The sequence below is a fragment of the Pongo abelii genome, chromosome 16, assembly GCF_028885655.2.
Source record: "Pongo abelii isolate AG06213 chromosome 16, NHGRI_mPonAbe1-v2.0_pri, whole genome shotgun sequence".
NCBI lineage: Eukaryota > Metazoa > Chordata > Mammalia > Primates > Hominidae > Pongo > Pongo abelii.
Window position 1 is genome coordinate 34,884,503 of NC_072001.2, and position 70,619 is coordinate 34,955,121.

The following is a 70,619-nucleotide window of genomic DNA, read 5'->3' on the forward strand; positions in this document are numbered from 1 at the left end:
TATATTTGCTATTTTTACTTTTCTCCTTTTACTACATCAAAATGAGTCCTTTATAATTTCTGCCCTAGGGAATTCTAAAAATTTATCTTTGTGGTCTAATATAAAATCATTTTTAATGTATGCCATGAATGTAGTCAACTATCTATAATAATGTAGTAATAGTAGCTTGCTCAGTCAGCACCAGTTGTCATGACCCAATGGTAATTTCTGCATGTGGATTATCTCCTGATTCTTAGAACAACATGAGGTACATATTATTATTGGTCCTACTTGTTGTGCCTACCAGGCCCATGAAAGATGAGTAATTATCCCAGGGTACTGTCTCCCTCACCTCCAATGGTGGGCCAGAGCTAGGTCCAAGACTTTGAATTCTAGAGTGTTAGACACCATCCTATGCAGCCTCCCACTGAATAAGGGTGGTCACTGTTTGTAGGGTGTAGAGTTTGATACGTCTGTTACTTTGACTTCATTAGTTTTTATTTAGGATACCTGAATGTGTGAATGTATTGATTAATATATTCATTATTGCCTTCTCTCTGTGCTTGGAGGAGAAGAAAATTGAAGTTTACCACTGCTATGGGTTTACATTGCATGCTTTGTTATTTGGTGTATAAAGATTCGCACCTTAGATCTTTTGTAGGTCATACAGTTTTTAGTTTAAAGGGAATCTTTTTCTGAAGAGTTTAGCCTTGAATTCTACTGAGATTTACATTGGCAATCCTGTTTGCATTTTGTTTGCCTTGTACAGCCATACTTTTATGCACTCCTTTCCTACTAATGTGTTTATTTTGCTTTTGATGTTGATACGTTTGTTCAACATACATTTTCAGATGCCCGAGTGTGCTCCAAGCACTGTCTAGTGTCAGGGATACAGCCCTGCCTTCATGGATCTTCTGGGCTGCTTGGGGAGACAGATAATAAACAAGTCAACGAATGAAAAAGTAACAACAAAATTTTAGTTCTGCTCTAATGTGGTAGCCATTCACTTCATGGGGGCTATGTAAATTAAAAATTAATAGTAGCTTACTCATTCAGCACGTATTGTCAGACACAATGGTACTTTCTGCACATGTATTGTATCCTTTGTTTCTTTTAACGACATGAGGTATGTATTGTTATTGGTCCTACTTGTTGTGCCTACCAGGCCCCAGGGTACTGTCTCCCTCACCCTCAACTGTGGGGGTAATTTTTAAAATAAAAGTTAAGGCCAGATGCAGTGGCTAATGCCTGTAATCCCAGCACTTTGGGAGGCCAAGGTGGGCAGATCAGTTGAGCTCAGGAGCTCAAAACCAGCCTGGACAACATGGCAAAACCCCGTTTTTACTAAAAATACAAAAATTAGCCAGGTGTGTGACACACACCTATAGTCCCGGCTACTTGGGAGGCTGAGTTTGGAGGATTACTTGAGCCCAGGAGGCATTGCAGTTAGTGGAGACTGAGCCACTGCTCTCTAGCTTGGATGATCCTGTCTCCAAAAAAAAAAAAAAAAATTAATTTAAATAAATATTTTGTTCCTCACTTGCATCTGTCATATTTTATGTGCTTGATAGTCATGTGTCTAGTGGATACTGGATTGAACAGTGCAGATGTGGGACATTTGTCAGTGCATGAAGGTTTGGTAAACAGTGGTGCCTTAGACGCTGTCATGGAGATGGGTTGTTTCTGAGGTACAGTGTCAAGTCACTGGGGGCACCTGGAGTGGTGACCTGAGAAAACCTGAATTTTGAGAAGGTATCTGTACTGTGAGGGTGTTGCCTACAGGGCATGTGGTACTTGTATTTAGGATTTTGGTAAAAAGTGACTATTCATAAGCTATTTAAAGTTTCTATTTTAAAAATATAGGATTTTTAGGTAGTGCATTTTCTTTTGTTGTAATAGGAATTTTTTGGTCATATTAGGAAAAATAACTGGCACGTTGATACATTTTTATTTTAGTTGATTAAATCTGGTAGCCGTTTTACTTTCATAGATTAAAAAATGGTTCAGTGTTTCAAAATATTTTGAGCTTGTCTTTGAAAAGAGATAGGCAGGTGCAATGGCTCAGTCCTGTAATCCCAGCAGTTTGGGAGGCTGAGATGGGAGGATTGTTTGTCAGGAGTTCAAGGCCAGCCTGGGCATCATAATAAGACCCCAATCTCTACAAAAGCTGAAAAAATTAGCTGAGCATGGTGGTGCACGCCTGTAGTCCCAGCTACTTGGGAGGTTGAGGTGGGAGGATGGCTTTTCCAATTATCCTACAGATATTTTTCAAAATGATTACTTTTAAACTATAATCTTTTTATTCAGAGGTGGGATGCTAACTCTACAATTGCCTAGAACTTCTTTAATTTGTGTACGTTAAGAAATTTTAATGGGCAATTTAATAAGTGTTGAAATTTCTAAGAATTATCTCTGTATGTTAGAGTTGTGATAACCCAGACCTTTTCCCTGTAGTGCTTCTCTGAGTCTGATTTGTTTTCCTCCATGGGTGCCACATAGGTTTATTTATTTATTTATTTATTTATTTATTTATTTTGAGACAGAATCTCGCTTTGTTGCCCAGGCTGGAGTGCAGTGCCGCGATCTCGGCTCATTGCAAGCTCCGCCTCCCAGGTTCATGCCATTCTTCTGCCTCAGCCTCCCAAGTAGCTGGGACTACAGGTGCTTGCCACCACACCCAGCTAAGTTTTTTGTATTTTTAGTAGAGACGGGATTTCACTGTGTTAGCCAGGATGGTCTCGATCTCCTGACATTGTGATCGCCCACCTCGGCTTCCCAAAGTGCTGGGATTACAGGTGTGAGCCGCCATGCCTGGCCACACATAGGTTTACTTTAAGAAGGTAAAAAATAAAAGCTGACTAAAGTACATACTGATTATCCCAGACAACATGCAGACATCACTAAATGAGTGCAGTTCTCATCAACTCACCATTCATTTCAATTAGAAAAAAAGTCATCAAAACTAATTTTTCTGTATGAAATACCTTTTCAAATCATACTGAATGTGATTTATTAATAGTGATTTATCAAATTCAGTTTTCTGCTGGATACTAAAGGAACACCTCATTAAGACTAGTGTTTATGCAAATAGTACAATACTGTAAAAAGTTTGGATTGTAAAAATTTCTTTTAAACTTAATGCATACAGATATGTTATTGTTCAGATATTTAGCACTTACATAGAAACTCACTGATCTACTAACAATTAGAAAAGAGACCTTTAGCCAAATGTCTCTGTATTCAGCAATAAAATGATTAATTACTGTTTTGCTCTTTTCTCTTGTTAAGGCTTTTAAAAAATTTTATTTTTCCTTTTACTATTACACCACAACTTGTTTAAATTTTGTTGCTATTGCAGAATTGCAGCAGACATTACAGTTCATGTCTCCCTGTGTATACGAGGGAGAGATTCTCTGGGCTGTGTAGATGCCCAGTGAATGGGGAATGTGGGCCTGACCTGTCACATTCAACTTTTGTTTCACCGTCTTATATCTAATGCTCATCGTTGCATAATGTAACTAGCTGGGGTTAGTTTCCTCAGTACCTACTCTTCAGAGCCTGTTTTCTCTCCATTTACAGACGGGCCAACGTTGCTTGGGTGATTGGTTTACTGGCTTCTCACACAACTGAGCTCCAGGAAAATACACCTGTTGTTGAGGTAATGTCTTTTATGACTGAAATGTGATGAATGACAAGAAATATTGTTGTTGATTCTGTAATTTAGAACATGCAGCTTTCCTTGACCTTCACTTGATTTTTCTTTGTGGGATTGTGGAAATTGTTCTAGAACTATCACCTCAACGGACCTTTAGGCTTAAACACAGCAGCTCATTTACAATGTAGTCCATCATTAAAATGGCACAGCAGAGTTAACAACGCTTGTGAACTCTACTCATCATTATTTCATTTGTTTTTCAATAAGACTTTTCATTTCCAGTTTTCTTATAGTCTGTCCAACATTTTGTTACAGCTAATGTATTTGCTAGTTAAATCATAGCTTATAATTCAAAATTCAAATTCTTCTGGCTTTTCACCTTGAATTTAGTGTTTTAGTATAAAAGATTACTTTCTACCTATTCTGTTAATGTATATTACACTTAATTGGTAATAGAGTTTTATCCCTTGAACTGGGAGAGGCTCAAGAGTCAGTGTAGGTGAAAAGAACCAAGACTTTTTATGGGACATAGCAAGAGGTCCTGAAGGAGGTTAAAAAGGGGTAAGGAGAGGGTATTTTGTAGAGCTGAAGCTGGTTGTGTGGTATTTGGGGCTTTAAGAGGAATTGGAAAACTTTCTGTGTCTGTGTTGTTATTGGGGGACCTGCCCCGATAATCACGTAGGTTCTTTTCTATTTTCCTAAGCGTCAGCTGGCTTGAGAAATAAAAGGACAGAGTACAAAAGAGAGAAATTTTAAAGATGGGTGTCTGGGGGAGACATCACACATTGGTGGGATCCGTGATGCCCCACAAGCCACAAAAACCAGCAATTTTTATTAGGGAGTTTCAAAAGGGGAGGGAGTAACGAATAGGTGTGGGTCACAGACATCAAGTACTTAACAGGGAAATAGAATATCACAAGGCAAGTGGAGGCAGGGTGAGATCACAGGACCACAGGACCGAGGCGAAATTAAAATTGCTAATGAAGTTTTGGGCACCATTGTCATTGATAACATCTTATCGGGAGACAGCGTTTTGAGATCAACCAGTCTGACCAAAATTTATTAGGTGGGAATTTCCTCTTCCTAATAAGCCTGGGAGCACTATGGGAGACTGGAGTTTATTTCACCCCTGCAGTCTCAACCGTAAGATACAGGTGTGCCCCAGGGGAGCCCATTCAGAGACCTCCCCTAGTTGCGCATTCTCTTTCTCAGGGATATCCCATGCTGAGAAAAAGAATTCAGCGATATTTCTCCCATTTGCTTTTGAAAGAAGAGAAATTGGCTCTGTTCTGCCGGGCTCACTGGCGGTCAGAGTTTAAGGTTATCTCTCTTATTCCCTGAACAATTGCTGTTATCCTGTTCTTTTTTCAGGGTGCCCACATATCGTATTGCTCAAACACACATGCTGTACAATTTTTGTAGTTAACGCAATTATTACAGGGTCCTGGAACAATATACATCCTCCTCAACTGACAGGATTAAGAGATTAAAGTAAAGACAGGCATAGGAAATCACAAGGGTATTGATTGGGGAAGTGGTAAGTGTCCATGAAATCTTTACAGTTTATGTTGAGAGATTGCAGTAAAAACAGGCATAAGAAATTACAAAAGTATTAATTTGGGGAACTAATAAATGTCCATAAAATCTTCATAATCCATGTTCTGTCATGGCTTCAGCCGGTTCCTCTGTTTGGGGTCCCTGACTTCCCGCAACATGTTGTCCACTATAGTAGCCAACTGGTATTTGCAGCCTTAAGAGAAATTGGAAACTTTTCTCTCTGTGCCGTTCACTGCAGTAGCCAATTGCTGGGATAGTATCCCAGCTGTCCTTACAGTGTCTGGGTGGAGATTAATTTAATTTCATTGTATTTCCCTTGCTTACAATTCTATCTCTATTTCCTGCAAATTGTTGGATATCTGAGCTACTAGTAAAATGCCACTAAGTCTAATTTTTTCCTTTTTGGTGGGGGCTTAAAATAAATGAATTGTGACCTATATGATTACCGATGGTACCCAACTTTGTTCTCAGAGATGTGTCGAGTAGATTTTTATCTAAAAGATAAGAGCATGTAGGGCAGTATTACCAGGAAGGTAAGAAGGCTTAGCATCTCAAAAATGGTTCCTTCTGATGGCTCAGAGCAAAAGGTCTCCAGTGAGATGGAGTAGCTGTAGGAGATGGGAGAGAACATAAAGTCCAAGAGGAAGTCCCAAGATTTTAGAGGATATTCCTGCATTGTCAGAGCAGGCATGTGTTGCTCAGGAGCTGTGAAGAAAGAGCCTCCGAATGTGTAAAATACGACTGTTGAATTAAATGATTCAGTAGTTGCAGTAGAGTATGGATACTTTAGGGAGCTGAGTTAGTGAATTTGAAGATCAGTTGGATGAATTCTCTTAGCATTCAGAAAGAAAGAGGATAAAGATTATGAACTAAAAAGGCATGAATGGTAGTTTCAGATTTGTTGCGCTATCCAGTATAGTAGCCACCAGCCACTGTAGCTATTGAGCACTTCAAGAACAGCTAGTTTGAATTGAGATGACCAACTTATAGAAAAGAATACTATGGGCACCCTGTAATTTCCAAACCCCATTGTTCTACTTGATCTTTTTCACAGCATATATCACCACCTGGCATTTTATGTATTTATTTCTCTTTCCACACTAGACTACAAGCTCCATTGGAACAGGGATTGTGAACTGTCTCATTCAACACTCCACCCCAGTGCCTAGACAGTGTCTTGTGTATATCTAGATACTGACAAATATTTCAAAATAAGTGAATGAAAGTGTATCAGTATTGTTGGGACTCCCTGTAGCAGGGCCTGGAAGATGGTATGTTTTGCTGCTGCATGATTTCTCAAGGGACTGGGCAGAGGGCATGTGAAGTAACCTGGGACCTGCTGGTCACCCTGGGTGATGTGCTGCCCTCATTCTACTGGTACTTGCTGTTGCAGCTGCTGCACTCCCACTTGGAGAGTTTGGTCCAGCAGTTCCCGAACCATATTTGTTACCTGTGCTCACTCAGGTTGAGTTCTGTGGCCAGTGTGTATTCTCAAAGTGTTTCTCCTACTCCAGTTGTACTTTGTCGACGTTGTATTATTCCTGGTCCTGCCTCAACTGAAAGGAAAGTGTGGGTGTTAATTCCCGAGGTTCTTGTTATATCTTTTATTCCAGTACTGTTCTCTTCATGGGTGTTTGCTGATGCTTTATTAATTTGAAATGCAAGAACTTAGGGAAAATCATACTTATTTCATTTAAAAAAATGGTGTGTACTGAACTATCTGGTGGACTGTTTTGTATCACACACATTGTATTGTGAACTACATTTGGTTGGATAGTAGGGAGCTTATATAATAACTTGAAATTGAGCCAGGTGCTCCTTTGTGATGCCATCTTAATTTTGTTATTTCTCAACACCTTTTAGTTCTTTAGTTCACTACTTTTAATGGCAAAAACTGTAATAACTTTTGCACCAACCTAATTCCTGCTGTGAGCAATTGGCTGTGATAATTTAAATAGCCACTAGAGGTCATTCAAGCACTAGAAAAAAGGTTGTGCAAGTTTTAAGAATTTATGTTTCAACTTCCAGAAGCAGGATCTGTGGAGGCTGAGCAGTTACATGGTACCATGTTTCATCTTTTTCCTGTTTTTTTAGAAGTTTCTGCTACAGGATGTGTGGCTCCATTCCATTGGTGATTTTTACTATTTGAGAGGAATCAGATGAATGAAAACCATTATAGCCTCTCCAGAAAAATTCAGTCAGCACCTAGCACATGATTTCAGGGGATCTGAAAACCCTCTGGAGTCCACTGGTGAATCTTTGGTTCAGAACTCCTGAGGCCAGGTTTCTGTAAAACTCAGTGTTGGGTGCTTGTAGATAATTTTTCAGTAATCAGTAACAAAATTTCAAGTGTAAGATAAATCCTGAATTCTCTATTAGGTTTACTATCAGTGAACAAGAAAAACTGTGGGTGAAGATCTTATAAGCACTTTATTTTAGTTTTTATTTTACTTATTTATTCATTTATTTTTTGAGACAGAGTCTCTCTGTGTTGCCCAGGCTGTAGTGTAGTGATGTGATCTCAGCTCGCTGCAACCTCTGCTTCCCGGGTTCAAGAGATTCTCAGCCTCAGCCTCATGAGTAGCTGGGACTGCAGCCTCATGCCACCATGTCCCACTAATTTTTGTATTTTTACTAGAGATAGGTTTTCACCATGTTGGCCAGGCTGGTCTTGAACCCCTGGCCTCAAGTGATCCACTTGCCTCGGCCTCTCAAAGTGCTGGGATTACAGGTGTGAGCCACTGCACCTGGCCCCTATAAGCATTTTAAAGGCATAGAACCTCATTTTGTTACTCACCTTTGTACCCCACAGTGCCGAGCCAGGAAAGTAATGTGTATTTCAGGCACTCAGTCAAAGCTGAAGGGTTTAATGAATGATTAAAAGAATGTTAGAAGAGTATGATGGTGTAATTTGTTACAAAGAGAAAGAAAAAATGAAGCAAAAATCTGTTTTACTGTCGTTGTAATATAATTTAAGTCTCTTTCATCTTATTCTCTCATCAGCAGCTACAGAAAATAACTGGTCATGATCTCCTTTATGCATTTAGAAGCCTTTATTGGCATCTGTATCTTTTTCACAGGAAAATATAACTATCTGAAGCTTATTTTCCTAGATAACACATTTACCAGTGTGTAATCATTGTGGTTTCTATATGTAATAATTTAAATAAATATTTCTCTTATTAAGCCAATATATTTAGTGTGAAGCATGCAGTGGATATATTATAGGAAATTTAATACAGACTCATCAAATGCAATAACTGAAAGGAATTTTTTTTTTTTCTTTTTTTGGTGACCAAGTCTCATTCTGTCAGCCAGGCTGGAATGCAGTGGCGTGATCTTGGCTCACTGCAATCTTCGTCACCCTGGTTCATGAAATTCTCCTGCCTCAGCCTCCCGAGTAGCCGGGATTACAGGCATGCACTGCCATACCCAGCTAATTTTTTTTTGTATTTTTAGTAGAGACAGGGTTTCACCATGTTGGTCAGGCTGGTCTGGAACTCTTGACCTCAAATAATCCACCCATCTCAGCCTCCCAAAGTGCTGGGATTACAGGCGTGAGCCACCATGCCCGGCCAGAAGGAATATTAACAGACATTTTAGGTTAACCCATTCACTAAATTTCTTTATTATTGGTTGGGCATGGTGACTCATGGGTGTAATCCCAGTACTTTGGGAGGCTGAGGTGGGAGGATAACTTGAACCTAGGAGTTTGAGACCAGCCTGGGCAACATGGTAGAGACTGGGTCTAGAGACCCTGTCTCTAGAAAAAATAGAAACAGTCTAGCGTGGTGGTGCGGATCTGTATTCCCAGCTACTCAGGAGGCTGAGACATGACCCTGGGAGGTTGAGGCTGCAGTGGGCTATTATCATGCTACTGCACTCCAGCTGGGCAACAGAGCAAGAGCCTGTCTCAAAATCTTTTTTTATTATTATGGAAAATTTCAACATATATAGAAGTAGAGAGACTAGAATAATGAGGTAGCATCATTCACTTCCAGCAATCATCAATACTGGCTAATCTTGTTTCATCTATGTCTCCTGCTTTCATTCTCCCTCTCCCTTTTTCTCCCCCTCTCTCTCTGACTGGAGTATTTTAAATAAAATGATATCATTTTATTAGCAAATATATTTTTCTGACAGAAAAAGATTAGAAAAATATATAACCACAATTTCATTATCACTCCCAATACGTTCAACGGTAGTCCCTGAATATCATGTAATACCCAGTTAGTGTTCAGATTTTCCTGATGGTTTCATACATGTCATTTTGTAATTTTTCTTTGAGCCAGGATTGTGTTTAGGTAATGGGATCCCTAAGTCTCTTAATTCCTGGTCTCTTTTTTTAGTGTCATTTATTTGTTACAAATTGTCCCTTGTGTTGGCCCAAATGGGAACATCAGAAGCTTTATTGCACCCTTTTGGTGTTATTTAACAGAGTCCTTTATCACCTGCCTCTCCTTTCTTGCACGTGGCTACTTATATGTGGACCCTTGTTGGTTCAGTGCTCTTTTGCGGGGATGGCTTAGGGAAATAGGAATTTTTCATAGTTGGTGCTGTATTTTTCCTATTACTTCATAGAAAGTGAGACAACTAAACATTATATGCCCCTATTAGAGGGGTTAAAGTTGATCACTGGAGTCAGATGTTGTCGGCCTTATTATAAATATTCCCATCACTCTTTTTTTTCTTCATATCCTCATCTGTGAGCCAGGAACTCATCACTCTTTTATAGTTTTAACATCAATCGATTATTGTCTACATGTAATAATCCTTTAGAGATGCAAAATGATAATTTTCTTATTCTGTAATTTCCTTTCTATTTGTAGTTGGAAGTTTTCTTACAGAAGAGCTTTCCCTGATCAACTATTTGGTTATCCTAAAATAGAATTTGTTTCTCAAGGCAGGGTAAATGCTTGATTGTTTCTCTTCATAGGTCAGTTTTCAGAATAAAGAGTTGGTACCATAGAAATCTCCGTAAATGTCCAGTGAGTTGGTACCTTAGAAATCTCCATAAATGTCCAGTGAAATTGATTTTATATTCTTAAGAACTTATAGATGTATATATGTATATGTATGTCATCTAGTCCTTTGCAGTCGTTAGTCTTTTTGATGCTTAAATTGTTTCCTCTCCATCCAGTGGGAGCCATTCAAGTTTGCTCCTTTTTCCCTTTGACATGAGCCTACTCCTGTCTCTGATAGCTTGTGGGCTTCTTGGCAGTGAGCTTTCACAGGCTTGTTTTGGGAATAGTCAGCCCCTAGTTTTGAAACCATTTCCATAAGTATTCTCATTTACTTTTTGTTAGAAGATGTAGTTAGAGAACGCAGTCTGCGTTCTCTAGGATTTTTTTTTTCTTGTAGAGCTTTTCAGAGGTCAGATCTGGGTACTATTGTTTCTTAAAAAGAGAAAAATTCTGAGTTTATTGATACCTTTCCAATTCAGATTTTTTTATTGAGATGGAGTTTCGCTCTTGTTGCCCAGGATGGAGTGCAATGGCATGATCTCGGGTCACCGCAACCTCTGCTTCCCTGTTTCAAGTGATTCTCCTGCCTCAGCCTCCCGAGTGGCTGGGATTACAGGCATGCACCATCATGCCTGACTAATTTTGTATTTTTAGTAGAGACGGGTTTCACCATGTTGGCCAGGCTGGTCTCAAACTCCTGAGCTCAGGTGATTTGCCCGCCTTGGCCTCCCAAGGTGCTAGGATTACAGATGTAAGCCACTGCACCTGGCTCCAATTCAGATTTAAAATTTGTTTTTACCTATTGATTTACAATTTTTATTTTTCTTCTCATAAGCTAAAAATCCTGGCTGGGTGCAGAGGCTCATACCTGTAATTCCAGCACTTTGGGAGCCGAGGCAGGTGGATCACTTGAGTTCAGAAGTTCAAGACCAGCTGGTCAACATGGCAAAATACCATCTTTACTAAAAACATAAAAATTAGCTGAGCATGGTGTTGCACACCTGTAATCCTGGCTTCTCGGGAGGCTGGGGCATGGGAATTGCTTGAACCCAGGAAGCAGTGGCTACTGGGATCACACCACTGTATTCGAGCCTTGGTAACAGAGTGAGACTCTGTCTCAAAAAAAAAAAAAAGAAAAATCTTGACCATTAATAACATTAACATAATGATCTTTTTTTTAACTTAAAGTTTAGAATAGTTTAAAAATAGTAGTACATGTATTGTTACTAACAACAAAACTACAAAGTACATTGTAAGTACTTTTTTTGCCTGGTGATATATCCCACTGGATGATACATACAGTCAAAACACTGAGTTTTAAAATCAATTTAAATAATTCTTCACTTCCTACTTCTGTCACCAATATGATATATAGTTATATATGTTTCCATTTTTTTTTTTAGATGTTTAGAGATGACTTTGTACTTTCTTTCTGGTATAAAAATTATAATTCTTTTTTATTGAAGTGTTAGAAATATACAGAAATATGTACAAGAGGTAAATGTACTGCTTAATGAATTATTGCCAAGTGTGAAAACCCAAGAAACTGCCACTGGGTCGAGAAACAGAACATTGAGTACGACGTTGCCAGCATACCCGGGGACCCTCTTGTGCCCTCTCCCAATCACTGTTCTCTCCGTTTGCACCAAAGGAAGTTACCATAACTTCCAACTCTATGATGATTTTGCCTGCTTTTGAATTTTATTTAAATTGAGTCATATGATATGTATACTTTGGTATCTGGCTTCTCTTATTTCATATTATGTTTATGGAATCATCCTTGTTGCAGGTATCTGTAGTTCATTTTTAGTGCATGAGTATACTACATCACTGGCAATGGGCATTTGGATTGTTTTCTGTATTTGGCTATTATAAACCTTGCATACACAATTTGATGCACTCGTGCAAGCTCTCTGTTGGGTATGTGTAGGAATAAAATTGGTAGATTATAGGACATGTGTGTGTTCAACTTTAGGGGGTAATCTAAACTGTTCTCCAAAAAGGTTGTAGAAGTTAAAATGCTTTGACTAATGAAAGAATGCTCAGTGCTCTATATTCTCTTTAATGTTTGGTGTTGGCATAAAATCATGTTAAATAAGTATTTACCAGTTTCCTCTTTGTTTTCAACATTAATGGTTATTGAGTTTGATATGACATCTGAAGATATGAGTATAGAATTTTTCTTCCTATCTCTATTAATTGGTGGATTATATTAATGGAATTCTTAAAAATAAATCACCCTTGCATCTTCAGAAGAAACAACTTGGTGCTCTCTATAATTCACTTTTGGAGTCTCTTTCCTAATTTTTTTTCTAGAATGATTCCTCTATTTTTTCTTGCCACATTACATTGACTCTTGGAGAGTCCAGGCTGTTTGTCCTGTAGAATGTTCTACATTCCAGATTTGTCTGCTTGCTTTTTCTTGGTATTGCTAACTTATTCCTCTAGTCCACACATTCCGTATAAAGTGTAAGTTAGGTCTGGAAGCTTCGTTAGATTCATGTTAAACCTTTTTTTTTTTTTGATAAGAACATACCATAGGTAATATTGGGTATTTAATATTTCAACTCATCAGGAAGCATGCAGTGTCAGGTTTTATTAGTTGCGCCTACTTTGACCACTTGATTAAAGTGGTGCTGCCAGAGAGCTCCATTGTAAAGGTACATCTTTTCCTTTGCAATGCCACTTTACCTTTCATGTGATGTATGCAATAAGAACATAATATTAAAAATCATGTAGATTATAACTGCTGTTTTAACATTTTTCTAGTATAAAACATACAATTTTAGTTCAGGAAATGTTAATCATTATATTGTCATTAATCGCCATTGCATTTTCTCTTTATTTTCAACAGATTATTACTATTTTTATTTTTGAGCTGGAGTTTCATTGCGTTGTTCAGGCTGGACTACAATGGCACAATCACAGCTCACTACTTGGGCTTAAGCCATCTTCCCACCTCAGCCTCCTAAGTAGCTAGTACTACAGGTGTTTGCCGCCATGCCCAGCTGTTTTTGTTTGTTCTTTTTTTTTGTAGAGATGTAGTCTTCCTATGTTGCCCAGGCTGGTCTTCTTAGTTTTAAAAATATCATTTTAGCCAAGCTTTATTGAATGCTTACTGTGTACCAGGTGCCAGGCTGGTCTTAAACTCCCGGGTTCAAGTGGTCCATCCATCTGAGCCTCCCAAATTATTGGGATTACAGGCATGAGCCATCACACCTGGCCTCAACAGATTATTAATTCACTATCACTATGATTGTTTTTGAAATTAATCTAACTTAATTTTTGTTTTTTGATGCAGAGTGTTGCTCTGTTGCCCAGAGTGCAGTAGCATGATCATGGCTCTGGCTCACTGCAACTTCACACTCCTGGGCTCAACTGACCCTCCCGCCTCAGCCTCCCTAGTAGCTGGGACTACAGGTCCCTGCCACCATGCGTGGCTAATGTTTTAATTTTTACTTTTAGTAGAGATGGTGTCTTGTATTATTTCCCAGGCTGGTCTCTAACTTCTGGTGACAAGCAATCCACCTGCCTCAGCCTTCCAAAGTGCTGGGATTACAGGCATGATCCACTGCACCTGACCTCTAATTAATTAATTAATTAATATATTTTAATGTATATTTTTTATTTCATTTTCTTTTGGAGTACAAGTGGTTTCTGATTACATGGATAAGCTGTATAACAGTGAAGTCTGAGTTTTTAGTGCACTGGTCACCCGAGTAGTGTAGATTGTGCTCAATATGTAATTTTTTAATTCTCTCTCCCCTCCCTCACTTGTGAGTCTCCAGTGTCCATTATAACACTCCGTATGCCTTTGCATACCCATAGCTTAGCTCCCACTTATAATTGGGAACATAAGATATTTGGATTTCTATTCCTGAGTTACTTCCTTAGAATAATGCTGGCCTCTAATTTAACTTCAAAAATTTATTTTACATTCTATGTCGTCATTTTTTTTTGTGGGATGATCACATTTTATGATTCAGTTCTTTAAAAGAGTAAAATATCATAAGAATTATTGACTTAAGTATATTGGTACTGTGTTCTTTAGCTTTCTACTGAGTTGGTTATAGAATTGAATTTTATGTTAAAAGTGGATATATGGTGATTGGAAGCATTATTTAACTTAGTTCTTTCTGAAAAGTGTGTGCTTTTGGAAACTCTAAAATAGCGTATGACGAATCCGTTTCAAAGGCTGTGAGACTGTGGGCTCCACTTTGGGCTCTTGCTCCATGTTAAGATGCACAATGGCACTACTTCCTGTTCTCTGTCTCCTAGCTTGACTAGTGTTGCTTTTCATTTCTAGAACAACTACACAGTGTCAGTTCTGTCATTCTCCTTATTTTCTGTAGTCCTCATTTTCAATTTATAATCTTTTTTAAGAACAAACAGCACTTGTTGCACTTTCTGAGATGTACGAATTATATATACATATACACGGACTTATTTTTCCCTATAGTTTTTCCATGTAGCATTTATTATGATTTTGTAAATATTCTAATTATAAAAATAACATGTGGTCTTCTAATTATGGCAATTTAGCTATTGAAATAATCTTCCAAATTATGTGTGATCCTCCCACATCAAAAGAAAAAAAAACACAAAAACAAACATAGAGGGTGGGCTCAGTGGCTCACACCTGTAATCCCAGCACTTTGGGAGGCCGAGGTGAGTAGATCAACTGAGGTCAGGAGTTTGAGACCAGCCTGACCAATATGGTGAAACCCTGTCTCTACTGAAAATACAAAAATTAGCTGGGCCTGGTGGCATGTGCCTGTAGTCCCAGCTACTCAGGAGGCTGAGACAGGAGAATTGCTTGAACCTGGGAGGCAGAGGTTGCAGTGAGCCGAGATCACAACACTTCACTCCAGCCTGGGTGACAGAGTGAAACTGCATCTTAAAAACAAAAAAACACAAATCAAACAAACCTAAAAATGCAAGGTAAAATGTAACAAAAAGACTTTGGAATACACATGGGAATGAACAAGAAAGTGAGGGAAATTTTCAAAAGTCAGAAATGGGGGCAACTAAAATCCTGAAATGGTAACACTTTAAGGCTGCCTGGGACAAGATGAGATGGTAGTTATTGCTGTTGTATAATAGTTTTGAGGTTTGATGCAATTTAAGAATAGAAGATGAGGTCTGAGGTTTGCCTGAAACAGTTAGGTGGAGCTGAGAACCTTGAAGAGCTATTCTTTTAATAAAATGGGGAATTTGAAAAAAAAAAAAGGCAACTCACTTATTACCTACACAGAGAGATAATAAAGAAGTTTGTTTGTTTATTTATTTATTTAAGACTGAGTCTCACCCTGTCACCCAGGCTGGAGTGCAGTGGTGCCGTCTTGGCTCACTGCAACCTCTGCCTCCTGGATTCAAGCAATTCTCTGCTTCAGCCTCCAGAGTAGCTGAGATTACAGGCACCTACCACCACACCCGTCTAATTTTTGTATTTTTAGTAGATACTGGGTTTCACCATCTTGGCCAGGCTGGTCTTAAACTCCTGACCTTGTGATCCACTCGCCTTGGCCTCCCAAAGTGCTGGGATTACAGACATGAGCCACGGCGCCCAGCCAGTTTGTTGATTTTTATCTTCAACTCTAGAAAGAGGGAAAAAAAGTCTTCCATATAAATTTTCAACTGCAGTTTTTTGTTTTCAATTTTCGTCATGTTTTGGGGTATGAATTTATACTTCTCCCAAACTGGGAAATTAACATAACAACCACACCTGGGCTTCTGGTTCTGGTAATGGTCGAGGAGCTGTATTGGGCTTACCCTCTTGCCAATAATAATAATAATAATAATAATAATAATAATAAACGATCTGTATGGAATATAAAAACAAAACTAGGTGGAAACAGGAGGCAACACACTACTTGAAGGAAGGGAAGTGACCTGGCTGAGCTGTACATTTAACTGGTTTATCCTGCAGATGCGCTAAGTTCACACCAAGGGAATAGAGTTTAGGCAGGAAGTGACTTCTTCCTGGGGCAAGGAGCTGAGGTTGGAATTTGTCCCTGCTGGGAAAGAGTGGTGGAGAATGAGTAGGGAAAAATCATAGTGAGAGCAGGGTCACAAAATATGTGTACAAGTTCCTCTACAGTCATTGGCTAACTTTGACGTTGTGCGTGTGCTGAACAACACCTTGTGGAAGCCAGCAGAAAGCAGCAGCTGGGAGGTTAAAGAGTTGAGCAGAAATTCCAACAGTTGCTCGAGCTAGGGAGATAGAGTTTGGAGGTGATGTCTCACCAAGTTAAGAGGGGCTTGGTCAACACCTTGAACTTTCCATTGAAATGTGAGAAGGGCCATGCCACACCTTAGGACTAAGAATCATGTAACGGGACTAAGGGCTACATCCTAGGGCTAAAGGAAAAACAAGAAAAGACTGGTACTAACAAAAGCGAAAAGAAGCCTTCACAGGATTAAGGTGACTGGCCAGACGCCACTTGCCAGAACACAACTCAGTGCTCTGTGGAGGAAAATAAGGTTATCGAGAGTCTTTAGTATATATTATCCTGAAGGTTCAGAGGAGAAACTCTTGGTGACCGTGACTTAGATAAAGAGATTTTAGACTTAACACCAAGAGCATCATCTATAAAAGAAAAAAGTTAATAAAAGTTAATAAATTGGATTTCATCAAAATTAAAAACATTTGCTCCACCATAGACCCTGTTAAAATGATGAAAAGATAAGCTAGACACATGGATAAAATCTTTAAAAGCTACATATCTGACAAAGGACTCATATCTGGAGTATGTCTCAAACCTCAATGCAAAAAACAGTCAATTAGAAAATGGGCAGAAGACATGAGAAACATTTTACCAAAGAGGCTATATGAATAGCAGATGAGTACATGAGAATATATTTGTCATTGTTATCTGTTAAAGAAAAGCAAACTAATTCTGCAACTATACGCCTATTAAAACAGTATAATAGTGGCAGTACCAAGAGCTGTCAAGGATGCTGAAAAACTAGCTCTGTACATTGCTGATGGGAGTGTAAAATCGTACAACTACTCTGGAAACATTTTGGCCATTTGGTAAACTAAACATTTACTTACCATATTTTAACTCCATATTACATATCCATATGAATATACATATTACATATTCACTTTGAGCTTTTTTTCAGAGGTATGAAATCTTATGTTCATGCAAATATCTATATATGACTATTCATCCTAGCTTTTTTTGTAATAAACTGAAACTGGAAACACTAGAATGTCACTCAGTTTGTGAATGATTAAACAAACTGTGTTACATCCTTGGAATGGAATACTGCTTAGTAAAGTGAAATGAACTATTGATACCCAACAATTTGGATGGCTTTCAAGGGCATTAGATGAGTGAAATGTCATATTAATATACCATTCTTGAAATGACAGTGTGAGAAAACAGATCAGTGTGTATTAGTCCATTCTTATACTGCTATGAAGAAATACCCAAGACTGGGTAATTTATAGGGAAAAGAGATTTAATTGACTCACAGTTCCACGTGGCTGGGGAGGCCTCAGGAAACTTACAATCATGGCAGATGGCACTTCTTCACATGGCGGAAGGAGAGAATGAGTGCCGAGTGGAGGGGGAAGCCCCTTATAAAACCATCAGCTCTTGTAAGAACTTACTATTGTGAAAACAGCATGAGGTAAACCACCCCCATGATTCAGTTATCTCCACCTGATCCCACCCTTGACATGTGGGGATTATTACAATTCAGGGTGAGCTTTGGGTGGGGACACAGAGCCAAACTATATCACAGTTGTTGCCAGGGGTTAGGGATATTGGGGGAAGAGGGAGAGTTTGAGTGCATAAGGATTACATGAGGGAGATCTTCATCATGATTGATTGGTTCTGTACTTTGATTGCAGAGGTGGTTGTGTGAATCTACACATGTGGTAAAGTGATGTAGAATTATATATGCACATTGTACCAATGGCAGACTTTTGGCTTTGATATTGTTTTATAATTATGTAAGATGTTACCATTATGGGAAACTGGAGGAAGGGCATATGGGACTTCTTTGTACTGCTTTTTCTATTCCCTGTGAGTTTATAATTATTTCACAATAAAAGTTCAAAAACACTTATTGGATGGACATCACAGAACATAATAAAAGAAAGAATCAGTGAATTATAGGTCTGTTTAATAGAAATGACTCAAACTGACACACAAAGCAAAAAGAATGAAGAAAACAGAACAGTGTCTGAGACTTTGTGGAATAATATGATATAAAATTATCTAACAGTCACATGATTTGATTCTCAGAAGGAGATGAAAGAATGAGATAGAAGGAAGATTTGAAGGAATAATTGTTGAAAATGTTTCCAAATTGATGATAATGTCAGCTCACATTCCCAAGAATCACATTGAACCCTGACCAAGATAAACCAAAGAGGACTACATCTAGGCTTATTATAGTCAAACTGCTTAAAATCAAAACTAAAGAGAAAAATCCTAAAAGCAATTAGAGAAATCCTATATAGTCCATGTTGGGAAACAGTTGTATGAATGTGTGCTGACTTCTCATTTGAAACCATAGATGCCATTAGACAGTGGAACAATATTTTTAAAGTATTCAAAGAAAAAAATTGCTATCCCAGAATTCTATATTTTGCCAAAATATTCTCAAAAATAAAAAGGAAATAAAGAAAAAAATGGGTAAATTAGTCTCCAAACTGAGAGAATTTGACTGGAAATGTTAAAATGAAATTTTCATGTTAAAGTTAAGTGAGCAAATATAAACCTGGGTTTACAAGAATAATTGAAGAGTGCTATAGTGATAAATATGTTGGACAATAAACAATTTTTCATAACTTGTTAAATCTATTGTTTAAGGCCAGAAAAATGGATTGTGTGTTTATAACATAAGTAGAAGTAAAATATATGACAGCAATTGTATAAAGGGTTGGAGGAACATATGCGGAAGTGTTTAATGTGAATTTTATTGTATCTCTATATTTTATGTGTATGTTGTTTTATCTATATATTGTATGTGTGAGTTTTTTTTTCTTTTATTTTTTGAGAGAGTCTCACTCAGTTACCCAGGCTGGAGTGCAGTGGCATGATCTTGGCTCACTGCACCTCTGTCTCCTGGATTCCAGTGATTCTTGTGCCTCAACTTCCTGAATAACTGGGATTACAGGTGTGTGCTACCATGCCTGGCTAATTTTTAATTTTATTTTTTAGTAGAGTTGGGGTTTCATCATGTTGGCCAGGCTGGTCCTGAACTCCTGGTCTCAGGTGATTCATCTGCCTTAGCCTCCCAAAGTGCTGGGATTATAGGCACCAGCCACCATGCCCTGTATAGCCCATAATACAGCTAATATTGTATATGTACTTACACGTATGTGAAATAGTATAATGTTGATTAAAGGTTACTTCTGATAATTTATGCATACTATTATAATTGGAAGACTATCCAGAAAAAAAAAACAAACTGAAAAACGAGAGTAATTACTGAATAGTGAGTAGAAGAGATGAAAAGGAATACTTGGCTGATCATAGTGTGGTGGTGTTTACAACTGATTGTAACTAGTTACAGATTTGTTTCTTCTCCACTCCCACTGCTTCACTTGACTAGCCTTAAAAAAAAAAAAAAAAAAAAAAAAAACTGATCTGTGGTCTGTATCCCTGGCTTTGTGGGATGTATACCTCCCCAGTATCCCCAGGACAGGAGCTTGCAAATGCCATAAAACCTGGAGGACACTACAAAACTGTCAACGTCAGGATAGCAAAGGTGATAGGATTAAATAGGTTTTTATAAAAGTTTGATACGTTTTTTTAATAAAAGAAAAAGAAGAGCTATCTAATTATCTATTGAGAATAATATAATCTTGGTACAAAACTGGAACAAGGATGTCCAAGGAAAGTTCACAATGGAACAGTCTGAATGGCGAGTCTTTGTCACAGGAGAGGGCACAGGGCAGTGCTTAGTGCTCGGCCTCTGGAGCCAGGCAATCCGGATTTGTATTCCTGCTGCCACTACTTATCTTCCCTGTGACCTTCGGGAAAAGGACTCGCCTTCACTGGGCCTTCACTTCCTCATCGATAAAGGGGGAAATAACCTTTACAATAAGCCTTCTAGGATGAAATGAAATAATGCAAGGAAAGTCACTTAACAATACCCAGAACATAGAAAACCAAATAGATATTAGCTATTATTAAGTTTTAGGAACATGAATTCCAAAATTTTAAGTAAAATAATACCAAGTTGAATACAACAATGTACACACACAAATAATGCATCATGGTGAATTAGGTTTTATTACAATAATGCAAGGGCAGAGTCAACATCAGATACTGCACTATTAGCAAGCTAGCTTCCTTTTGTTTTAAGACAAGTTCTGACTGCCACTCAGGCTGGGGTGCAGTGTCAACATCTTGGCTCACTGCAACCTCCATCTCCCCAGCTCAAGCAATCCTCCCCACAGCCTTCCAAAGTGCTGAGGTTACAGGTGCGTGCCACCACACCCAGCCCTATCTTCCTTAGTGTAAAGCAATTATCATACTTAATAGTAAAATTTTAGAAGTGCTTTTCATCAAAGTTAGGACATAGACAAGGGTACCTTCTATCGATGTCTCTACTGAACATGGCACTGGAGACCCTAGATAATGTGTTAGGCTAATACATATGAAATTGCCATTTTTTTTAGGTTATGGAGTGCAATGGAGTGCAGTGGCATAGCATCAGAAATGTATGTAATTCAACCTATAATAGAAATAAATCAGCTGGGCGAGATGGCTTATGCCTATAATCCGAGCACTTTGGGAGGCTGAGGCAGGCAGATCACCTGAGGTTAGGAGTTGGAGACCAGCCTGGCCAAAATAATGAATCCCCGTGTGTACTAAAAAAAAATACAAAATTACCCAGGTGTGGTGGCAGGTGCCTGTAATCCCAGTTACTTAGGAGGCTGAGGCAGGAGAATCTCTAGAACTCAGGAGGTGGAGGTTGCAGTGAGCCAAAATCGTTCCACTGCACTCCAGCATGGGCAACAGAGCGAGGCTCTTCTCAGAAACAAACAAACAAACAAAAATAAAGAAAATTTCAAGTTTTCTCTTTACACAATATGGATGTACTTCATAATGGACTTCCTCAACATGATTCATGAGTGAAGTGACATTCAAACTTGGTAGCTTTTCAGTAGAACTTCCTTTCCCAACAGTTTTTTCTGTTCCTTTAATTATGGCAATATCTCAGAGCTCTGAACATATGTCAAGGGTTTGAATATTTTTCATGTGGCTGGAGATTTTTGCCCTCTGCCAAACTTGGAACTTTTTTCCTCTGCCTGGAACTTTTTGCCCCGCATCTTCCAATCACCCCCTGTGTCCTCTTGCCATGCCACTACCCTTTTTTGAGTGGTCTATTTTCTGGCATACAAGACATTACAGGCTCATCTTGTGTTTTCCCTACCCTGACCCACAATCAGCCATTACTTCAAGGAGCCCTGCTTCCGTTACTGGAGAATGCTGTTAGAAACCAGGATCTGGTGCTAGGCATGCTCATTTCTATTGGAGTGTCATATAAACAATTAGTCAATTTTTTGTAGGTCCTCCCAGTGGATAGGATTAGGAAATAAAACATGCATACTAACCACACATACACACACATCTACATCTGTTTCTGTATCTGTCTGTATACATATTAAAATAAACATGAGTTGATAATGAATGTTTCTGCTTTAATCCAAGCACAGATTTCATCCTAGCCTCCCCCTCTTCCTTCTTTTTAGCCTTTTCAACAGTGGGAAGTGTGGCTCTTGTTATGTACACTTTATTCACTTATTTGTTTGACCCTAGTATCATAAAGTAGTTCCGTATGCCTGTGACAGATTGACTAACTGGAGTCCATTGTTTCTGGACAGATATTTTCACCCTAAGCCTCACAGCAGGGGTGGCCAAACTTTTGGCTTCCCTGGGTCACACTGGAAAAAGAAGAATTGTCTTGGGCCACACATAAAATACACTAACACTAACAATATCTGATGAGCTAAAAAAAAATCACAAAAAAGTTTCATAATGTTGTAAGAAAGTTTACTAATTTGTTTTGGGCCACATTCAAAGCCATCCTGGGCCGCAGGTTGGACCAGCTTGCCTTATAGTATCCAGTCAAAATACTGTTTTCCAAAATTACTTATTTTCTTCTTCATCCCTTTCAGTGTGGCCATTATTTATAATGCAGTTTGGTTCATTAGTGTTTCTATTCCAAAAACACCCTCAGCCTTCCTATCCTAGTTTTAATGAATTATTAGGGTGAAACATAATAAGAGTTGGAGCTATACAGAAATGTCTACTCAGAGGTGCTTTGTTCCCTCCTATTCTGTTCCCACCACTCCTACTTTCCACTCCTTTTTCCACTGACCCTGTGAGCATCATATTTATTGTTAATGGCAGTTACATTTTTACCAAGTGCTTACTATCTGTAGGCACTTGGTGTGTATTGCTTCTTCTGGTGTTCACAGCAACCTCTTGAGGTAGGCACTATTATTATCCACTCCTCCCCCCCTTTTTTTTTTTTTTTTTTGAGACAGTCTCACTCTGTTGCCCAGGCTGGAGTGCAGTGGTGCGATCTCAGCTCACTGCAACCTCTGCTTCCCAGGTTCAAGCAATTCTCCTGCCTCTGCTTCCTAAGTAGCTGCAAGTACAGGTGCGAGCCACCACATCCATCTAATTTTTGTATTTTTAGCAGGGATGGGTTTTGCCATGTTGGCCAGGCTGGTCTCAAACTCCTGACCTCAGGTGATCAACCCCTCTCAACCTCCCAAAGTGCTGGGATTAGAGGCATGAGCCACCGTGCCCGACTATTATCCCCATTTTTTAGATGAGAAAGCTGAGTCCCAGAGAGCATAAGGATCTTGTCCAGAGTGACATCTCTGATGCATAACCAGTACTCAAACCAGTATTTTTCTGACACCAAGGCCTGTGTGTAAACTGTAAAAGGGCTGTTTGGCACCTACTTTCCTAAAGTTGTCTGATCCCTTCTCAGTCCAGGTCTTCCTGAAGTGTGGCACTTCTGAAGTCACCTTTCTGAAAATATTCTGGTAACTGTTAGATCCCTTGTTCTAGCTATTTGTGTGTTCTGTGTGGTTAAACAAGGTTCACAGTGGGCCACCTGGCCTTTGGAACTTGGATGAAGAGGCTGCCTTCAGTTCATCCTCCCCACCTCCATTTTCAAAACATGGGTTTCCACGTGTTAGTTGTAAATTAGGAAACATAACCATGTTTTGAGGCTTCATAGAAAACAAACGTCTGGGGTCACACAGGTTAAAGGAGGAACCAAATTCAGCACTATCACTGTTCTATTCAGTAGGCAATTCTGGGGCTTTCCTGTGTCTCAGGTTCTGTACTAGTTGTTTCAGGTCTTTGGGATAAACACAAACTATCCCTGCCCTCGGGGGATTAAGGTCAGGTGTTCAAGTGACTCTAATTTGAGGCAAGGCTGGATTCAGTGCTGGAAGAGGAGGGCACACCTAACGCTATGGGAATTCAAAGAGGAAATGATCAGAATGAGGAGGGAGAGATGGGTCATTCCGGGAGAAGCTTCAGGGAAAAGCAACAGTTGAAATGAGACTTTGGAGAGTGAGGGAAGTTTGGACAGATGGATATAGAGGATGCAAGGCCAGGGGAAAGGTTTTAGCTGGAAAGTCTGCTTTGGCAAATGTATGGGTAAAAAAAGAAAATCCACTTTGGGAGACCGAGGCAGGTGGATCGCCTGAGGTCAGGAGTTTGAGACTACCCTAGCCAACATGGTGAAATGCTGTCTCTCCTAAAAATACAAAAATTAGCTGGGCGTGGTGGTAGGCACCTGTAATTCCAGCTACTGGGGAGGCTGAGGCAAGAGAATCACTTGAACCCAGGAGGCAGAGATTGCAGTGAGCCGAGATCACACCACTGCACTCCAGCCTGGGCAACAAGAGTAAAACTCCATCTCAAAAACAAAAAGAAAGAAAATCACAAGGCAGTGTGGGGAATGGTGAGTAATCTAATTTGGTTGTTGAAGAGAGGATGTAGAAGGAAGTGACAATAGAGAAAGCCAGACAGGTGGATTGGGGTCACCTTAAGGGCCTTTGTGCGAGTTAGGATGTTCTAGACTTCCAGTCAGGCTGCCCAGCTCAGACTGGCTTCAACAATGAGGGGGTTTATTGGCTGTGTAATTGGGAAGTCCAGAGGTTCTAGGACTACAGAAAATTATTATTTAGTATTAGTTTGACAACAACACCTTCTGTTTTCTGGGAGCAGGAGATGCTTGTCAAGCTGTAGGTCACTGAGTTGAATATTATCATGCTTTATTAAATTGCCAAGGGCACAGTAATTGTTGAAGGGAGAAGTACACATGAAATAAAACATGAACAGCTCAGAAATGTCAAATGTCAAATGATTATGACGTTGTTGTAAATTATTATAATTCTTTGAGCATCTACTAAAAGCAGAGAAACTTGAGTTCCAGGTTGTGGGCTCAGTTCCACCAACAATCAGGAATGCGGTTTTGCACGAAGCCCGTCTTTCTTCTATACTCTTCAGTGTCCTCACCTGCAAAATGAGGCCTTTATATATATATATATATATATTTTTTTTTTTTTTTTTTTGAGACGGAGTCTCGCTCTGTCACCCAGGCTGGAGTGCAGTGGCACGATCTCTGCTCATTGCAAACCCTGCCTCCTGGGTTGGCACCATTCTTCTGCCTCAGCCTCCCAAGTAGCTGGGACCACAGGCACCCACCACCATGCCCAGCTAACTTTTTGTGTTTTTAGTAGAGACGGGGTTTCACCGTGTTAGCCAGGTTGGTCTCGATCTCCTGACCTCGTGATCCACCCGCCTCCACCTCCCAAAGTGCTAGGATTACAGGTGTGAGCCACCACGCCTGGCCAAGGCCTTTATTATATTAGGGTTCCCACTGTTTTTTAAAATACTTTTATTAAGTCCAACATTTTTATTAGGGTCATTGCTTTTATACATGCCTATTTATGAAAAGGGTTTTCGAGTATTTACCACTTTTTATTAGAAATAGAGACAGTAAGAATGTTTGATTTAATTGACACAGGCGTAATTGAATGGGTATAAATGGCCATAGGAAGAGAAAATTAAGTTGATTTACTCTGTTGGTTTCACTGATGAGGGAATATATCATTCAAACACCCAGGAATTAAATCTGTCCAACTCACAAATGGGGAAACCAGCTGTGTCTGTACCCATGGCCAGCCAGATTGAACACAAATCAGGAAAGTCAGTAACTTTTCCTCAGTTCTGAGGGACTTCAATGGCTGTGGTTCATTTTCCTTTTGCTTCTGAAACAGTGCAAGTTGATGCTCGCCTGGACAGAGCAGCAGTGAGTGGTGGAGTCTGAAGGCCAGGTCTGTGTTGAGATGACTACACATCATCTCCCAGTGCCCAATGCATAGAAAAGACACACTGCTAAGTGTGAGATGCTCAGTGAAAAATAAAATCTGGGGTTGAATCATGATGGCGGATACTGCATACTCTGTTTCCCCCCTGCAGATTTCCAATGCTTATTAGTTTATAGAGACTCTGAGAATTCTGGCAGCAAAGGCACCTGCTGAGGTATTTATGGAATAGTTTAGCTAAACCAGACTTTCAACAATTCATTACTAAAGACCACTCAAAATCTGTCAACACTCTGTCATCTCTATGTAATGATAGAAACATAGAAATTCAGGGTAAAAGTTTAGAAATTTCTATAGAAACTTGTCATTCTCCCAGCATCTGTATGTGACATCAGGGGACTTGTCTCAATGAGCAGTTACAGACCAACTCAGGTTTTGTCAGACTCGATTGAAACATGCAGAGTCTGTGAGCTGCAAACGAGTCACATGCACAGGGACCACATTGCAAGCTGCGTTCTTTAAGGATAGTTTGTCAACTATAGTATAATCTCACACATCTGAAAAATGGGAACATCTACTCTATAAAGTCTTATTTTTGCAATAATTTTAATTTTAAATCAAGCCAGTGTTAGCATTATTAGTGAAAACAAAAGAAAGTTGTATTATTTATTATTAAACCTAATTTGAGAGTGAAACAAATTGTATTATTTTTTTAACCAATAAAAGATGCACCTTGTAAACCAAGAGATGATTATGAAAGTGATTCTGAGGAAATGAAGACCAAAGGAGTTTGTCCTGGTTTTACTCAGAAGTACTATTTCTAATGAACAGATGATCCCTGACATACAATGGTTTGACTTACAATTTTTTGAATTTATGATGGTGTGAAAGTGATATGCATTCAGCAGAAACCATACTTCTGTATTCAATAAACTACACGAGATATTCAGCACTTTAAAATGGGTTTGTGGGAGATAATTTTTGCCCAACGGAAGGTGAATGTAAATTTTCTGAGAACGTTTAAGGTAAGCTAGGCTAAGCTATGATGTTAGCTTAGGTGTATTAAATGCATTTTAATTTAATTTAATTTAATTTAATTTTTTGAGACAGTGTTTTGCTCTTGTCACCCAGGCTGGAGTGCAATGGTGTGATCTTAGCTCACTGCAACCTCTGCCTCTTGGGTTCAAGCGATTTTCTTGCCTCAGCCTCCCCAGTAGCTGGGATTACAGGTGCGTACCAACATGCCTGGCTAATTTTTGTGTTTTTAGTAGAGACAGGATTTCACCATGTTGGCCAGGCTGGTCTCAAACTCCCGACCTGAGGTGATCCACCTGCCTCAGCCTCCCAAAGAGTTGGGATTACAGGCTGAGCTACTGCACCCGGCCTTAAGTGCATTTTTGGCTTAGATTTTCAACTGATGATGAGCTATAACTCCTTTGTGAGTTGGGGATCATCTGTCTTGAATTTGGTTTTACAGGCATAACTAAAGGTGAAAGGATAGAATCACAGTGTGTTACTGGCACAGGTGCATCGGCTAGTGAAGAAAGAAGACATTCAAAATGTAAGTTGCATTCATGTGGGAAGCACAAAGAATTAAATTCAAAACAATGAAACATTAGAGAAAAGCGTGGAGTTAAAAGACAACAGAATCAGATGTTTACTATTTCTCATTTTAACACTAGTGCTTTACTGGCTTCTAATAAAGTTGTACTCCAGGAGGCTAAGACTGAAAAGTGACACTAGTGAAAAATAGCGTTGAAATACTTCCTTAGAAAAGTTGGGTGAATGTGGGGCAAAGATGCCACTAAACTTTAATTTTCCATCGACACACAAATTCAAAGTTTTCCAGAGCTGGTAAGTGAAATGGAAGATCCACTCACAGGACACATGCAGCATGCGAGGGGAATGCTTTTCAGCACTTGTTGATGGATGCACAAATAAAGCCAATGTGGTAAATGTCTTTGGTAAATGTGCAATGGAATGTAGTGGTTGTGTGAAGGAAGAATTTTGTTTTCAGCTTCATTTTTGATAAACACAAGCAGCTCTGGACTGTGTGAAACCATGGAGCATTGCATAGTTAACAGAGGTGGTTTGGAGTCTTTTAGCTATGCATAAGAGGATGTTCTGATGCAGAATCTACAGTGACAGGGAACCATTCTGGACAAGTTACAGAATTAAGGAGCTTGTGCCATGATGGAAATAAATCAATGACTTCTTTCCTTCAGAAGGTTTTTCTCTGCCCCTCTGTGATGGTTAATTTTTTTTTTTTTTTTTTTTTTTTTTTTTTTTTTTGAGATGGAGTCTTGCTCTGTGGCCCAGGCTGGAGTGCAGTGGTGCCATCTCAGCTCACTGCAAGCTCTGCCTCCCGGGTTCATGCCATTCTCCTGCCTCAGCCTCCCAAGTAGCTGGGACTACAGGCACCTGCGGCTAATTTTTTGTATTTTTAGTAGAGCTGGGGTTTCACCATGTTAGCCAGGATGGTCTTGATCTCCTGACCTCGTGATCCATCTGCCTCGGCCTCCCAAAGTGCTGGGATTACAGGCATGAGCCACCGTGCCCCACCTTTTTTTCTTTTCTTTTCTTTTTCTTTTTCTTTTTTTTTGTTAGTCCTTCCCTCCAGTGTCATGGAGATAATCAGAAAATGTTTTAGAGCAAAAAAATTTATTTCTCCTTCTTGTTGTTAGCAAAGAAATTTATTTTTCCTTCTTGTTATTGTTTATTGGCCTTGGAGACATACACCAAATAGCTCATTCTACTTCTGAAATTTTGTTTTGATTTCCCTGGCCCCTCCCCACAAAGTATTTCAGATTAGCAGGGAGTCAAGCATCGACTATCTGTGAATAAAATATTTCAGGCTGCTTTTGCATAATATACATGCTCTTGCCTTTACGAGTCACACCTACATCTTCTGGTGTTGTAAAACACCAGGTAAAGAAGAAAACAATGTTTCTGAGTTCTGCTTTATCAGCCCAGTAGAGAACTCCTTCCTTCCCTGAACTGAAGGCCACGTCTAAGGGGTTGAAACAGGGCCAGTTACATTCTATGTTCCCAACATAATTGTCCATGCACAGATCCAATCAAGTTAAATGAGAAATAGGATATTTATTCTAAAAACAAGTTATTGCTACAATAAAAACAATACTATAGTAATATTATTCTAATAATAAGATATTAGAATAAAAACTGTTTATTAAAGTACTAAACAGTTGAAAATCTAAATGTCTCACAAGGTCAACCATATAGCAAGTATATAAGATTTAGTATTAGTCACACGTTAAAAATTATATCCATAAAAGTAATGACATAGGAAAACAGTTTATTAACACAGATATAACAAATATAACTAAACTATGCTAAAATGCATTTTATAATAAAATATGCCAAAATATTATTGATGACTTTGGATGATGGTATTAATACTAAGGTTTCAAATTTAATTTGCTTCTTACATTTTAGTACTTTTATAAATTTTTAAATAATAAAATTAGTGTCTTACAAATATCAAGTAATATCTAGAAATCAGAAAAAGGCATATTGCCAAAGGAGGACCGAGTTAGGAGATTTGGGGCTCCATTAAGTTTTGTTTATCATCAAAAAACAAACAAAAACCAGGCAAAAGTGGCAAAAAATATCTCACTCCCTTCCTGGAAAAGTAAATGAAACTATAAAGAATTTCCAAACTTAAAAACTATATGTCTCAAGTCTGTTCATAACTAGTGAAGTCACAGTTTCTAAAAACAATGATAAAGTTTTAATCGATATTTAATTCATATTTTTTGTTTAAAAAACTATCAGTATTGAAAGATAAATTTCATGGGAAAAGCATTGAATCGTTAAGTTTTGCAGTCACAAAGGTAAATATAATTTGCTTAATGCTGTCCTCAGTTTACAATGAGTCTTTAGTATTTTCTAAGCTATGAGTTCACCAAAATATAGGATTGTTTTGCTACATATAATTTGCTCAGTGATAAAACACAAAGGAGTTACCTATATTAAGATGTGAATAATAAATTTATGCAAAATTTATGAAAGTGTACATTGTAAAGACAATAAAACTTTCCCTTAAATTGGTGGGAAAGGAGCTCAAAAGCTAGCCGGGTAATTCATTATTTTAATGACTTCCTGCTTTACTGCAAAACCTCTCTGTTCATTCGGTGTTGGCAGTTTGAGCCCATGTTAAGGATTTAGGCTCACACTGAAGCTTCTATAAATTTCTGGATATCTGTCATGCTGGCATGTAGGTCATTCTCCTTTAGGAATGATGAGGAGGCTGGCAAGCGGTTGCTCCAAGGGAAGGGGTAATTTTTCAAACCTGAGCTGTCCAAGCTCAGCATGAATTGGAGTGGGCTGCTGACTCAGGCTAGCAGAGGCAGCCAGGAAACATACAAATCTGCAATTCATTCTACCAGGTCTGTCCCAGCAGGTGTCACTAAAAGGCAGCCCTGTGTGCTTCTGTTACTGTGGGGCAGCCTTGACAAGGAAGGTGGAAAGGAAAAAGAGAACCAGTGCTGAACTCCAAGCAGAGATGGGGATTTTCTCTCTGCATATTTTCCCTCCCCTCCCAGCCTGCATTTCCAATAACATATTGATTTATATTTGTATTATGAAACAAAAATGGTTGTAAGCAGATGTTCTTTCCTTTTACACACGTTAGCTCCTATTTACATTCCTAACTGAACAATGTCTAAAGAGGTACTTAAACTGATATAAAACGCAGATAATCTTATGACCAAATGCTTAGCACAAGAAAAAACTTCAATTTGCAAGAGAAGTCTCTCCAAATACAGAAAGGGCCAGTATTGTACGAGGTACCTTAACTAAAATGTGGCAATGTAAGGAGCAGAGCAGGAAGAACCTTTAAGTCCAAAACTTACAACAAGTCAATTTCATAGTCAGTTTCCCTGGCCCTTCCACAGCAACCTGGGCATCTGTTTTCTCAACAATGGAGGTAACAATAGTAGCTATTTCAGAGGAGGAAATGGCTTAGAGCAGTGCTAGAATATGGTCGTGGCTATATAAAGTTTAGCTATTTGTATATTGTAAGAAACCTACAATGTATTCTTTTATCGGTAATCAGTAATGGATTTCTTGTGGGAAAGTAGCAGCCTCCTATGGGGGGAACACCTGCAGTTCCCACTAAGTGAACACTGGTGTCTGCTAACCTTTGCCTCTATTTATCTCAATAATACACTGTCAAGCTGTCCCTTGAGTTAGCAATTTTATTTACATTCTTTTTCTTTTTTTTTTCCTTTCCCTTTTCCTTCCACAGAGTCCCTCTCTGTCACCCAGTCTGGAGGGGAGCAGCGCCATCATAGCTCACTGCCACCTAGATGCCTGAGTTGAAGCAATCCTCCCATATCAGCCTTCAGAGTAGCTGGGACTACCTGCACGGCCCACCACCCCCGGCTAATCTTTGTGGGCTTTGTTTGTTTTTCCATTCTGGGTTTCCACCGGGCGCAGTGGCTCACCCCTGCAATCCCAGCACTTTGGAAGGCAGAGGCGGGCGGATCACCCGAGGTGGGAGACCAGCCTGACCAACCTGAAGAAACACTATCTCTACTGAAAAAAAAAAAAAAAAATTAGCTGGACTTGGTGGCTCATGCCTGTAATCCCAGCTACTAGGGAGGCCTAGGCAGGAGAATCACCTAAACCCAGGAGGCGGAGGTTGCGGTGAGCAAGATCACACCATTGCACTCCAGCCTGGACAACAAGAGTGAAACTCCATCTCAAAACACAGACCAGTTTCACCATGTTGCCCAGGCGATCTGGAACTCCTAGGCTGGAGCGATCTGCCACTCTCAGCCATCCAAAGTCCTGGGATCACAAGGGGCAGGCACTACACCAGGCCAATCTATTCCTTTGTGATTAATAAATTGGACCGGGTGTGGTGGCTCACGCCTGCAATCCCAGCACCCTGGGAGGTGAGGCGGGCGGATCACCTGAGGTCCGGAGTTTGAGACCAGCCTGACTAACAGAGAGAAACTCAGTCTCTACCAAAGAAAAAAAAAAAAAAAGCCGGGCATGGTGGCTCACGCCTGCAATCCCAGCACCCAGGGAGGTGGAGGCAGGTGGATCACCCGAGATCAGGAGCTCGAGATCAGCCCGACCAACACGGAGAAACTCCGTCTGTATCAAAAAAAATAAAACCAAAATTAGCTGGCATGGTGGCTCATGCCTGCAATCCCAGCCACTCAGGAGGCTGAGGCAGGAGAACCACCTAAACCTGGGAGGCGGAGGCCACGGTGAGCTGAGACCGAGCCACTGCCCTCCAGCCTGGAAAACAAGAGCGAAACTCCACTCAAAAAAAAAAAAAAAAAAAAAAGACCATGTTTCACCACGTTGCCCAGGCCGGTCTGGAAGTCCTAGGCTCAATCGATCTGCCGCGCTCGGCCGTCCAAAGTACTGGGATCACAAGCGTGAGCTACCACGCCAGGTTGATCTATTCCTTTCTGATTAATAAATTGAACCGGGCGTGGTGGCTCATGCCTGCAATCCCAGCACCCTGGCAGGCGAGGCGGGTGGATCACCTGAGGTCCGGAGTTTGAGACCAGCCTGACAAACAGTGAGAAACCCTGTCTCTACCAAAAAAAAAAAGCCGGGCATGGTGGCTGACGCATGCAATCCCAGCACCCAGGGAGGTGGAGGCAGGTGGATCACCCCAGGTCAGGAGCTCGAGATCAGCCCGACCAACATGGAGAAACCCCATCTGTACCAAAAAAAAAAAAACCAAAATTAGCTGGCGTGGTGGCTCATGCCTGCAATCCCAGCCACTCAGGAGGCTGAGGCAGGAGAACCACCTAAACCCGGGAGGTGGAGGCTGCAGTGAGTCGAGACCGCGCCACTGCACTCCAGCCTGGAAAACAAGAGTGAAACTCCACTCAAAAAAAAAAAAAAGACCGTGTTTCACCATGTTGCCCAGGCCGGTCTGGAACTCCTAGGTTCAAGTGATCTGCTGCGCTCGGCCGTCCAAAGTCCTAGGATCACAAGGGTGAGCCACCATGCCAGGCCGATCTATTCCTTTCTGATTAATAAATTGGGCCAGGCATGGTGGCTCATGCCTGCAATCCCAGCACCCCCGGGAGGCTGAGGTGGGTGGATAACCTGAGGTTGGGAGTTTGAGACCAGCCTGACCAATATGGAGAAACCTGTCTCCACCAAAAAAAAAAAAAAAAATCAGCCAGGCATGGTGGCTCACTCCTGCAATCCCAGCCACTTGGGAGGCTGAGGTGGGAAGATCACTTAAAACTGGGAGGTGGAGGTTGTGGTGAGCCGTCATTTACTCCAGCCTGGGCAACAAGAGCGAAACTCCATCTGAAAAACAAACAACAACAAAAAAACAGGTTTCACCATGTTGCCCAGGTGGGTCCTGAACTCCCAGGCTCAAGCGATCTGCCTCGCTCCTGGGATTACACTGTGAGGGTTAATTTTATGTGCCAACTTGACTGGGCCACAGGGTGCTCAGATTAAACATTGTTTCTGGGTGTGTTTGTGAGTGTTTCCAGATGACATTAGCTTTTGAGTCAGTGAATTCAGTAACATAGATGGCCCCATGGAGATGGACATCGTCCAACCTGGTGAGGGCTTGAGTAGAACAAAGGGAGGAAGGGGAAATTTGCCCCCTTTCTTTCTGCCTCTTTGCTTGTGCTGGGACATCTCATCTTCTGCCCTGGGACTGGGATGTACACCATCAGCTCTCCTGGTTCTCAGGCCTTCTGACTTGGACAGAATTAAATCACCAATTTTCCTGAGTGTTTCAGCTTCCATAATAAATCTCTTTTTAAGAAAATGTGGGACATATACAACATGGAATACTATGAAGCTATAAAAAGGAACAAAATCATGTCCTTTTCAGCAACATGGATGCAGTTGGAGGCCATAATCCTCAGGAAACTAACACAGAGACAGAAAACCAAATACTGCATGTTCTCACTTATAAGTGGGAGCTAATAATTAAGTCCTAATTCCTAGAACCTGTAAATGTTACCTCATTTGGAAAAAGCATATTTTCAGGTATGATTAAGTTAAGGATCTTGAGGAGAGATTATCCTGGATTGTCTCTGTGGGCATTAAATCCTGGCACATATATCCTTATAAGAGGGAGATAAAGGAGATTTAACTTCAGACAGAAGAGAAGGAGGCCCTGTGACCAAGGAAGCAGAGCCAGGAGTGGTGCAGCTGCAAGCCAATGAATGCCAGCAGCCACCAGAAGCTGGGAAAGTCAGAGAATGGATTTTCCCCTCAGCCTCTGAGAGGCTCTGCTGATACCTAGACTTCAGCCCAGTGATACTGACTTTGGACTTCTGATATCCAAAACTGTGAGAAGATAAATTTCTGTTGTTTTGATTCACCAACTTTTTGGTAATTTGCTCTAATAGCCACAGGAAACTAATGTACATGCCTACTGGGGTCCAGTTGTGTCCTGTGACTCCTGCTTTCCTGGGACAGGCAGGCTGCTCCATGCCTCCTGGCCATCCTACAGGGTGCTGGACACTGCAGGCTGCTCCATGTGTGCTGGCCATCCTCCTGGGTGCTGGATGCTGCAGGCTGCTCCTCCATGCCTGTTGGCCATTCCCTTTGGTGCTGGACAGCACTCACATTGTGAAATCCACTGGCCCTGTGAAAAACACCTGCAAATGTTACCAGGAGAGTGGTTAGTTCTCTTTTTGGCAACTCTTGTTATTGCTTATGGCTTAACATCTGTGCCTCCAAGATCCCTTCTCTCTGCCTTCATCGATGCCAGGAAAGCAATCACGTTTTGCCTTTCTTTGCCTCTCAGCAAGTGGCATGTCCCCATGTAACTTTAAGCGTCAAGCACACGGAGCCCAATAAGATGCTGAAAAGTGTCTGCCTACAAGGTTACAAGGTGGTGGAGACATTCTGAGCTGGTAATTCCAGGGCTCAGTAAAACAGCTACAGGAAATCTGAAGTTCAAAATGCTGAAGTGAAAAATGAGTGATCACAACGAAGGGAAACACAAGCCCCTTCTTTTAAAAACATTATGATAATAACACACAACATAAAATTTACCATATTAACCATTTGTATGTATACGGTGGAGTAGTGTTAAGTATATACATGTTGTTGAGTAACAAGTTTCTAGAACTTGCTTCTCTTGGAGAACTGAAACTATAGCCACTATACAACAACTCCCCATTTCTCTATCCCCTGGCTTCTGGAAACAACCGTTCTATTTTCTGTTTCTATGAGTTTGAGTAATATCGAACCTAAGGTAAGAGAAATCATACACTATTTGTCTTTGTGTGACTGGCTGATTTCTATTGGTATAATGTTTTCAATGTTCATCTATATTGTAGCATGTGACAGGGCTTCTTTCTTTTTTAAGGCTGATAATTTTATAATATTCTGTTGCATGGATAGACCACATTTATTTATTTATTTATTTATTTATTTATTTATTTATTATTTATTGAGACAATCTCACTGTGTTGCTCAGGCTGGAGTGCGGTGGCATGATCATGGCTCACTGCAGTCTGAATCTCACATTCTCAAGTGCTCCTGCCACCTCAGCCTCCTGAGTAGCTGGGACCACAGGCACATGACACCATGTCTGGATAGTCATCTTTCTGTGTAACTGGTGGAGAAATGGGAGTAACAGTAAAGAAAGTGTCTTAGAATAAATCTGGTGACAGCAGAAGAGAATATGAGTCACACTGTCCTCACAGAGCCTTGAAGAGTGTGACAGTGTTTGAGGGCCACACTGTTGTCTTAGAGTGAAGTGAGGAGAACCTACATTGGTTTGGTAGTCATGGGGATGGAAGGAGGAAAGAAATGTGAAAGCTCATTGGCGGCAGAATCAAAATGGCTTGGTCTTTGTAGTCAACTATTAAGTGAGAAGGAGGAATTACTGGCTGACTTAGAAGAAGTAAAAAATGTGAAATATCGATAAAACACAAAGCTCGTGATTTTATTCAGGGTAAAGACTAAGCATTGTGTAATTCTAGATAGATTATTAAGCAGTTTTGTTCCCATATTTTATATCCCATATGTTCTAGCTATGACCCTATTTCTTTGTTTCTTGACATAGACAAACATTTTTTAAACTAAGAGCTTTATTGTGATACAGTTTTTATATAATAAGCCTCACCCTTCAAGTGTACAGTTCAGTGGTTTTTAGTATATTCAGAGTTCTGCAGACATTACCACTCCCTAATTTCAGAACATTTTCATCTCCCCAAAAAGAAACCCTGTACCCACTAGCAGTCACTCCCTGTACCCGTCTTCCCCACTGTTGATCCTGGCAACCTCTGATCTAATTTCTATCTCTGTAGGTTTGCCTATCCTGGGCATTTCATATAAATAGAATCATACCAAATGTGGCATTCTGTGACTGGTTTTTCTTTACAGAGATTATAAATCAAATGCCTGAAGATGCTAAGCTTAGGAGAGTGTTTGATGTACAACTTTGACAACTGAACTTTTTTAAAGTTGAAAATATGGCTGTGTCTGTATATGTGGCATATTATCCTTAGATGACCCTAACTTCAATTATTAAGAATTTTTTCCCCTAGTAATCTTCAACTGTCTCAATATTCAGCAGGAACCCCTTGGAGACAAAGATCAGTACGAATTTGGAACACATGTTGACAAAATGAATGTAATTTAATTTAGTACAGTAGTAAAGTCAACCACTTTTAGGTGTTGATGCTGCTGAAAGTGTATATTAAGGAAAAGTTTACCTACCTTACTTTTTGTGGAGGTGCTAGAACTACTTCTGTCTTGTGTTTAGATTTCAACAAACCTTTGCATGGGCATTATGTGGTTGCACAAATGTACTTTGTTTTGACCCGAAAATGCAAAAACTTCCTTTCTTCCCACTTTCTGAGACTCTGCAACCTTAAAGGAAGAGTGGGGTACTTTAAAGGAAAGGTGGTGGTGGTTGGGTCATGGGTAACAATGTCTACTGTGTACTTCCTTTCCCAAAACAAGTCCCTGTCTACCGTCAGCATTTCCAAAATTTGAAGATCAGGTGTGGTGTTAACTCATTAACTAATGACTAGATTTTGAGCGGTTGTGGAAGCAAAATCTCACCGAGTGCCTGGATGTTCTAATTCTGTTAAGTCAGTGAGTGCATATTCCATACAACACTCTCTTAGCCCGGTGGCAGATTTAAGGAGTGGGAGATAGATTTCTATGTTTCAGAAATCAAATACACAAAGAATAAAAATTTTTAATCCCATGATTCTTTGCCCAAGTTTAATTTTTTGGAGAGTTTTTCTTTTAGATTTTCTTTCCCTTCCATTAAACTTCTACTTTGAAAGGTCCCAGGGTTTGGGCAAAGCAAGTGGGAAAGACACTTGCTTAGATTCTCCAGGATAAGGGATTGAAGAGGACTTCTTTCCCTCATTTTATTATTGAATAATGTCACAATAACAGTTATTAAGGTGAGTAGTCTACAGTAGAAGTTTTTAGATGCCTTCTCTGCAAAATAATTTGGTTTAGTCAACCCGAGGATGCCTTTGGTTAGCTGGAATGGAAGATGTGCAGGCTAGAGTGGTCTTGGTAAGTCTTCCAGGGGGAAATACAGCATTTGGAAGGGTAGGAAGCAGAAGGAATCTCAGGCAAGGGAAAGGTGTGGGCAGAGCCCCGGAGGACAGAACAGGTTGTGGTGGACTTGGTGTCCACATAGACCTAATTAGTGGTCTTAGCTTTTGTGTTTTCAAAATTACCACAGTTTGTGTTCTACAACTGTCATTCCCTTGATTTTATTTTAGACATACTATCTGTGTATTTTGAAATTTAAAATAACAGTAAAGGAGAAATGAAATTATTTTGTTTGAGAAAGAGTTAAAACGTTAAAACGTATGGATCTAAATAATTTTCTAATGGGAGATTTGGTACACCCCCAGAAGTTGTTTTTGGTTCAGAGAATAGTCTTTCAGATCTAGAAAGGACTTGAGGAGTCCCAGAGAGGTGCTGCCTGGTCTGAACCATTTGATGCTCATGACAGAATGGATAAAAACAATTTGAACCATGCAGATGTTCATATTTTGGATAGGGTAAGGTCAATGCCATTGTCAGAGGAAAAACTCTTGGCCATCACAGGATGGGAGAGAAAGTTTGAGTTGTAAAGAATACTCAAATGCCATTTAAGGAAAGGGGTTCTTCTGCCCCTATTCTTTGGAATATTTAGAGCTAAGTTCTTAGTTTTTGACATCATAAAAATGTCAAAGTATTCTGTTCTAAGAGCCATTTCAAACAACTGACTAGAATTTCAGAGCAATTACATGAGAGTAATACCATTAAAATTTTTAAATTACCCATAGTCCTATATCCCTAACAAGTATGTTCATGTTTGCATGTTCTCTTCTCATCTTTACTGTGTGTCTACTTTCTCAGTAATGGCACATAGAAATTGTTTAAGCAGGAATAATTCTCGAGATAATTTTGTATGTTTCCTTTTTTCTTTTTAAGGTATGTATTGGGTGGAGGAACATTATGTATTGAACTTCTCACAGAACAGGTGATTATTTTCTTATAATACTCAATTTTCAACCTCCATAGAGTGTTTTGATTATGTAAGTTAGATAGAAAGTAGAAGGTTCTCTTAGAGAAATTTTAGTGTTTTTTTTTTCATAGCTCCTACTTTCAAGAATGAAAAAGGTAAACCAGTAAAATGACACTGTTCTTGGTACTGAATCTATGCTGGGATAGGCATTAAGGGTGACCTTTATTTAAGGTTCTAATTTGCTCATGTTGAGCACTTAGAACGTCAGTTTGTTGCTTTTTGTGCGATTCTGGAAATGGTCCAATTTTACTTTTTCCCCTTGACTCCAGACTTTTTAACACTGATGTGCTGCTGTTGAGGCATATGCCATTTTGTTAGGCCTTCTCAAGTGGGAATCAGGAATGCTGCTGTGTTCCAGAGATGTTTTGTTCTTCCTGTAGGGCTGAAGCAGTGCCTACTCGACAGAACCAGTCATCATGCAAAGAAACGCCACCTGACTCAAAGGCAAAGCCAGAGTGCAGCTTGGAGGAAAGAATGTATTTTATTAAGAATTTTACATAAACCATAAGATATATTTTATATTACTTTGTCAGCCTTCTTCCTGTCTTGACTTAATTCTTTTTGAGAGAATTCATTTCATTTTCATTTGGTTTGTTTTCTTCTTGTTACAAAGATGATCTATAGAAAATATAGAAGTATAAGAAAATTAAAGATACTAACTCATAACTGCTTAATGATTTAGTATCTGCTTGTTTAGTCTTTGTTGTATTTCCAGTAGGCAAACATGTCTACCGTTGTAAATTTATTATTGGTATGTATACCCTAGTAAGTTAAAAGTTATATGTACTTTGAAGTTTTGCAAAATTGAGTTCATATTATAGAATTAATTCCTGATGAACTTTTATGTGCTAGGCACTGGTCTTTTTATTTAATTATTTATTTTTACTTTTTTTTTCCTCTGTGCCTATGCTTACCAAGTCTTTTTATTTTTTACTTTTTATTAACTCTTTTAATCCTCTGAATAAATTAAAAAGAGGGTATTATTAATATCTGCATCTTGTGGATGAGGTAACTGAAGGTAGGTAACTTGTCCAAGGTCACAGGTGGCAGAGCAAGGATTAAAACCAGACGGTCTGGCTGCCCAAGGCCCAACCAAGAAGAGCTGAGAGCAAGCCACTGGGCAGAAGGATGTTGGTCAGGCTGGTTTCCTGTTCAGTTACCATGAAACGTAGGCTTAACCTTAATTCTAGGACATTACTGAGAAAGCCTTCCAAAGCTGTAGGTTTTTTACCATGACCATGACTTTTTTTTTTTTTTGAGACAGAGTCTCACTGTGTAGCCCAGGCTGGAGTGCAGTGGTGCGATCTCAGTTCACTGCAGCCTACCTCTCTTGACAGTCCACTGGTTAAAGCGATTCTCCTGCCTCAGCCTCCCAAGTAGCTGAAATTACAGGCGCCCACCACCACACCTGGCTAACTTTTGTGTTTTTAGTAGAGACGGGGTTTCACCGTGTTGGCCAGGCTGGTCTTGAACTCCTGACCTCAAATGACCCACCTCTGCCTCCCAAAGTGCTGGGATTCCAGGCATGAGCCACCGCACCAGGACCCAAGGCCCTTAAGTTTTAATGTCTCATTCTTCAGTCAGATTTTCCTTGTTCCCATGTGTTCAGCCAATTGTTTTTAAGTTTGTGTTGAAGGAGAAACTAACAATGAAAGTGGACTTGTTGACAGAAGAAAAGTAGGAATGCAGCCTCTGGTGCTGTTTGAGTGATCCCTCTGCCCCAGGCCTGGCTGCGTGCTGCTGTGTTCTGGAAAGGTGCATTGTATCCTTTCTGCGGCAGGTAAGAGTCCTGTACAGGTGCTCTGCCCACTTTACCTTTCAGGCTTCTGTATCAGCTGTTTTTCCCTTGTAGAATGTGCCTCTGACCTGTGCCCCTGACTTCCACCCCTTAACCCTACCCAAAACATCTTTACATGTCTGACCATCAAGCCTCTTCTGGGTCATATTCAGTTCATGCTGATATTTTCCCTTCCTCCCTTCTTTAGTCCTTACTGTTTTTGCTTTGGTCATGTTATGCTATATTCTGTAAGCCTTTACAAATGTTGTTGTATCGTGGCAGGGGAGAATATTTTATAATTATGCTTTGTGCATTTTATCTTCCACTCAATGAATGCCTGGTAAATATTTGTTTTATTGAGTATATGACCCTGTTCTAGCTATACTGTGTTTGAACAAAAATGTTAACTGCCTTGTAAGTTAACTGCTAAGAATTTGTCAAAAGTGCAGAGATAACATCCAGAACTTGTCATGAATATTACAAAAAGCTATCTAAGCGCTTGATGGAAGTCTGCAAATTGACTTCATGTGAAAGAGTGTAAGAAGTGAAAATATGAAGCATGACTGGAGCGCCGGAGTGACAAAGCAAGGGTCCCTTTCTCCAGATCCTTTGTAACCATGTCATGTGACCTCTTCTAGATCATTCTGAAAGACAATGCCAGCTCGGAACCTAGGAAAGCATCCAGTTGGTTTCTGCAGGTTAGGTGGTTCAAACCCTCATTAGCACCTTTGTTTTCTCTGCCTCAGTTTGCTTACAATGATGTTCTCAGTAGCTGTAATTGCTGTCTGTCTTTGAATACTTAAGCATTTTTTTTTTAGGTCACAGGGTATATGTGCATTTTTATTTTACCAAGTGTTAGAATTTTTACTCTGCCTTTGTGGGCTCTGGGTTAGCTACTTGGTTGTTTCATTGTAAAGTGATTAGCAGGAAAAACACTGTGTCTGTGTGTGTGTGTGTGTGTGTGGTGTGTGTATTTTGAGTTTCTTAATTGGGTTGGTACATGTAAACCATTTGGAACAGTGCCTGCTGCATACCACATCCCCATCAGTATTCACGTCTCTCATATTCTATCCTCACACTTGATTGATAGTTTGCTTGATTATGTATTTCTAGGTTGAGGATAATTTTACCTTAGAATTTCAAAGTCTGTGCTTTTGTCTTCTAACCAGTCGTGGTGGTGAAACCTCATGCCATCCTGAGTTTCACTTGTTTATGCATGACTTTCTCCCTGGAAGCTTTTAGGAATTTGTCTTTTCCTTGGTGAGCTGAAATAGCACAACAATGTACTTAGTGTGGGTCTTTTTTCATTCATTGTGCTGGGTACACCAAATGAACAGGCCTATGGATAGGCTCTTTCAAAGTTGGAGTCTTGAATCTTGTCATATTTTTGGTGTTAACTTTCTCTTTTCCATTTTATTTGTTCATTTTGAAGTGTCTATTAATTGGATTTTGGACCTCATGTCTTGAGTCTTGTATTTCAAGTTATTTCTAATTTTTTTTTAAATTTAAAGTTCTGGAATATTTTCTTATCTTTTGACTTTCAGGAAATTTTATTTGGACTGTCATAACTTTAAGTTTTGTTTTGGTTATTTATTGTTGCTTAACCAATTTTCTCAAAACTTAATGGTATAAAACTACAAATCTGTCTATCTGTCACTACTGTATGGATTAACTGGGGCTAGCTGGACAGTTTTTCTTCTGGTCTCATTTGGCAGCTCTCACTGTGCAGTTAGACAGTGTCAGGGACTGGTCATCTGGATGCTCAGCTGTAGTCAAATGTCTGAGACGGCTTCTTCACCCACAGGTCTGCTGCCTTGGTGTTTCTTGATGTGGCCTTTCTCTCTGCATAGCATCTCATCATCTTGGGTCTCTTCATGTGGCTTTTCTTTCTCCAAGAGGGTAGTCAATTCTTATGTCTGGCTTCCAGAAGCACAGAAATGAAGCTGCCAGAGGTTCTTAAGGCTTAGACCTGGAACAGCTCCAATGTCATTTCTACCACATGCTATAGGTTAAAGTGAGTGTTGGGGCCAACCCAGATTGACTGTGGATGGGCCTGTCTAAGGACATGATGACAGGAGGTATGGCTTATTGGAGACCAACTCCCAAGATGAAGCATGAGTTCTAAGAACTTTTTCTTCTCTGATTATTTCTTATTCATATTCTGTTTTGTTTTATACATGTAATATATTCACAAGTGTCCTTATGAAGTGATTTTTATACTCTTTGTCTTCTCCCTGGCATCTCTTTGTTCTTTAATAATTTTTTTCTTAGTTTATTCTGGTCTTATTTTTCTTTTTAAAGCCTTTCCTTAAATATCTATTCTATGTTGCTTATCATTTGTAGTCTTTTTTTTTTTTTTTTTTTTTTGTTTTTGAGACCCAGTTTTGTTCTTGTTGCCTAGGCTGGAGTACAGTGATGTGATCTCGGCTCACCACAACCTCTGCCTCCCAGGTTCAAGCAGTTCTCCTGCCTCAGCATCCCAAGTAGCTGAGATTACAGGCATGTGCTACCATGCCCAGCTAATTTGTGTATTTTTAGTAGAGATGGGATTTCTCCATGTTGGTCAGTCTGGTCTGGAACTCCCAACCTCAGGTGATCCACCCACCTCAGCCTCCCAAAGTGCTGGGATTACAGACCTGATCCACCGTGCCTGACCTGTAGTCTTTTTTTCATTCTTTATTTGTTCATTCATATTTGAGAGAGGTACTAAAAGACTGGGAGGTGGGGTGTGGTGACTCACACCTATAATCTCAGTGCTTTGGGAGACCGAAGTGGGAGGATCTCTTGAGCCCTGGAGCTCAATACTAGTTTGGGCAACATAGTGAGACCCCATCTTTACCAAAAAAAAAAAAATAGCTAAGTGTGGTGACACCCATCTGCAGTCTCAGCTACTTGGGAGGCTGAGGCAGGAGGATTGCTTGAGCCCAGGAGATTGAGGCTGCAGTGAGCTGTGATCATGCCACTGCATTCCTGCATTCCAGCCTGGGTGAAAGAGCAAGACCCTGTCTCAAAAAAATAAATAAATAAAAATAAAAGTAAAAATAAATAAAAATTGATTGGGAGTTCTTTGTGGCAAAGACTTGTCAACGGATAGCTTTTAGGAGGAATGTATGCTGATTCCTAATTGTTATCCTCCATCCCTCTATCTTATCTCCTGGTGCAATCATAAATGATGGCTGGAACTACTCCATTCCTCTGGATGTAAAATCTACATTCTCTTGCCTGAGGTAGATATGTTTGCTTGGGTTCTGTTTAAGGAGATGGGGCCAGCAGTGTGTTTCAGGGCCTGGAAAACGTGTTCTCTGTCTGGGCTTTTGGTTAATCTCTGTTTTCAGTCTTGCCTATCAGTCCCACTCTCGGGGGTACCTCGTGTCTGAGTCTAGAACGTTTCCAGGTTGCTGTGGGACAAATTAGCCTCCTTGTTCTCAGTATCCTCCTGACCTCCACCTTTGTTTGCTTTGCTCCATGAATTAACCATTTTCCATTTACTGTCATTGTCTAATGAAGATGAATTCTCTTCTGTTGGTAACCCCATTCCTTTTTTGTAATTGTGTGCTCATACAATGTTTATTCTTCACTGTATTTCTATTGGAGCCTCAGGACAAAGAGTAAATGGTGAAAATATGTGTTCAGTGTTAAGTTTTCCTTCTGTAAGACATCTGCAACTTGTGTTTTTCACTGAATAGATCATGGACCTAATGCATATAGAGCTACTTTGTTTGTCATGATTGTGCCTTCAATTATATGTAGAAATATAATTTGTGAATTGCCTGATGAAGTTTTCCTAATTTTGAATTATCTTTGCATTCCTATAGTAAACACTGTTAGAATGGCTATGGTAATATTTTATTTTTGCATTTTTACTTCTGTATTAAATAAGATTATATTTTTGTTTGCTTCCTTTAAGGCTGTTATTTCATTTCAGTATCAAGGGTATGCAGGGCTGAGTTGGGAAGCTTTACATCTTTTTTCTAAGATCTAGGATGTAGATCTGGTTTACACAGTAATTTTCAATGGCAGGAGTATTTTGCCTCCTATGGGACGTTTGGAAATATCTGGAGACATTTTTGTGGTCACAACTGGTCATGGTCGGGAGGTCTTATTGGCATTCTGTGGGTAGAGGGAATGTTACTAAATGTCCGACAACACACCAGGAGAACCCTCCACAAAGAATTATCTGGCCCAATATATCAATATTGCTGAGGCTGACAAATTCTGGTTTAAATAAATATCCAATATGGAGGATGAGTCTTTGTCTTTTTCCTTCTTCTGCGTATTGGTCTCCAGATTTTCCACTTCTTCAGTTAGTTTTCATAACTATAGATTCTTAAAAAAAAAAAAAAATGAACACTTTGGCCAGGTGCGATGGCTCATGCCTGTAATCCCAGCACTTTGGGAGGCTGAGGCTGGTGGATCACGAGGGCAGGAGATCGAGACCATCCTGGCTAACACGGTGATGCCCCATCTCTACTAAGCCAAAATACAAAAAATTAGCCAGGCGTGGTGGCGGGCGCCTGTAGCCCCAGCTACTGGGGAGGTTGAGGCAGGAGAATGGCGTGAACCCGGGAGGTGGAGCTTGTCGCGCCACTGCACTCCAGCGTGGGTGACAGAGCGAGACTCCGTCTGAGGAAAAAAAAAAATGAACATGTCATCCATACTTCTAAGGTGTTGTAAAGATGTGCAAAGTTTTCACTTTTTGCATCATATTCACATGTGGCTATATGCCTTTTTCTCTTCAAAGTTTTCTTTATCTTGATTACTTATCAGAGGCTTGACTGTTTTAATCTCAGTCTTTTGAAAGAATCCTCCTTTAGTTTTATTTTTTAAATCTAGTGGTTTTTCTTTTTACTTTTTCCTTATGTCTTAATTATTTCCCCCTTTTGTTTGTTTTGCTTTTCCTAGTTTAGTGGATCAATGTAATTTAAATTGCTTTTTAAACAAACATGTAAGGGTATACGTTTTCGTTGGGTGCTGTTTGACTTCGTTGCACAAATTTTAAAATCTACTTTTTAATAGTTTGTACTTTCTAAATTATTTCATTGCATCTTTTGTTCACATTGCTCTTACTATTAATTTTTTATTTTAATTAATTAATGAATTTATTTATTTATTTATTGAGATGGAGTCTTGCTCTGTAGCCCAGGCTGGAGTGCAGTGGCATGATCTTGGCTCACTGCAAGCTCCACCTCGGGGGTTCATGTCATTCTCCTGCCTTAGCCTCCCAAGTAGCTGAGACTACAGGTGTCTGCCACCATGTCTGGACATTTTTGTATTTTTAGTACAGATGGGGTTTCACTGCGTTAGCCAGGATGGTCTCAATCTCCTGACCTCATGATCCACCCACCTTGGGCTCTCAAAGTCCCAGAATTACAGGCATGAGCCACTGCGCCCAGCCCAAAAGCTTTGTGTTTTTACAGATATTAGACATGTTTCTTGTTTAAGAAAAAAAATCTTAACAAAAATGTAGGAGAATAAGAGAAACATTTTTCCAAAAAAGAGAAATCATTCTGATTATTTTATCTTATTAGAATTTTGGATAATATAGTCTGCCTCATTAATCATCAAGCATGCTATGGGTTTTCCATTTTTATAGGATCTGTATCTCAGTTAAGGTAATACTGGTAATTTTTGTACTGTAATCAAAGATGAAAACTGTAGGCCAAAATCATAGACCTTGCATAGAAGCTGGATAATGAAGACAGCTATGGAGAAAAACATAGATACACACACATGGACACACATATATACAAAGTATACACACATATATTTTTTAAAGTTTGAAAGCTTTTAAAGCAAAAGCCGGCCCCTCTTCTCTTCCAGAGTGGGAGGCCTCTCCCCTCTCTTAGAGTGGGTGGGGACAGCGGTTGCATGGGCAGCTTTCCTTGTGAGCCACAGGTCCCTCTGGACACACTGTTGTCTGGCCACACCCCCTTTCCCTTTCATCTTTCTCATTGACCAATGGGCTTGGAGCATTAAGGCCACACCCCTATTCCACATTCTACTGGGGCCCTGGTTACGCCTCCTCTGGCTCAGTCACACAGCTGCCTGGTAGGTGACTGGAGGCGTTGATTAGTACTCACTGGGATTTCGCTGACGTGGCCCCAACCCTGCCTCCCTACCCACCCTTCGATGGCAGAAGAAACTCAACAGAACAAATTGGCGGCAGCCAAGAAAAAGGTAAAAACGCACTAGGTCATAGCCCCTCAACCCAGCCACAGATCCCCTCTGATGACAAGACCCCTGCCAGATTTCATACGACTGCTGAAGCACACTGGACTGGGCCCCCCAACCCCGGTGCCTCTGGGCTACCCCCACCAAAGTTTTGTCAGTCAGCCCCACCCCTTCAGCAAACAGCCCAGTCCTTGCCCTCACCAATCACACCAGGGTGACTTTGGGTGGGTGACTCTTGGGGCTTCCCACTCCATTACTGGGCCTTCATCTCCTGCTGCCCCAAGCTTGATCTCCCTGGGCTCTTTGGACTCTCATCTCCAAGGATCCAGGCCCCACCCCCTTTGGTCTGGTGACTGCTGGGACTCCCTGCTGCAGACTCTGCCCTCCCCTCCTGTTGCCTCAAGGTCGACCTCCCTGGGTTCTTTGTGCTGGCATCTCCAAGGAGCTGGGTCCCAACCCTGTACTTCCCTCCCCCATCATGGAGCGGCGACTTGGACATGGTGCTGACATGGTCCCTCCCCCCACCAGGAGGAGTGGAATGTAGTGATGTCACAGTCCACCTGTAACTGTCATTACTGCAAGACTGGCCTTTGATATTATGACCCAGTCCCCTAAGCATTCTCACCCCATTTCTGGTTCCTCTGGTAACAGCACAAATTTCCAGCTGGAAGGGGAATGGAGACTGGGACCTAGGAGCAAGAGGTTTCAGGCTGCCTCACTCCCTTACAGATGTTGATGGTGGGAAAATCCTACACTTCCCCCGTGAACTCAAAACGTTGACAGTATCTCTGGGTGGCAATGAGAGAATGGGTTTGGTTTGGTTTTCTCCCAGGCTTCTACTTTCCAGAGAGATTTTAACATTTTTTTCTGAGTTGTCCACCTCATATTCTCATTCTCCATGGTTCTGGGACCAGACTGCCCTTCAGTCAGTGGTCTCTGAAGTGAGATTTCCTCATCTTCTGTGGAATAGATCTTGGAAAACTGAACTTGACACCTTGAATCTTCCTCATATTATCTCAACCTTGGGTACTTTGAGTGCCACAGGATAAATGTGGGACATCTTTCTGAAGCATCAGTTTCCCTTGATTCTCTTGAGATCAAGAGAAAAAACATGAATGTACTTAGGGATGACAGTCACATAGGTTTCTAAGAGTATACCAGACTTCTCTCTGAAATGAGGCTTGGGTTGTCCTCTTTCTGATAAATTCTGATTTAAGAGAAAGGCTGCCTTCTGCCATGAGGACACATTGATATAAAAGTTTGAGGGGTACTGGTGCACTTCTTCACAGTAACAGATGTGTGAGGATGTATGACTCTAAACAACATGGCATACAGTTCCTGCCTACTTAATGTTTCCTTTTCTACCTCTGCCTCTGGGTTTGGTCCCTGGCAGCTGCTGATTCATGGGAAAACCTCAGAGCTTGGAGTCAGAAGACTGAGTTTCAAAGTTCCAGTATTGCGTTTTTCTTTTTTTTTTCTAGCCATGATATCAATCCTTCTCAGTCACTAAGTGAGTGTGACAACACCTTGTACTGTTGTTGGCATCATTAAATCAGATGGTGTGTAAGTGTATTTTGTAAAAACTGTAAAGGAGGATGTGGCTGTAGGGGCTGATGGTTCTCATGAGTATTACTGCTCTTCTTTCCAACAGTTAAAAGAATATTGGCAGAAAAACAGCCCTAGAGTTCCAGCAGGAGTGAACAGGAACAGGAAAACAGATGGCAGTATCCCTGAGACAGCCACTTCTGGTGGTTGCCAGTCACCTGGGGATGTGAGTCTTGGCTGGCCAGGCTTCTGGGGACAGGGGGGCCAAGGGGCAATAGAGGGTAATTGTTAAGATTGTAGATGGACTGCTGGGTACTGGTTAAGAATTCTGGCTTTAGCTGGGTGTGGTGGCCCATGCCTGTAATCCTAGAAATTTGGGAGGCCAAGGCAGGCAGATCATGAGGTCAGGAGATCCAGACCATCCTGGTTAACACGGTGAAACCCTGTCTCTACTAAAAATACAAAAAAATTAGCCAAGCATGGTGGCATGTGCCTGTAGTCCCAGCTACTCAGAAGGCTGAGGCAAGAGAATGGTGTGAACCTGGGAGGTGGAGCTTTCAGTAGCCAAGATTGTGCCACTGCACTCCAGCCTGGTGACAGAGCAAGACTCTGTCTCAAAAAAAAAGAAAAAAAGGAATTCTGGGTTTGAATCCTGCCTCTCCATCTGCTCTGCTAGGGCTATGATTTAGGGCAAGATGCTTGACCTAATTGGGCCTCTCTTTTCACATCTGTATAGCAGAGGTGATACTGTTTGACTTCCACTTGTGAAGTTTAAATGAGATTTGTTATTGTTGTTTTTATGTTAATCCCTAGTACATGGCCTGCTGTAAACACTCAGGACACCCAGGATATGGTCATTGCTGTTTGAGTTTCCTCATCCCCAGTCTCAAGGGGAAGCCAGGACAATGAGAACAGTCACTTGCCATCAGGAATCACTGAAAGGGCCCCAGGATGGGATGGTGGGGAGATAAGAACCATGAGAGAAGTTAGCATAAAGGAGTTATGGGACAAAGGATCCAAGACAGGCAGAAAAGAAAATGTTGCCAGTTGATGGGGAAGAAAGGAAGTCAGAGGACTCAGACACTGTGGGGGACAGAACATCTCCATATGCGCTCTCATCTCTTGTAGTCAGCAAGAGATTTCCACAGGGAAGGCCCTACATCATCTGCTACCCTGAAGGATCTGGAGGTAAGAGGCTCTGGGCACAGGTGCTGTGACCCTTCAGGTCAACCCTCCAACCTCCTCCTCCAGGTGGGACTGGGTGCCCCTCTGCCAGCAGAGACAGCCCACACACACGCCAGCCCTAATGATTATTCTCTCTACCTCTCCCCCAACTCCTCCTCCACCTCCTCCTCTCTGCATGTGCCTCAGAGCCCATGCCAAGAACTAGCAGTAGTCCTGGATTCAAGGTCCGTAAAAATCAGTGAACTGAAGAACACCATCAAATCTTTGGTATGAGTCCAGTGGGGTCCCCTGATTCCACACTGCCAATCCTGGGCTCCAGTTTCCCCTTGGGGCCCTGAAGAAAGGGGCTGGGGGCCCCTGGTGCCCAGGACAAATAGGGAGCTGGGGCACCCAGGCCTCACCTGGAGGGACCCCAGAGCATGCAGCATGGCTCTTCTTTTGCTGCCCTCTTTGCCAACTCTCTCCTCTCCAGACACCCGTGCTCGAGTCCTTGCTACACAAGCCCTGGGGTTGTTGCCTCTCGGGGAATTGCTAGCCTGACTGGTTATCAGGGGCCCTGTATTTCTGCCATGACTCAGTCCCTAATTTGCTCTTTGATTCTCAACAAGCCACCTCTCCTTTTTAGGCTCGTGTTTCCAGAGGAGGTAGTGAGTATCAAAGGTCTCTGTTAGCTCTTGAGTCTGAGATTTAAAGGCCCCCTAGAAAGGAAACCTCAGGGCCAAGGGCTCCTGTCTGTCCTTTTCCATCCTATATCTGCTGTGAAGTACCATACCTGGCCTGTACGTGCTCAGTACATGTTTATTGAATGAACCCACTTTTCTAAATCACAAGCTGCCAGAAGGAGGGGCCTTTCTGAAACTCCATCTCTAGAGGTTTATGTTGCTGTCCTCTCAAGAGATTCCAGATTCAGACTTTGAGTTCTGTGGCTGTGGGCAAAAGCCAACAAAGACCCAAATCCTCTGTCCTTGGGAGCTTGAGGAGAGTTTACCAGTTCGTGTTCCCATTATGTCTGAGAACTTTGCCTTGAAAATCCATTCCTGGCCCCTGCCTACCGCTTCCTGGTATGGGGAATAGAGTTGAGGGGGCCACCCTCCATCACCTTAATTTGACTTTCCCCACAGAAACAACAGAAGAAACAAGTGGAACATCAGCTGGAAGAAGTAACGTGATTTCTTTGTTTGCTCACGAGATGACTGCAGGGTTTGGGGGGCACTCAGACATACAGGCCCCAGTCTCATCTCACCTACTCCCAGCCTGGGGAAGAAGGCTCACTCCTCAGATTCCACCCCATCCCCACAGGGCCCCTGATAACCTGGTCCCATGGGTGGGCCTGTCCTGGGGCATTGGTGGCATTCTGGGTGCATGTCTCTTGCTGTGCCATCTCTGCCTCTCCCTGGTGAGAGCTCTGTCTTCCTCTTCCTACAGGAAAAGAAAGCAAACAACAAGAAACAGAAAGCTGAAAGGGAGCTAGAGGTGAGTGGGGGGTGTGAAGTTTCCTCCTGTCCTCCGGAGAATGTTTCTTTCCTTCTCTTTCAGCACTTGCTTGGCTTTTCTCCCAAAGGTTCAAATCCAGACATTGAACATACAGAAAGGGAAGCTAAATACAGACCTGTACCACATGAAACGTTCTCTCAGATACTTTGAAGGTGAGAATCTGGGCACCCTGTCATCCTTCAACCTGGCACTTTGACAGGTCTTCAGGGGGAGTCCTTTGGGACCCATCTCAACTCTCTCATTACAGAAGAGTCAAAGGATCTGGCTATCCACCTGCAATATTCATTGCAGCGTAAAAGAGAGTTAGAGCGGGCTCTCTCTGCTGTCACCACCACACAGGAGAAGGAGATCAGTGTGAGTTCAACCATTTGCCCTGTCCCCTGGGTGCCCGGCTTCACAGATGGAGGAGTGAGCCTAAAGGTCCCTTCTGCAGGATGGAGTGTCCTGCCCAGAAAGCAGCATGGCCATTTCTTGCTGCTTTTTTGAAAGGTTTTTAGTGGCAGCTTGGGGCTGAGTCAGCTGCTGTGGGTGAGTTGGGGGGCACTGTGTGGAGTGAGCACTGGACGCAGAGCTTGGAGGCCAAGTGCCTGCCCCGCCCTTACCTGGCTGTGGTCTTGGGCAAGTCCTAGGTGGGGTATTGGGTACTTGTACTGTGAAGGTACAGAAAAGTACTTCTAGTATGTTACCATTTCTGTAGAAAGAGGAAATGTGTGCATGTGTGTGTGTGTGTGTGTACATACTATGATAATATACATAAAACATGTCTGCAAGCATTCATAAAAAATTCAGGAGAGAGCAACAAGATGGCTGGGAGATACTTCCCTTCTGTACCTTCTGAGTTTTGGACTATGCGAATGTATCATCCTTTCAAAAAGTGAACAAAAGATTAATTTTCCCCTTCCTATCTGTGCCCCCATCCCCAGCAAGAAAAATGGGCTTAGAGAATTGGATAGACCTGGGTGTTTATATCCCAGCTCTGCCTAAGTGAACTCAGGCAAGCACTTAACCTCAAATACTCCATGTTTTTTCATCTATACAATAGAGGTAATCATAGTAACTGTCTCCTATGGTGGTTGTGAGGATTAAATGGGATTGTTAGCATGGTACCTGGTGAAGCATTCCACAAAGGTTCAAACAGTGGTAATAATAACAGTAATAACAATAGCAATATTATCTGATCTCTCTGGGCCTCTGTTAGCCAGCTATAAATTCCATCTCATTCCCTGTCCCTTCCAACCTTACTGAGTTCTTTTAAAAACCAGACCACGGGCTTGGAAATGCCTTGATCTTTACTGAGCAAGTTGTATATTGGGCCTAGCCCTAGCCCTTTTAAGGGGCACTGTGTGGAATGGCCTGGGCTCACCAGATTGAAACTGGTCACTCTTCACCATCCAGTTCTCCAGCCACAGTAAAGCATGTTTGGAGTGGAAGTTAGAGCACTCCATCCAGGAGCAGGCACTGCTGAAAGCGCAGGTGACACAGGTGAGGTTTTCCGAGGGATGGATGTGGAAGGAAGATGACCCCAGGTGGCCAGGAGCAGGAGAGGACCAGTGACAGCCCTTCCTAACTTCTGTGCCCATTCTTGCAGTTGAAGGAGTCATTTAAACAAGCCCAATTAGAAAGAGACGAGTGTGTGCAACATCTAAAAGGAGAGAGGGCCCGGTGGCAGCAGAGGATGAGAAAAATGTCGCAGGAGGTGAGATCTGACCCTTCAGCACCCCCACCTTAGATAGGTCACTGGATCTTTCTGGGCATCTGTAAAATGGCAATAGTACAGCCAGAGGTGTTCATGGGTCTGGGCTTTGTGGAGGTGGGGTCAGAGAAGGAGATAGCAGCCTGTCCAGCCACCAGCCCCTCTCTCCAGGGCCCTTTCCCCTTGTGCTTTTGGCAGGTTTGCACATTAAAGAATGAAAAGAAGGATGATATGCGTCGGGTAGAGAAGCTGGAGAGGAGCTTGTCCAAACTGAAAAACCAGATGGGTAAGATGGGGCTGGCGTGACCTGGGAGCAGGACTGGTATCAGAGGGCTGTGAGGGTGGCTTAGAATGCCCCAGGGAGGTGGGTGGATGCAAGGGCTTTGAGGAAGAGGGAAAGAGGTCTGTGCCAGGAGATGGCAAGTCTTGTCATCTCAATAAGTCTCATTGTCTCAGTGTCCCTATCAGCAAGGAGGGCCCACTGTCAGCCACCCACAGTGCTCTTTTTTTGAAACTGGTTTGGAAGACTGGGTACCATCCCGGTGCGTGGAATCATAAGCAGTGAGGCCAACTTTGAGGAGTCTGAGAGGAGCTGTGCACCAAGAGGAGGGTTTTTGTTTTGTTTTGTTTTTTTGAGAATCCAGAGGCCCTTATTATCTGCTTCCTTTCTCAGCTGAATCCCTGCCCCCAGAGCCCCCAGAGCCCCCAGCAATGTCCTCCGAGGTGGAGCTGCAGCACCTGAGGAAGGAACTAGAGAGAGTGGCAGGAGAGCTCCAGGCCCAAGTCAAAAACAATCAGTGCATAAGCCTCCTGAACCGGGGACAAGAAGAGAGGATTCGGGTGCAGGAAGAGAGGCTTCGGAAGCAGGAGGAGAGGCTTGAGGAGCAGCAGGAGAGGCTTCAGCAGCTGGCCAAGCCACAGAGCATCTTTGAGGAGCTGGTGCGTTGCCCCACCGGGGGAGCCTGCCCTCCTCCCTAGCCCTCCGGGCCTTTGTTTCCCCACCTCTAAAATGGGGCAGTGTAGACCTCACGTGAAATGTTACTTCTAAGGGCACCTGTGTGCCAGGTGGCTGTGGGAGAGAAGGGATGATTTTTCTAACCTGCCTCCACCCTTCCTGGTGCCATGGGAGGCAGACACCAAGTTCTGGGGTCTCCAGCTGCAGTGGGTGGCTGCTGATTGCTTCTCTATGTCCAGAACAACAAGCACAACAGCACACTGCAGTTGAAGCAGCAAGTAAAGGAGCTACAGGAGAAGCTTGGTGAGGTGAAGGAGACAGAAACGTCCACCCCATCCAAGAAGGGCTGGGAGGCGGGCAGCAGCCTCTGGGGAGGGGAGGTGCCAGGCCAGAGGCAGCTCCAGCCTGGGGGCAGGTGACCCCAGCACCCTCCAGGGCAGTACTGTGACTGTTTCTTGCTTCCTGCCCTCTGACTTTTAGAGGTGGGTAGCCCTGGGCTCCTCTCAGGTCTGGACATCATCATCCCAGCTAGAGGCATGGAGCCCCCAATCACAGGGGAAGAGACGGTGGTATAACAGGCTCCTTATGCCAGGTGCAGTGGCTCATGCCTATAATCCCAGCACTTTGGGAGACTGAGGCAGGAGAATCACTTGAGGTCGGGAGTTTGAGATCAGCCTGGCCAACATGGTAAAACCTCATGTCTACTAAAATTACAAAAAAGTAAAATAAATATTAGCAGGGCATTGTGGCACATGCCTGTAATTCCACCTACTCAGGAGGCTGAGGCATGAGAATCGCTTGAGCTCAGGGGGTGGAGGTTGCAGTGAGCTGAGATTGCACCACTGCACTCCAGCCTGGGCCACAGAGTGACACTCTTGTCTCAAAACAAAACAAAAAGACTCCTTAGATTAAAACTGGATTCCAGCCTCAGTTCCACTGGTCACCATTCAAGTACTTTTCATCTCAAAGTCTGTTTCTTTAACTTCAAAGGGAAGTTAGCATTTTCCTTACAGAGGTGCTGAGGATTAAATGAGAAGAGGGTATGAGATTTGAGGCTGGGGAAGGAGGCATGGGGTTCTAGGAAAGGGAGGCAGTCACTTAGGCCTGGAGCAAGGGGCCAGGGGCCTGGGCAGGTGACAGAGCCCCACAGTGCCCTCGCTACTCCACTAATGGGCCCAGAATCTGGAAACCAGCCACCATGTGCTCTCACGCCCAGGATCTTCCTGCAGGTGGAGCTGAAGAGCCAAGAGGCTCAGAGTCTGCATCAGCAGCCAGACCATTACCTGGGTCATGTGCAGCAGTACATGGCCACCTATCAGCAGCGGGTGGCTGCCTATCAGCAGCTGACCTCTGAGAAGGAGGTGCTGCACAGGCAGTGACTGCAGCAGACCCAGCTCATGAACCAGCTGCAGCAGCAGGAAGCTTGGGGCAAAGCAGTGGCCGAGATGGCCTGCCAAAAGTTGCAGGAGACCCAGGGGAGGGAGCTGTGGAGGACGGGGCCATGAGGGGGATGACCTGGCAAACTCCGTACCTTCTCACTCTTTCCTGTCCCCTTAGGAGCACCTGGAAGCTACCAGCCAGCAGAACCAGCAGCTAACAACCCAGCTGAGCCTCATGGCTCTCCCAGGGGAAGGTACGGGAGACCACTCAGAGGAAGAGGAGAGAGCCCCAGGAGGAAGGGGGGACTGTTAGCAGCATAGGATTGAGGAGTTGGAAGAGACCTTTAGAACAGCTGGTCATTATGCCGACCGGGTGCCTGCACTAAGTTCGGCATCAGTGTGTTGACCTCCTGTGAGCAGGGGGCCACCAAGTTGCCTAAGGATGGCTGAACTGGCCCAGGTCAGAAAGAGAGCAGGTCAGAACTCCCACATCGACCAGTAGTGGGAGTGTGCCTGGGTGGAATAGCAAGATTTTGATTCTTAAAAGTACAAATAAAGAAGAGCAGCTCATTCCTCTCTGGGGAGGGGCTGGCTCAGGGTTACACAGTGAGGGTGGAGGCAGAGGTGGGCCCACAGTACCTCCCTTGTTGGGTTGTCTGAAGACCCCTCTGGCCACCCCCCACAGGAGATGGAGGAGGACATCTGGACAGTGAGGAGGAGGAGGCACCTCGGCCCATGCCGAGCATCTCACAGGACCTGGAGGGCAGGGAGGCCATGGTGAGCCTGACTCCCCCTGCACCCATTTTGCCACCTTCCTCTCTGGTCCCTCCAAGACCCCTTTATGCTCTTAGTTTCCCTGCATTCTGGTTTCTCTGGACCCTCACCCCTTCTGGGAGCCAGTGGTCAGACACCATTTCACCCGTAACAAATGTGTACTCTCTGAGGCCCCAAGGGAAGGGGCTGCACTCCACCTCTCTGCCCCATTTGCTGTGTGTATGCCCCTACAAGAATGCTCATGTCTTGCCCTCAGGTGGCGATTTTCAAGTCCGCTGGAGCCAGTGTCCAGGAGGAGCAAGCACGGTTACAAGAGCAGGTGAAAAAGCAGAGGGTGTGCTGCCAGTGCCTGGCTCACCCGGTGGCCCCGGCCCTGAAGGAGCCAGAGGCAGTGGTCCCAGCCCCAGGGACTGGGGGCGAGTCTGTGAGTGGGGAGACCCACTGGGCCCTGCAGGAAGTCATGGAGAAGCTGGCCCATGCCAGGACTCACCTCCACCTTCTCCATGACTTGAAAATGCCACCTGAGGGCAGGTCGCTGCCGAGATGTGACCGCAATATTTTGGCTCCAGAGCGGCTTTATGGACCACCTGGAGGAGAAGGCAGACCTGAGTGAGCTGGTGAACAAACAAGAACTTCGCTTCATCCACTACTGGCGAGAGAGATGCCATCAGTGAGTGGGAGGCCAGGGCACCACAGGGGGAGCTGCAGGGCCGTCAGAGGGACCCCAGCATCTGAGCCCTGTCTTCTTGCAGGAAAATCCATCACGTTTTAACAGAGCCAGGGGGCAGTGCCAAAGATGCGGCACTGGGAGGAGGACATCATCAGGCTGGCCCAGGACAGGGAGGAGATGAAGGTAGGGTGTGCAACATCTCTGTGGGGGTGGGGGTGAGTGTGAGGGTGGGTGCAGGCAGCGGCATGACAGCTGAGCACCCCTCCCTCCAGGTGAAGCTGCTGGAGCTGCAGCAGATGGTATTGCGGCTTATAGCAACTACAACAATGGTCACAGAAAATTCCTGGCTGCTGCCCAGAACCCTGCTGATGAGCCTGGTCCAGGAGCCCCAGCCCCCCAGGAACTTGGGGCTGCAGACAAGCATGGTGGTGAGTAGAGCCCTCAGGTGGGGTGGGCAGGCAGGAAGAGGGGTTCTCCCACTGTGCTCAGATCCCCGCCTCCCTCTCTCCAAAGATCTTTGTGAAGTGAGCCTCACCTCCTCTGCTCAAGGAGAGGCCAGGGAGGGTCCTCCCTATGACAACCCTACCACACAGCCAATCGTGCAGGACCACCAGGAGCACCCAGGCTTGGGCAGCAACTGCTGTGTGCCATTCTTTTGCTGGGCTTGGCTGCTGAGAAGAAGGAGATAAACATCACTGTCATCAAAGAGCTGCTCAAGAAATTTTTAAATAAGAAACCAAGTTATGGGGTTAATCTCCTACACAATTCATTTACTTCATTTGAATGTTAGAGTCACTCATGATTATTTGTGTTTCTAATTTATAGTTTATTTGTAAAATGTTAAAAGAGAGTGGGTCTCTGTGGCTCTCACTGATGTTCCCTCTGGCATCCTTTAGCATTTTTCTTTTTTAATTTCATAATTGTAGGTCATTAGCATGCATATCGAGTTTGCCCTTATGTGGTGGGAGTTCAAACACACAAAGACCCACTCTTTGCAGAAAATTGTTCTCGTTGGTTTGGAATAGGCTGCCATGCTTCTTTAATGTTATTGCAGCATGTATATTCACTACAGAATTGAGACAAAATTTGCCTATGTTCTACTGTTGTTTGATCTAATCTTAATCACAGTGAGCTCTTCATTAGCTCAATATGTGGTTTGCCCCCAAGTGTGCACTGTTTATTACTTTGTAATATGTCACTATGAGTACTGACATTTAGAGTTGTTTAAAGGCCGAGAACTGGAAACAGCCTTTCCTCCATTTTCTGTGTTGGTGATGGGAATAATAACCTTTTGGGGGAGCTTTTTAAATCTCACAGAAGAGGAAAGTGGCCTCCTCTGGCAGGTATGTGCAGGACAGAGTGTGTTTCATCTGTTCCAGTGCCAAGAATTAGCGCTGTATTATGGTGGTTCCCTTAGGATTTGTATGTGCTCTGGGCTCATGAAGATATTGCATCAGGAGCTGCAGCAGTTGTACTCTTTTTCGATGACCTAAAAAGGGATTATTTGTGAGGAATGAAAGGTTCCCATCGTTGACTGTGGATGTGGAAAACCTTTCCTAGCTAAAGTCAGAGTTCATGTTACCTGTTTTAATCACATGACTTCCTGTCCCAGTTCACAAAAGGGCGCTGGTTGGCATTCTTCTTAATGTATTTAGTGAAGATCATAAGAAATCCTTTACGAGTTCAAATGTCCCTGGAACAGGCATACAGGCTCTGGTCAAGAATGAATTAGAGTGAAGGAAAGCTGTGTGACACCTGGCGTTCCTCTCTGTTCATGGAGCTTCTTTGAGGCTTGAAGATTGATGTCACCATCTAGACGTCTCTGGCTAATACCTATTCTTCAACCACCTTGGTTACTCTGACATAGGAATTTCCTTCTTTTCCTTGAGTGGAAAACACTTTAAAAAATAATAGAAACATTATTATAAACTAATATATGTGAGAGTACTTAGTTGAAACAAAAAGGAATTTTAGTACACAGTATTATACTATGTTTGAAAATCAAGGAGAAGTTTATGAAACTTAAAATGTTTCCAAACTGCAGTGCAATCTACTGTTTGTGAATGTCAATGTATTATCAGGAAACGTGTCTATACAGTCACACAGTTATATTTTCTCACAGACTTCTTTACAAAGAGTGAAATATGTTCTTGTACCTCTCTGTTTCAGTCAGGGACATATTTAGTGCAATATTTACGTGATTGTGCCTATGCGTGATGAGTGAATGCATTTCAGTCATATATTGCCTAAATCATAACTTGATGCTTGGGAAAACTTCATGAAGTTTTAATGTCTGTATTCCAGAACACATCACATTATTAGGATGTAGGGAGATATGTATGAGTGCTCCCTGGTGTGGGGATTTCTAGTTACTAGACCATCTCCATATTTAGCATTTGGCATCCTCATGATACTTCTATGACATTAACAGGAGAGCAGCAATACGATTTTACCGATGGAATAACAGATTTGCCGGCATTCACTGAAAGAGGGCAAATATTCGGTCCTTGTGACTTCAACTGACTCTTCCAAATTTTATGAATGTATCAATGTATTAGATAAACCCAGTTTCAGAATGATAAAGAAAAAATGTTAGACCAAATAATGTGGCTAATTAACAGTGGTACGATTTCTAGCCCGTGGGTTTAAAATGCACTTAAAGTCCTGTTCTTGCCTTTTATTTTCTGAACTTGCTGCTTTTGCATTCTTTGTGTTCAGTTTAAAGACAGTTACTTTAAGAGCATTTTAAACCCATGTGCTAGAAATCGGACCACTGTTAATTAGCCACATTATTTGGTCTAACATTTTTTCTTTTATCATTCTGAAACTGGGTTTATCTAATACATTGATAAATTATTTCAAAGATACTTTTATCATTGAAATCACTTCACTTTACCCTGATAAACATCAGTGACTACGAACGACCTTCAGATAGCATTTAGCATCTGTAACCAATCTGACAATAATGTGTTCATCAGGTGCCTATGGATTAAATCACACACTGGCATATTTAAGCTGAAGGTCAGTCTGGAAAATAAATTTACTATATTGACTGAAATACCACTCTTTGTGTAGGTATTTGTCATATATTTAAGAAAAAGCTAAAAAGAATGGAAACTGTATGACAATAACTTAAGTCTTTCTTCAAAGTGCATGCCGTCTTTTGCGATACCCCATTCAGCCAAGTATTTGTGCTCTTCCTCATTCAGTATAAGGCAGCTTTCAGTTTGCTTAGAAGGCAACATTGGAATGTTAGAGTTCATCAGAAACATAGAATTTTAAAATGTGAGTTCCGCTGAATACATTTGAGTTTCTGTAGGAAGAACCAGAACACCTGAAGATTGCAGTATATAATAATCATTTTAAAAGTATTTGATTAAACCTGATAGATTTTCCAGAAATGAAAAAATATCAGCTCTAAAACCAAAGCTGATTTTTAGAAAATTTGAAAATGTAAATCAGCCCTATCCATAATATATTTTCTGTAAAACTTTATCTTGAAGAGTCATTTTAAAATAATATAACTATTAAAAAATGTAACTGCTATCTTAATGTTCTGAAATAAGTTAAAACATTTTAAAATATGAATACTGTAGTATAAAAGAAAGAAACGTTGGGAAGGAAAAGCAGAGAATGAAATGGCAATTCCAGTCCAAAGCTTTATTTGCCAAGTTTTCTTAGAATGAATTTTACCAATTTATGAATTCTTGTGAACAGAATGTGTCATGGAAATACTGAAAGATTTTTCCCTAGAGAGGCATTATTGACTGCTGGTGTGATGCTACTGTAATGTAATAAATCATTAAATTGTTTCAAAGTATTGTTTTTGCCTTAAAATTTTATTTTGCGTTTCTTGAAAACTATAGTATTAAAGGTATTGATACGTGCAACTGCTGGGCATGCTTCACATGAGATAATATGTTTCATTTTTTCACAAAATTGTAACATAACTATGCAAGTGTTTATTAAAAGAACACAAAATAAAAAAGTTATGGGATTAAAAAAAGTTATGAGGTTAAAAAGTTATGGGATAAAAAATGTACAAAAGTTGTGGGAAAAAAAGTAGAAAAAATTTTTATGAAAAGTTACAAAAAAAGTTATGAAAAAGAAGTTATGGGATTTTTTTTTAAAAGTCATGGAAAAAAAATAAAAATTGTAAGCAGGCCCCTGTTAGCAAAGCCTGGAGAAGTGGGGCTGGAGTCTCCACTGCCACCATGTCCCTACCACCCCTTCCCAGGCACCCCTTTACAATTAGGCTAGCAGGACAAGACCTCTGTCTAATGGGGAAAGACAAACAGACCCTTTGCCACCTTGACCAAGGCTGAGTCCCTAAATTTCTGGGTGATGATGATTGTTATTTAAGAGCCAGAGGCTGGTGGAGTTGGTTTGTTTGGAGGAGGCCTGATGGCCCCCTTACTCTCACCATAGCAACTTTTCCCTCAGGGGGGCTCCCTTCTTATTCAGAGAGGCAGGACAGTGGGGCTAACTGTGGACCAGGCGAGGGCACGGGCTGCTGGGGTGGCCCCCCTTCCCCAGTGTACATATTGTGTCTGTGTAAGGTTTTGTATATTCCAGAGGGTAGGGCCGCCCCGTATCATACCTAGCAGAGGTTGGAGCTGGCACATGGGGAGGAGGTTCTAATAATTATTTGTGGCTGGGAAACTTATTTATTGCTAGCATAGGACAGAGGAAGGGGGCGGGGATGGGGTCATGGCTCCCTGGTCATGCGACTCCTGTTTATTTTGCTTTTTATTTTGGACAAAATGGATTTAGCCATACTGCTCGGCCTGGTGTGTTCCCATTTCCCTCACTGGGTCCTGGAGTTTGTGCCACCAAACAAGGAGCCCCAGAGTCTTGAACATGTCCAGCTTGGCTGTTGGGGACCTTCCAGGCGTGTTACCTGTATGCTGCCTGGTGGCGCCTGGGGGATTCCATGGGGACTGCCATGGAGCCTATGGGGTGCAGTCCAGCCCTGACAGACAACAGGCCTAGAAGCCTGATGCAGCAGTGGCCGGGAAGACAGGTACCAGCACCTAAGGGCACTGACTTCCACCCACCCCAGGCATCTTCCGTTCTGTCCCCTTGCCTCCCTCTCCAGTCTGCACCTGGTGGCCTCTTCTGCAATGAGGCGAGATCGTGCCACTGCACTCTAGCCTGGGCGGACCCTGTCGAAAAAAAAAAAAAAAAAGAACTGCTGCCTCCTGCTGCTGAGAGCATACACTGGTATGACCAGCTTAGAAAACAGTTTGGCTCCATCTCATAAGGTTGAATATTCACACTCCTCCCAGCCCGGCAACTCTACTCTACATCCAAGACAAATTCTTGCCTATATAAAACAGGGGATGTGGACAAGGCATGCAGCTGTGTTCAAAATAGCAAACACTTATTGCCCATCAACTGGAGGGTAGCTGACTAAATTGTGCTTTTTCTTCCCTTTGATTTCCTGTAGTCTTATGATGCAAGTGGCTTTCCCATGGCTAGCTTGGGGAGGGGGATACTCTTGGCAATCGAGTCTGGGTTGGCAGTCCTGCTTAGCCCTAGGGCAATCGGTGCCGCCCAAAACAAGAATAAACAGAACAAGTTACCGGGTGGAGCCAATGCCTTGGGTCCCTGGAGGTGCAGACTTGTACCTGTAGGGAATAGCCATCATATACATCAGTCTTTTCAAATGCTTTTGTCACTGGGCTGAGTCTAAAGGACATCCTCTCCCAAAACATTACAAAGTTTATTTGGGCTACCATTTATCCAGCATTTATCATGTGCCTGAGCATGTACTAGTGTACTAATTGCATGCATTATTTTATTTATTTATTTATTTACTTACTTACTTACTTATTCATTTATTTGAGATAGGGTCCCTTTCTGTTGCCTGGGCTGGAGTGCAGTGGTGTGATCATGGCTCACTGCAGCCTCAAACTCCTGGGCTCAATTGGTCTCACCTCAGCCCCCCGAGTAGCTGGGACTACAGGCATAAGTCACCAAGTGCAGCTAATTTTTAAATAAACATATTTAAATAAACATTTTAAATAAATGAGGTTTGACTTTGTTGCCCAGGCTAGTCTTGAACTCCCGGCTTCAAGCCAGCCTCCTCCTTCTTCCTTATTGTTGCATTTAATCTTCACCATCACCCGATAAGAGTGCCTGGGTGTAGGTGCTCCACACGGTAACAATGGAGCAACCTCCTCTCATAGGTGACAACGAGATTCAGTTTAGTCAAACAACTTCTCAAAGGTCACACAGTTGGAGGGTGGCTGAGCCAAGATGAAGACCTAGGACTCTAAAGCTGTTGTGCCAGTAAATGACAAAAATCTCTGGGGGTTCAGGATAGCTTCCTCCCAAGAAATCTTTCTCCAAAGCTTCTAAAAACAATCATAGATCCATCTTTCATGAAGCAAACAAAACTAGCAGCCCCTTCATTTTGGGGTGGGGAGTGGGGGGAGGATAAAGGTTAGCTAAGCTCCAGGGCATCCCATTTTAATCCTACGTATTTATAAGGCAACTGCCAGCACAGCACCCCGAACCTAAAGAACCCTGCACAGCTGTCTCTGTGGGGCATGGCGTGTCCATGGATGTAAAGATTTTCCAATGTGTGCTTACAGGCCAGTGGCATCATCCTCAGTCACAGGTTAAAGGGCAGCTAGGCCTGGCCTGCTAGGCACCACCATGAGAATCTGCCGAGCTTTCCAACTAGTTTACCTGTTGGTTGCAGTGACAGACGCCCTGAAAAGAAGGGGTGTGGGTGGGAAGAGTTCTGATTTGAGGTCCCCTGATCCGGGCACGATCTCTTTTCCCAGTCGCAGGAATCAGGGGACTCCATCTGTAAACACGGGCTGAAGCTATGTCCCCCAGCCCCCTCTTTCAACCAGGCGTCACCCTCTGCTTCTCTTCCATAGACAGCCTAGAGCTGCCAGCATTCCCTTAGGATCTGTGCCCTCAGGCCTGGCTTAATTTTTTCCTCTCCAAAGAGCCATCTGTAGGGCCAGAGCCCAGCAAAGCCTAACTCATTACTGGATGCCAGTTCCTTTGCCTGACTTTCAGTGATTCCTACCTTACCCTGGGGTTTTATGTTTCTCGTCTCAACGCTAACATTTCTCATTCCTCCACAAGTTGAATTGCTCACTCCAGCCAACTGAAGCATGCTTTTCTTGACAGTTAGCTTGAGGCACACGGTTGGTGCTTAAAAAAAAAAAAAAGCATTATGTCAATTTCATTCATCAACAACAAAAGTGATGGCTCCACTGCAAAGTTGATAGTGCCTGCACCTCTGAGTTCAACAGCCTTCTAGACAAAGGGCTCTCAGCTGAAACATGAGCATGCACACATATGCCTCTCTCTCAGTCTGATGAGATAATTTGGATACTTGGTTGTTATCCTTGAGCATTTTCCTGCCTCATTAATGCACGTGTAGCCAACACAATAATAATCATAGCTAATAACGGCTAAGGCTGAGGACTTTCCTTAGCCAGGTAGTGGCTTTACAACTTTAAAGTTTTCACTAGACTCTCATTGAATCATTTCTCTTTTTCAGATCAAGAAACTGAGACTTACTATCACATTTGGGATTAAGTTAAAACAAAAAAAGAAACTGGGGCTTAAAGTTGTCAAGTATTTCACAGCCAGCAAGTGGCTAAGTTGGAACTTGAACCCAGGCAGTCTAGCCCTGGGATCCTGTGTCCTTACCCACTCTCCAGTGTTGGCTACGCCAAACTAAAGTGTACACATTTTCAACTATAGTTTAAATGCGTGACATATTTTTCACTATATTTTATGTAGGTGACTTTCAGTTTGGGGGTATTCTACTTACACAATCTATTAAGCTGGATATTAACTGAGAACAAAAAGAAACTAATGCACTCTGAAAAACATAAAACATGAGCAACATGATGTCACTGCAAAAGACAAATCAACACATAGCCTTCTTGTGACTGTATTTTGCTGACCGTCCACGAGTTAATCATCTGCCTGAACTCAGCAGTGCTCTGTTCCCTTGGGACACACACACACACACACACACACACACACACACACACACACATACACACACACACACACACACACACACACACGAGTTAGTGGCTGTGCCGCCCTGAGCCTCCAGTTGGCGAGTGTGAGGAAGGGACCAGATGGGTCGGGCAGAAAGGTGCTGGGTCAAGGGAGGAGGCGGCAGCCGGGAGCGCGCGCACGCTCTGGACTCGTGCACCCGCCGAAACTGGTGCGCGCAGGGCCCGCCTGGTTGAGGCGTGAGGGGTGAGGGTGACGGGGGCGGGGTAGGGGCAGCCCTTTCCCAGGCGGTAGTGGGGGCAGTGGTTATGTTGCCCTTTGAAGCTGCGGCTTGACAGGAGCCGCGCCTCCTGTGGGTGGAGTCCGTTACAAAGGGAGCAGCCCCGCAGGCCACCACACAGCTCCCGCCAAGGCTTCCGGGCACCTTGCCATTTTCCAGCCACGCTCCCACAAAGGTCCAGGCGGCAGGCAGAGGCAGAGTCGCGAAAGCTCGGCTGGGCGGCCCCGCGGGGTACTCGCCGCCCTGACAGCGGCTCCGGACAGGCTCCCCTTCGCGCCCCTGCCGCCGTAGATGAGTGGAAGATGTCCGTGTCAGGGTTCAAGGCCCAAGTGAAGTTTCTGGGTCTATCTTCCACAAGAACCAGGAGCCGCAGCCCCCGCTCAGGCTCCACTGCAACATGACTGTGAGGCGCCCGGCGGCGGCCTCGCGGGGCAGGGCGAGGGCAGAGAGGGGGCGCCGGGAGTCCCAGGACAAAGAGGAGCCTTCCCCAGAGAGGCCCCACTTCCCCGCCCCTTTCTTCCGCGACTGGCCCGGCCCCGGCCGGGACTGCGGGAGGCTCGGGTGGGAGGAGACGGAGGGCGCGTCTCTCCGACTCCTCGCGTGGGGTAGGCTTGGGGGCTGTTGGCCCCTCTAGGCCCCCGTCGCCGCGCCCCGAGGTGGGAGCCCGCGACTGCCGGAGCCTTCTTGGGACCCATGGTCGCCCTCCGTCGGCCAGCCTGCTCCGGAGACCGCGACAGGGCGGTGCAGGGCGGCTCCGGCGTTTTTTGAGCCCAGGCAGGGAAGGGGAAAGACCTTTAAGATTTTCGGTATTTTGGCTGGGCGCAGTGGCTCACGCCTGTAATCCCCTCACTTTGGGAGGCAGAGGCGCGCGGATCACCTGAGGTCAGGAGTTAAGAGACCAGCCTGGCCAACATGGTGAAACCCCGTCTCTACTAAAATGTACAAAAATTATCCGGGCGTGTTGGCAGGAGACTTAATCCCCGCTACTTGAGAGGCAGAGGCAGGAGAATCGTTTGAACCCGAGAGGCGGAGGTTGCAGTGAGCCGAGATCCAGCCGTTGCGCTCAAACTTGGGGGATAAGAGGGAGACCTTCTCTCAAAAAAATTATTTTTTCTTTTGAGGGAGTCTCACTCTGTCACCCAGGCTGGAGTGCAGTGGCGCGATCTGGGCTCATTGCAGCCTATGTCTCTTGACAGTCCACTGGTTAAAGCGATTCTGCTGTCTCAGCCTCCCGAGTAGCTGGGATTACAGGCGCCCGCCACCACGCCTGGCTAACGTGTTTTTAGTAGAGACGGGGTTTCACCGTGTTGGCCAGGCTGCTGTCAAACTCCTGACCTCAAATGACCTACCTCTGCCTCCCAAAGTGCTGGGATTCCAGGCGTGAGCCACCGTGCCAGGACCCAAGGCCCTTAAGTTTTAAGGCCTCATTCTTCAGTCAGGTTTTCCTTGCTCCCGCGTGTTCAGCCAATTAGTTTTAAGTTTCTGTTGAAGGAGAAACTAACAATGAGAACGGACTCGTTGATGGAAGAAAAGATGGAATGCAGCCTCTGGTGCTGTTTGAGTGATCACTCTCCCCCGGGTCTGGCTGCGCACTGCTGTGTTCTGGAAAGGCGCATTGTATGGTAGATGCCGCAGGTAAGAGTCCTGTACAGGTGCTCTGCCCGCTTTTCCTTTCAGGCTTCTGTATCAGCTGTTTTTCCCTTGTAGAATGTGCCTGTGACCTGTGCCCCTGACCTCCACCCCTTAACCCTACCCAACTTGTCTTTACATGTCTGACCATCAAGGCTCTTCTGGGTCGTATTGAGTTCATGCTGATATTTTCCCTTCCTCCCCCCAATTTTTGCTTTGGTCACGTTATGCTATATTCTGTAAGCCTTTAAAAAAATTCTTTTATGGTGGCAGGGGAGAATATTTTGTAATTATGCTTTGTGCTTTTTATCTTCCACTCAATAAATGCTTGGTAAATGTTTGTTTTATTGAGTATATGACCCTATTCTAGCTATATTGTGCTTGAACCAAAATCTTAACTGCCCTGTAAGTTAACTGCTAAGAATTTGTCAAAAGTGCAGAGATAACATCCAGAACTTGTCAGGGATAGTACAAAAAGGTCTCTAAGGGCTTGATGGAAGTCTGTAAATTGACTTCATGTGAAAGAGTGGAAGAAGCGAAAATGTGAAGCATGACTGGAGAGCTGCAGTGATAAAGCAAGGGTCTCTTTCTCCAGATCCTTTGTAACAGTGTTATGTGTCCTCTTCTAGAAGATCATTCTGAAAGATAATGCCAACTTGGAACCTAGAAATCACCCAGTGGGTTTCTGCGTGTTAGGTGGTTCAAATCCTCATCAGCACCTTTGTTTTCTCTGCCTCAGTTTGCTTACAGCGATGTTCTCAGTACCTGTAATTGCTGTCTTTGAATACTTAAGCATTTTTTTTTAGATCACAGCGGTGTATGTGCGTTTTTATTTTACCAAGTGTTAGAATTTTTATGCTGATTTTGTGGGCTCTGCTTTAGTCACTTGGTTGTTTAGTTGTAAAATGATCAGCAGGAAAAACTCTGTGTGTGTCTGTGTGTGTGTGTTTGTGTGTGTGTGTATTTTAAGGTTGTTTTGTTGTCAGAACACTTAGAATTTTATTTTATATGGTAATTCTGTCAGTTTACTTTATTCTCCAGCCCACATTTATTGAACAGCAAAGTATGAAAGTAATGTCTCCCATAACCAGCCTTCAGAAGAATTACAACTGCTGTATGTCTGAACTTTATTTTCTTTTCCTTTTTTTTTTGTTTGTTTGTTTTGTTTTTGCTTTTGTTTTTGTTTTTTGAGATGGAGTCTCACTCTGTCACCCAGGCTGGAGTGCAGTGATGCAATCTCATCACACTGCAAACTCCGCCACTCAGGTTCAAGAGTTTCTCCTGCCTCAGCCTCCTGAGTAGCTGGGATTACAGGCACCTGCCACCCCACCCGGCTAATTTTTGCAGTTTTAGTAGAAACAGCCATCTTGGCCAGGCTGGTCTTGAACTCCTGACCTCGTGATCCACCTGCCTCGGCCTCCTAAAGTGCTGGGATTACAGGCGTGAGCCACCATGCCTTGCTGAACTTTCAAGAAGAAGTTTGTGCATCAATTTTTTAAAAATTGTGATGTCAAAAGATAGCTGTGTCCTACATTTGGAAAGATACAAAAACTGAACATTCTGGCAGGCAGTTTTGCTTACTGGTGCTTGAGATAGAGCCATACATTGGTCTCAGTGGATTTATGGAGAAAAATAGATAGAGAAAGTTATTTCTAAATAAGACCAAAAAATCCTTTTCTTAAGCAGTGACAAGTAAAGAGGTTGTCTTGGTTAACCTTGAAATGTGTTGCCCTTGATTAAGATAGTTTTATGGTGGGGATGGTAGTGGTGATAAACTTGTTTGAAATTTGTCCACTTATAATAACCTTTGTGGTAGCTGTCCCAGACAACTTCATCCTCACAGGCCTTAAAATTACTATAAAATTAACAGAATAGAGGAGAAACAAAGGACCTGAATAATTAGATGCTTAGATAATTGTAATGTTTTCATAACCGGTGAAAAAGAGCAGGGTTAGAAGCACTTAAACATTCTATGTAAGGAACACTGCCTGAATTTATATTGCAATTTTTGAGCACCATTCGTTGTTTAAAAACTGGTATATTGTAGGTCATATTTTAAAGACAAATAGACTATTTTCAAGATGGATATAAAGCTTAAACTTATCAAAATTACAAAATTTAAAGCATATGATTGAAAAACATTAATGCATAGGTTTACATATTGGTCATCATTTTAGATGTCTTTCAAAATTGATTGTCTCTTAAACTGAACAAACTTTGAACATGTTGTAGCATTTGTGCTGAAGGTTAGGTTTCCTGGGGTGGTGGATATTTTATAATGTGGATAACAAAACCTTCTTATTTTAAGACATTTAGAAAATTTTAGGCAAAACTAGAAAATGTTGCCGAGAATTCTCCCACTCAGAAGGTACTACTATCAGAATTTTGTATTTTTCCAGTCATCTGCTCATCTTTTTTCTCCTGTGCTTGTATATGTTCCCTCTCCCTTGAAAAATCAGATTTTTTTTTTGTAATCTGCTTTTTCACTCAACGATATTGTAGATCCATGTCATAACTTATTCCTCTACAGTAGCTTCAGTTATTGTGTGCTTTCTGTTGGATGACTATACCATCTAGTCAGTCATGTTTCCTGGTACTAAATACGTAGGGGGGTGTGTGTGTATGTGTGTGTGTGTGTGTGTGTGTTGTATTTTTTCTACCTTAACTAATGCTTTAGACATCATTAGGTAGAGCTAAATCCTTGAAACCTTCCAAGTGGTGGCTTTCAGTTCTCATTGCTGAATTGGTTTCTAGAGATGGAACAAATTATATTTTATGGAAACTTTTTTTTTTTTTGAGATGAAGTCTCGCTCTTGTCGCTCAGGCTGGAGTGCAATGGCATGATCTCGGCTCACTGCAACCTCCACCTCCTGGGTTCAAGCAATTCTCCTGCCTCAGCCTCCCAAGTAGCTGGGATCACAGGTGCCTGCCACCACACCTGGCTAATTTTTGTATTTTTAGTAGAGACGGGATTTCACCATGTTGGCCAGGCTGATCTCAAACTCCGGACCTCAGGTGATCCACCCACCTCGGCCTCCCAAAGTGCTGGGATTACAGGCATGAGCCACCACACCTGGCCTTTTTTTCTTCTAGGTACCAGCTTTTATTTATCAGTTTGGTAAAAATGTTAGAAAGTGTGCAATAAAATGGGCATTCTCACAGTTGTGGCACAAAGTATAATTATCTTTGACTTTCTAGGAAGCAGTTTGGCTTTGTAGAAACTTGCCTAACCTCTCCCCATTGAGGCAAGATGAATTCTGACTACGCCAAGGTGGCCAACCTTGTCCCTGTGATTGCAGATCTCCCAGAAAAAGAGGTCTAGTCTCAGAGAAAACCCAGATTTTCTTGGCTTAGCCCACCTTGACAGCTAATCACTGGAAATGGGGTGGGCTGGTAGAGTCCTTTGGTCAGATTTTGTGTCAAGAGAGGGAAGTGGAAAGATGGGAGGGAGGTAGTAGCAAAACTGGCCTGAATGGAACTCTGTAAGTTAAAATGGCAAAGGGATGTTTCTTCCAAGGAAGAAATTCTAGGGAAGGAAGGAAAGTGGAGGGGAAGGCAGCAGTTCTCAAAGTTTTGGAATCAGGACTCCTTTACATTCTTAAAAATATATTGAGGGCCCAAGGAGCTTTGGTTTATGTAGGTTATATCTATTGGTATTTATCATTAGAAATTAAATCAGAAATATTAAAATTATTCTTTAAAAGTTCACCACATATTGTTATAAATGTTCTTATGAAAAAATTTCTAAACCCAAAGTAGCACAATCTTATATTTTTTGCAAATTTCCTTGATGTCTGCCATGTCATTTTCATCTGCATTCAATTTACTGTGTGATATTTGCTTGAAAAAATGTGAACAATGTCCAATCTCATACAGATAGCCATTTTAGATCACTGTGGATATATATATTTATATATTTATGTATATATAAGTTTTTTTTTGAGATGGGGTCTTGCTCTGTTGCCCAGACTGGAATGCAGTGGTGTGATCACAGCTTACTGCAGCCTCAGTCTCTGGGGACTTAGGTGATCCTCCCACCTCAGCCTCCAGATTAGTTGGGACTACAGGTGTGTATCACCACACCTGGATAATTTTTTGTATTTTTTTTTTTTGTAGGGACAGGGTTTTGCCATGTTGCCTAGGCTTCTTTTTTGATACTCCATCAAAACTTGGTTTTTCTTGAACTTTGGATCTTTTACCCTTGCGTGATATTGTAACATCATGCATTGGTCATTTAGAAAATAATGGTTCACCGAGATCTTCTACATGTTGATACATTTGATGATACAGTATCAAAATACATTCATCAATATCACCAACAATCTCATTAGAATACATTTGGAAAGCAATGGTGGATATAAGTTTTCTAAAATTCTAATTTTCTGTTCAGAAGCTTGAATCTTATTATTAGCAGTTTTATTATTGAATTTTATTATGGCCTGTCTGTTGTTTTTCTTGAAATGACAGAATCTCATTTTTTGAGAAAGTGTCTCCCAAAAACCCCAGTTGAAATAACATTGTTTGTCAGTACTCTTTTCAAGTAAAAATGATATTCCATTAAAGTGGTTAATTCACTTCATGACTTAGTCACACAAGGGTTTTTTCTCAGGCAGTCTGTAGGAATGCTTATGTGTGCTTCCAATTTCATCACTTGAAATATTAAAAAGAGATATTCAAGGATTAAGATATAGTAAAATTTTCACTGCTTCATCACAGACATTCTTTTTATTTTTGAGGCAGGGACTTGTTCTGTCACCCAGGCCGGAGTGCAGTAGCATGATCACAGCTCACTGTAGCCTCAACCTTCTGGGCTCAATCCTCCTGCCTCAGCCTTCCAAGTAGCTGGGACTACAGGCATGCAACCACCATGTCCAGCTAAATTTTGTATTTTTTGTAGAGATGGGGTTTCACCATGTTGGCCAGGCTGGTCTCAAACTCCTGACCTCTGGTGATCCTCCCGCCTTGGCCTCTGAAATTGCTGGGCTTACAGGCACGAGACATCATGCCCGGCCTGCCCTTCCATTTCAAACCTTTCCTGTGCATAGTGAAGA

At 42.3% G+C, this 70,619-nt stretch overlaps 1 protein-coding gene and 1 long non-coding RNA gene across 4 annotated transcripts; both read left to right on the top strand.

Annotated features, from left to right (window-relative positions):
* Positions 1 to 830: 830 nt before the first annotated feature.
* Positions 831 to 40,391, top strand: LOC129050456 (uncharacterized). 2 transcript variants are annotated; one of them, XR_010137439.1, is made up of 6 exons: positions 831 to 941; positions 3,559 to 3,637; positions 26,967 to 27,050; positions 37,922 to 37,970; positions 38,396 to 38,491; positions 39,686 to 40,391. It is a non-coding gene; the product is annotated as an uncharacterized LOC129050456 (long non-coding RNA). The 2 variants fall into 2 exon arrangements; XR_010137438.1 differs by lacking the exon at positions 831 to 941 and having other exon boundaries at positions 2,498 to 3,637.
* Positions 40,392 to 45,553: 5,162 nt separating this feature from the next.
* Positions 45,554 to 59,478, top strand: LOC129050450 (golgin subfamily A member 8M-like). Of its 2 annotated transcripts, none has more exons than XM_054532531.2 (19): positions 45,554 to 45,969; positions 47,615 to 47,734; positions 48,637 to 48,696; positions 48,880 to 48,960; positions 49,815 to 49,853; positions 50,119 to 50,166; positions 50,255 to 50,339; positions 50,435 to 50,541; positions 51,583 to 51,669; positions 51,776 to 51,883; positions 52,079 to 52,166; positions 52,554 to 52,819; positions 54,393 to 54,468; positions 54,900 to 54,991; positions 55,245 to 55,307; positions 55,558 to 55,640; positions 55,741 to 55,841; positions 55,931 to 56,086; positions 56,172 to 59,478. In XM_054532531.2, the coding sequence occupies exons 1-19, from the start codon at positions 45,922 to 45,924 to the stop codon at positions 56,345 to 56,347; spliced, it is 1,884 nt and encodes a 627-aa protein (XP_054388506.1). In that variant the 5' UTR covers positions 45,554 to 45,921; the 3' UTR covers positions 56,348 to 59,478. The 2 variants fall into 2 exon arrangements, with proteins under 2 accessions (XP_054388506.1, XP_054388505.1); XM_054532530.1 differs by having other exon boundaries at positions 45,556 to 45,969; positions 55,558 to 55,658.
* Positions 59,479 to 70,619: the final 11,141 nt, after the last annotated feature.

Excerpts from the sequence above, each read along its gene's own strand:
- LOC129050450 (XM_054532530.1), top strand. The coding sequence starts at position 45,922 with ATGGCAGAAGAAACTCAACAGAACAAATTGGCGGCAGCCAAGAAAAAG. Across the intron at positions 48,961-49,814 it reads AGAACACCATCAAATCTTTG|AAACAACAGAAGAAACAAGT; the intron begins GTATGAGTCCAG and ends CTTTCCCCACAG. Across the intron at positions 52,167-52,553 it reads CAAACTGAAAAACCAGATGG|CTGAATCCCTGCCCCCAGAG; the intron begins GTAAGATGGGGC and ends TTCCTTTCTCAG.